The following is a 72,089-nucleotide window of genomic DNA, read 5'->3' as shown; positions in this document are numbered from 1 at the left end:
ATCAAGCCTCTCTCTCTAGAAACTACATCTAAAACCTAAATTGTGTAAATGAAAGTTGTTTGAATGAATGAATGATTGGATGCATTTCCCCACTTTGTAGCCTCTAATCTGTGTTTTCTGGGCCAAAAACTGGGTCAAAAAAGCCCAGAAATTGCCCCCATCTATTTCTGATACGTCTAGCACGTGCGCACGTCACGCGTACGCGTCATCCACGCGTACGCGTGGATTGAACTTTTGCCAGGTCACGTGTGCGCGTGATCCATGCGTGCGTATCGCCTAACAGCGTGGCAACTATGGCAAATTTTAAATCATTTTGAAGCCCCGGATGTTAGCTTTCCAAGGCAACTGGAACCACCTCATTTGGACCTCTGTAGCTCAAGTTATAATTGATTTAGTACCAAGAGGTCAGGCTGGACAACTTTAGCAATTCCTTCAATTTCTTGTATTCCTTCCACTTTTTCATGCTTCCTTTCCATCCTCTAAGCCATTCCTATCCTGTAAACCCTGAAATCCCTTAACACACATATCAAGGCATCGAATGGTAATAAGAGGAGGTTAAAATTAGCAATTTAAAGGGCCAGGAAACATGTTTTCAATCATAGCACATAATTAGGAAGAAAAATGTAAAACATGCAATTAGTATGAATAAGTGTGAGAATAGTGGATAAAATCCACTCAATTAAGCACAAGATGTACCATGAAATAGTGGTGCATCAAATCTCCCAACACTTAAACATTAGCATGTCCTCATGCTAAGCTCAAGAGAAACTATAAGAGTGAAGAGGAATGGTAGAAAGTATGAAATGCAACCTATCTATATGAATCCAACTACATGCAAAATGTTTCTACCTACTTGGTTAAAAGTAAACAAATTCTTCAAGAAGAAATATGAACTGGATCTCACTAATTCAAATCATAAAATAAGGTACAAGTAAACTTGCAAAAGAAAATAGCTCGTGAAAGCCGGGAACAAAGAATCGAGCATCGAACCCTCACCGGAAGTGTATACACTCTAATCACTCAGGTGTTTAAAGTTGGACTCTCTCAATTCTCAACTAACCTTGCTTTCTAAGGCTTGCTTTTCTTCTACCAATCAACACAAATTTGATGCATAAATACACATATCAAGAGGTCTTTAAAGGGTTGTAATGGGGTCAGAGTCAAGATAGGATTGTATTTGACCAAGTGGACTAAAATCTGAATCCTTAATTAACTTAAATTTCCCACCTAACTTAAGACAATCCATGTAATCATAATACAAAATCTAACTACCCATTTACTATGTTTACCACATATTCATGCATCCGATTTTGAGTACAACTCATATGCATTGATATTATTACTTAACTTGGGGCATTTTATCCCCTTTTTATTGTTTACTTTTTTTTTTCTTTTCTTTTCTTTTTCTCATGTTATTTTATTTTTTATTTTTATATGTATATATATATTTTTTTTCTTTTATTTTTCTCAATGCTTATGATTAAATTATTGAATGCATGAACATGTCCTAAACATTTCTTTCACATTTTCATAAAGATATATAACACCCAATTCTTAAACCAAATGATTCCAAATCCAACTTCCCCACACTTAAATCATGAACACTCTCACTAGTCTAAGCTAACCAAGGATTCAAATGAAGGACATTATTGTTTTACGCTTAGAGTTAGTGATGAGCTAAAATTAAGAATAAATGGGGTTAAAAGGCTCAACATTGGTTTACAAAAGATAATGAAAAGGTTAAGGCCATATGGGTATGTAAGCTCAGTGAAACAAGGCCTCAATCATATAAGTGCATGCATACATCAAACAATGGAAATATAGAATTAAGCAAGACAAAGATCACAATTTTAGAGAGAACAACAAACACCAAAAATAAAATATTGGTTCTAAACCATGTTTTGTGTGTTCGAGCTCTAAACCATGTTCCAAAATAATATTTCTTCAAACAAGTTTAACAAAATTTTAATTTGAATTAGTGAAATGTTATAAAAAGTTTCTTGAAAAGGAAAATATTACTTCAACCAAGTAGTGGTAAATTATGCACAAAATCAAACAATCATGCAATCAAACATGCAAATGCAACCACTAACAAATTAAACATTGGGGTTCAAAAAGGAAGTAACTAACTCACAGAAGTCGGTATCGACCTCCCCAAACTTAAAGATTGCACCGTCCTCGGTGGGTGCTAAGATGTGCATGTGGATGGGTAGCTCCAACTGACGCTTTTCTCTCCAAAGAATGTGCGTCTGGACTTGTCTGTCGCCCCATTGAGAGGCTTCTCCTTTCCCTTCTCGGTGGGCATTCTGAAAGAAGAGAAAAAGGGAGAAAAGTAACCCAGAAACAAAGATAAGAAAACAAATAAAACATTAGTTGGTTAATGCCAAATAACGAGGGTCTCAATTACATGGAAGTTACAACATGCAAGCGAGAAGACAGTAGAAGCAAACGGCATAACAATAGTGCAAAAATTGCAACAAAGGGGAAGAGAGTGTGGGTAATGCAAGATAGTATAAGCTCATGTCAATGCAAAAGGAATACCAATATTATCAAAATTAGCATTGACTTATAATTAATAACACCCAACAGTTTAAAACAAGTCACGAAGCACCAAAATATTGCCAGGAAAGATACAACAGTTGAATAAGAACATGTGACACCAATGTAAAAAGAATAACTTTAGAAAAGAAAATAAAAATATGCATAAAATTAAAATGCAATGAATGAAAGTATGCAGATAAATTAAGTAAAATAGAATGAAAGTGAAGAAGGATGAGAAGTTAAAGAAATGAAGAAGAAGAAAGTAAGAAAGGGAGGAGAAAGAAGAAGAAAAGATAGAAGAAAAAGGTAAGAATTTAGAAATGGGGTGCGACGCGTACGCGTGCATCACGCGTATGCGTGAAAACTGAGTTGGCCGTTTGACGCGTAAGCGTCCCCCACGCGTACGCGTGGGAGGTCTAAAAGTGAAATGACGCGCACACGCATGAAATGATTTTGTGTCTCTAGCATAGTTCCATCGCAAAGGCAGCACAACTCTCAGGTTAGCACCCTTATTACGCCGATTTCCCTATCCACGTGTGCGCATGCTTGGTGCGTACGCGTGGATTTCCAAAGTTGCAAGTGACGCGAACTCGTCATGGATGTGTACTCGTGGCTCGATTTGTGCGCAGAGCACACCAGCCGCACGATTCCATCACAATTTTCTGTTCGTTGGATGGATAGCAAAATTAGGAATCGATACCTACGCATGGCCTACGCGCACGCGTGGGTTGCCCTTTTTTTTTATGCAGATGCAGATGAATATGCAGAAATTATGAATGAACACTAATAAAAATAAAATAAAATAAAGCTAAGAATAAAAATGAAAGATCATACCATGGTGGGTTGTCTCCCACCTAGCACTATTAGTTATTGTCGTTAAGTTGGACATTTGGTGAGCTCCTTGTCATGGAGGCTTGTGCTTGAACTCATCCAGAAATCCCCACCAATGTTTGTAATTCCAATAGCCTCCGGGATCCCAAACTAGGCACAATAAGCCTTTGAGCAAGTTAAAGCAAGTGACATGGCTTCGGGAGTGTTGATTGTTATAATGAATTCCAGGGTCCCAAACCTTGCTTTTGCACCCGTCTTCTTGTTGATCATCATTTTTCCACTTGGGTGGTGAGTAATCAGAATTCTCACGGAGACATCTAAATAGCCTCCTAGACCCATTCAATTGAGAATTATACCAACCCTTGTACTTCAATTTGGAGCATGCAACCGTATTGAACCTTGCATGACAACTCTTACCACTAACCATCTCCCGCTTGCTCTTATAGCCACAAAGAGCTCTAACTTGCCCATCTGTCTCAAGCAAAGCATATTCAAGGGGGGTAATTAAGCTTAGAGATGAAAGATTTACCCACTTGAATGAAGGAATGGATGGTGATGGCTTTGGGGGAGAGGTCTCCATCAACTTTGGCAAGGTGATTTCCAGTTCTATTTCCTTGAGCTCTTCCTTGACAACTTCCACCTCTTTGAAAGCTTCTTCAATTTCAACCTCTTCCTCTTGGTAGCTTTCTTCCAATTCAATCTCTTCTTCAGCACTCACCAAGGGCATTGGAGGTTGTGCTTCTTCTTCTTTAATCTCCATCTCTTGATCAACCTCTTCAAAGTCTTTAGCCATGATATGCCTTGGAGGTTGTACACCCTCTTCAACATCAAATTCAAACATCTTGGAAGGAGGTTACATGACTGGACTTTCCCATGGAGGTTCTGTATCTCCCAAGTCTTTAACCACTTCTTCCTCTTCAATAATTACTGCTTTGTCCAGTTGTTTTAGTATAAAATCGTACTCATCCTTGATGATTTCCTTTCCATAACAACTCCTTTCAATTATTCCTTTATCTTCAAGGGTCTCTCTTACCTTCACCTTTAGGGCCTCCTCTAGCTTCTTGTGAAGTATGAGATCCATTTCGTCCCAAAGATGATCCCTTCTCTCTTGTTCCATGTCACTAGCATAATTGGGATCATCTTGCTCTTGGATTGATGGATGTGGGTGCTCTACCATGGAGGGTGGTGATGGAATGGAGAGATCATTATGTGGCGGTTCAACACACTCATCCGTGGGAATGCTTTGTTTATTGCATAAGTCTCTTGGGCCAAACTTTTGAAGGATGGTTGCTTGAAGTTGATCTATTGCTTCCTTGAGACGATCCATTGACTCTTGTCCAGCTTGAATAACATGATTAGGATCATATGGCTCTTGGGTTGATGGATATGGACATGGTATATATGGTGGTGGTGGTTCTTAGGAGTAATTGGGTTGGAATTGGGGTGGATCTATGTATGGCTCATAAGGCTCATAGGGTGGTTGATATGGTGGATAAGGGTTGGGATCATGTGAGGGTGTTTGGTAGTAGGGGGCTTGTGAGTGTGGTGGTTCAAAGCTATGTTGAGAAGGGGGTTCATAAGCATATGGTGGGCCTTGTTGGTAACTACAAGGGGTCTACCATATCTATCATCTTGGTACGCACCTCGGAATGGCTCTTGACCATAGTAATTTGGTGGAGGTTGGTTGTCACAAAAAGGTCCATCATAACAATTGTCTTGGTATGCATCATAGAATGGTTGTTGGTCATAGCGCATTAGAGGGGGTTGTCGCCAAGAGGGTTGATCAAATTCTTGTGGCTTCTCCCATCCTTGATTATTCCAACCTTGATGCATGTTCTTATTATAGTGCCCATTCCATGCAACATAATTTGAACTAAACTCATAGCCAAAGGGGTGAGAATTCATAGTAGCAAGTAAAAATAAAAACTAATAAAAATTAAAGAAAATAAACACCTAAAACTAGAAACACTAACAAAGAAACAAAAAAGCAAATATTTACAATAACCAATAATAAGGCACACGTTTGCAATTCCTCGGCAAAGGTGCCATTTTTGTGTGGTCTAGAATTTCGCAAATAAGTTCTCGTTGAAAGTATAGCTTCTAGACCGACAAGGAATCCTTTCGTACAAAAGTTTGGTTGTCACAAGTAACAAACCCCTAATAAAATTAATAACCGAAGTATTTAAACCTCGGGTCATCTCTCAAGGAATAGAGGTGTATTTATTATTGGTTATAGAAAAAATATCTTTTTAGATTTTTGAATAATGAACAGGAAAAGTAAATTGCAATAATTAAATTAATAACTAATAAAGCTCTTAGCAAGGTATGAAAACTGGACGTCCTATCCTAGTTATCCTTATCAATTGTGATGAGAATTGTTCATTGCTCCCACTTTGTTAACCCTTACTAAATAAAGGAAAGTCAAGTGGACTAATCAATTTGATTCCTCAAGTCCTAGTCAACTCCTAAGGAAAGACTAGCTTTAGAAGGATCCAAATCAACCAGCGAATTCCAATTATCAATCAACAAAGGAGTTTGATAACTCAAGTGTCTCCAATTAATCAATTCAAGATAAGAATGTAAAAAGCTGAAATTAAAATCATAAATATAAAATACCTCAATTTGCATTAAATAAAGAAATCAAATCTAACATGGAGTTCATAAACCAAATTGTCAACATAAGACAATCAACAAAGGAAATAAATAAATTAGAATGCTAAGATAAATAAGAGTAGAAGAGAAACTAAAGTAAAGGAACATTGAATCTGGAATTGAGAAGAAATAATAAACCTAAAACTAAGAGGAATCCTAAAATGTAGAGAGAGGAGAGAGCCTCTCTCTCTTGAAACTACATCTAAAACATAAATTGTGTAAATGAAAGTTATTTGAATGAATGAATGATTGGATGCATTTCCCCACTCTGTAGCCTCTAATCTACATTTTTTGGGATGAAAACTGGGTCAAAAACAGCCCAAAAATTGCTGGGTACGTCCAGCACGTGCGCACGACATGCTTACGCGTCATCCACGCGTACGCGTGGATTGAACTTTTGCCAAGTCACGCGTGCACGTGATCCACACGTGCGCGTCATCTAACAGTGTGGAAACTATGGCAAATTGTATATCATTTCGAAGCCCCGGATGTTAGCTTTCCAACACAACTGAAACCGCCTCATTTGGACCTCTGTAGCTCAAGTTATGGTTGATTTAGTACCAAGAGGTCTGGCTGGACAACTTTAGCAATTCCTTCAATTTCTTGTATTCCTTCCACTTTTGCATGCTTCCTTTCCATCCTCTAAGCCATTCCTACCCTGCAAACCCTGAAATCACTTAACACACATATCAAGGCATCGAATAGTAATAAGAGGAGATTAAAATTAGCAATTTAAAGGCCCAGGAAACATGTTTTCAATCATAGCACAGAATTAGGAAGACAAATGTAAAACATGCAATTAGTATGAATAAGTGTGAGAATAGTGGATAAAATCCACTCAATTAAGCACAAGATGTACCACGAAATAGTGGTGCATCAATGATATCTTTTATGATGCCAAGCCTGATATGGAGGAACCAAAAGAAATTGATGAGACTTTAAAAGCTCCTAAAGAGGAGGACATACCTCCCAAACTCGAGCTCAAACCGTTACCACCATCCTTAAAATATACATTTCTAGGAGATGGAGACACTTACCTTGTGATTATAAGCTCTGCTCTAGAGCCACAGGAAGAAGAAGCACTAATCCAAGGGCTGAAGACACACAAGACATCTCTTGGGTGGACCGTAAATGACCTTAAGGGCATTAGTCCAACCCGATGCATGCACAAGATCCGGCTAGAGGATGACGCCAAACCTGTGGTGTAACCACAAAGCCGACTAAATCCAGCCATGAAGGAAGTTGTGCAAAAAGAAGTCACGAAACTCTAGGAGGCTGGGATTATCTATCCTATTTCAGACAGCCCCTGGGTGAGCCCTATTCAAGTTGTACCCAAGAAGGGAGGAATGACAGTAGTTCACAATGAAAAAAATGAACTGATTCCCACAAGAATAGTTACAGGGTGGCGTATGTGCATTGACTATAGGAGACTTAACAATGCCACAAGAAAGGATCATTTTCCTTTACCATTCATAGATCAGATGTTAGAGAGACTGGAAGGGCATGGATTCTACTACTTCTTGGATGGCTATTCAGGCTACAATCAAATTCTAGTAGACCCTCAACACCAAGAAAAGACAGCATTCACATGCTCATATGGGGTGTTTGCTTACAAAAGAATGCCATTTGGCCTGTGTAATGCACCTGCAACCTTTCAAAGGTCCATGCTCTCCATTTTCTTCGATATGGTTAAGAAATTCATTGAAGTATTCATGGATGACTTCTCTATCTTCGGTGATTCCTTTGATGCTTGCCTTAACCATCTGGCCTTAGTTTTGAAACGATGCCAAGAAACAAATCTGGTTTTAAACTGGGAAAAATGTCACTTCATGGTGACTGAAGGAATTGTTCTTAGATATCGGATTTCAAACAAAGGGATAGAGGTGGATCAAGCTAAGGTGGAAGTAATTGAAAGATTACCACCACCATCTAATGCTAAGGCATACAGAAGATTCCTAGAACATGCGGGATTTTACAGGAGGTTTATAAAATATTTTTCTAAAATTGCAAAGCCCTGTGCAATCTCCTAGCCACTAACTCTCCTTTTGTCTTTGACAAAGAGTGCTTGCATGCCTTTGAAACTCTGAAAGCCAAGCTTATCACTGCACCCGTCATTTCTGCACCCAATTGGGACTTGCCATTCGGACCGATGTGTGATGCCAGTGACCATGCCATTGGCACAGTCCTGGGACAGAGATATGATAAGCTCCTACACGTCATTTATATTCTAGTCATGCTCTAATTGATGCATAGAGGAATTACACCACCACAGAGAAGGAATTACTTGCCGTGGTTTATGCCATTGACAAGTTTAGATCTTATTTGATAGGATCTAAGGCCATTATCTACACTGACCAGGCTGCTCTCAAATATCCCCTTGATGCGTGAGCATCTGTCCTATCATTTCCTAGTGAATTTGCATTTGAATTGCTAAGTTTAATCAAGATTTAATATATGTTAGCCACTATGAATGCTACTTTGAGTTGTGTGCAATTCTGTTTATATTAGGTAGCATTTTAGACAAATTTGACAGAGTTAGCATAAAAAAACGAAGCCACAGCAGAATAAGAACTTGAAGCCAAACTTGAGAAACCTCAAGTTTGGCGCCAAGGATAAAGAGTGGAGAAAATACTTGCTGGCTGCTTGAAGCTAAACTTGAGAATACTCAAGTTTGGCCCCAAGTAAGGAGGATGAAGGTTGCACACAGATCACTTCACGCCAAACTTGAGGAAGCTCAAGTTTGGTGCCACAACCACTACCTCCAAGGAACACATGCTGATCATTCCACGCCAAACTTGAGGAAGCTCAAGTTTAGTGCCACCAAGGATACTCCAAAGGGAAGCTCTTGGTCCACTCCATGCCAAACTTGAGGAAGCTCAAGTTTGGTGCCACAGCCAAGCAACGCCAAGGAGTGCATGCTGCCCACTTCACGCCAAGGAGTTTACTCAAGTTTAGTGCCACACCTAGCAACAACAGTGGTCCCCATTCATCCAAAGGCCTGCGCGAATCAATTATTAAATTTTGATTTAAGCTTTTATTTTATTTATATTTAGGAAAAGATATTACTTAATTTTAGGAAATATTTTTTACATTACTTAGGATTAGATATAAAAGGGAAAAGAATCAGCCCTTCGGGCTCTTCCCTTCTTTACTACCGTATTTCGTAATTTACAGTTTTTCTGAATCCTAGTTTTCTCTCTGAACCATGAGCAACTAAACCTCCACTGTTAAGGTTAGGAGCTCTGTCTATTGTATGGATTGATACTATTATTTTTCTATTTTAATTCATGTACTAATTTCTATTTCAAGAATTATTTTCGTTCTTTATCTTATGAATTTGGGTAGAACGGAAGTATGACCCTTGTTCTAATTGAGTTCTTGTAAAACTTGGAAAAGCTCTTTACTTGAACAATAGCTTCAAAATAATTTCTCCTAAACTTCTAATTATCTGTACTTAATGGGATACGTGACATATAATCCTCTTATATTTGGGTAATTAGGATTTTTGTGGCATATAAACTAGAATTGAACTTAACCCTCTGATTGGAATCAAGTGACCAAGGAATTGGCAGTTGATGAAGGTTAGAGAAGACTAAAAAGGTCTAAGGAATTAGGTTTTAATGACATATGGTTTGCCATGAATTGAATCTTGCATGATTAAAATAGTTAGTAAGAAAAGTTAATCCGAAAAATAAATATCTCTGAAACCTTAACTGTTTTACTCATATATTTCACAACCCGTTTACTGCTTGCTTTCTGATATTCTGAATTTACTGTTAATGTGTTTGAACTCTCAAAACACCATTTTTTGTTTGTCTGACTAAGCAAATCACTTGACTGTTGTTGCTTGATCCATCAATCTCCGTGAGATTGACCCTCATTTACCCGAGGTTTTACTTGGTATGACTCGATGTACTTGCCGGTTAGTTTGTGGGTTATAAATTCTGCACAAAGTTTTTGGAGCCGTTGCTGGGGATTGACTGTGATTGACAACTATCAGTTGTTTGATTGCTTAGGTTAGGAATTTTAGCTTTAAATTTATTTAATTTTGCATCTTAATTTTGCGAATTTTTCTAGCTTTATTTTTCCTTAATTTCTGAAATTAAGTTTGGTGTTACCTAGTTAATTTTATTTTTATTTTTTTGTTTAATTTTCCTTAGGAATTTCGAAATTTTTAGCTTTCTTTTTTATCATTATTTTCAAAAATTTTAGTATTAAATAGTAAGTATTTTTATTTTATTATTTTACACAGATCACCTCACTGGGAATTCTCTACACTCTGACGTAGAGAGTCCCATCTTTTCTTGTCTTCTGTCTGTTTATGAGCAAGAACAAGGATAAGGAACCTCTTATAGACTTTGATCCTAAACCCGAAAGGACTTTGAGGCGACGTTTGCAACACGCTAGAGTTTACAAAGCTAGTGAAACTCTTGAAAGGGAAGCTACAAAGTCCACTATGGATCACAATCGTGATGTGAATGCCAATGTGGCAAATTTGAATGAGAATGAGCAGCTTAAAAGAGTGCTTGGCTCTTACACTGCTCCCAATGCAGATCTTTATGGAAAAAGCATTGTGGTCCCTCCTATAGCTGCAAACAATTTTAAACTGAAGCCTCAGCTTGTCACTCTTGTGCAATAAAATTGCCAGTATCATGGACTTCCTCATGAAGACCCAAATCAATTTATATTTGATTTCCTGCAGATTTGTGATACTGTGAAGACCAATGGAGTGAATTCTGAGGTGTACAAACTCATGCTCTTTCCATTTGCTGTGAAGGATAGAGCAAAGCTGTGGTTAGATTCTCAACCCAAGGAGAGTCTGAATACTTGGGACAAGGTGGTCACTAGATTTCTGACTAGATTTTTCCCACCACAAAAGCTGACTAAGCTGAGGGTGGAGGTTCAGACTTTCAGACAGAAAGATGGTGAGACCCTTTATGAAGCTTAGGAGAGATTCAAGCTACTGACTAGGAAATGCCCTCTAGACATGTTCTCTAGGTGGACACAGTTGGATATCTTTTATGAGGGCTTAGGTGAAATGTACAAGATGTGTTTAGATAATTCTGCAGGTGGTTCATTACACATGAAGAAGACACCAGAAGAGACTGCTGAGCTTATTGAGCTGGTTGCTAACAACGAATATTTATACGCATATAACAGGAATCTTGTGAACTCTGGAACCACTCAGAAGAAAAGCGTTATGGAGGTGGAAGCTTATGATGCTCTTCTTGCTCAGAACAAAATTTTGTCTCAGCAAATGAATCTAATTATTCAACAATTGAGTGGGATGCAGGTTTCAGCTGTCAACACTCAGAATGCACCTCAAGAAGCCTCTTATGACATGAATGGCAACTTTATGCAAGGTGAAAATTATGATTATGCTCGATCTTCTACTGACCAGGTCAATTACATGGGGAATGCTCCTGGAAAGCCCAAGAATGATCCATACTCTAAGACCTACAATCAGGGGTGGAGAAATCACCCAAATTTTGGGTGGAGACATGATGGGTTGAGCATTTCCGTCGACTAGGAATTTAATCTCAAAATAAGATTGGTGTTGTAAGTATAGTTCCGAGCCAACAAGGAAAGCTCACATCAAATATTCCAATTCAAAACAAAACATATAACCGAGAGTAGTTAAACCTCGGGTCGTTCTCCCTAGGAATGCAAATGAAATGTTACGCTTTCGGTTGTTAAGAGGGCAAATGGGGTGTTGTGTGATTAAAGAACGAAAGATTAAAAGAACTAAGCAATAAAAGAACTAAGCAATGCTCAAAATTGTAATTAATGCAAGTAAAAAGGGAATGAGATCAAAATGAGTGAAAATGCAATAAATAAAATAAAGAACCTTAACTTGGGAATGAGCATCCAAGGAATCCTATAATCGCGAAAACCACAACTATGGTAATTATCATGAATCAATCTCGCCTAGTCAACTCCAACCATCGAGGAGTAAGTCAAACAAGCATAATTGACCTTAATCCATAAGTCCTAACCAACTTACCAAACTAGTTGATAAAAGGCTAGTGATAAACCACTATTTTATGGTTTATCTTGTGTTTAATTGAGTGGTTTCATCAACTCTTTACCCATTTATTCGTATGATTTGCATGATTTTACGATCCCTTCCTAGTTTAATTCTATGGTTGAAAACTTGCTTCCTAGAGATCTTTAATTAGTATATTTTAATTCTCCATTATACCATTCAATGCCGTGATCCGTGTGGTAAGTGTTTCAGGCTTTATAGGTCAAGAATAGCTTAGAGAATGGAGAGAAAGCTTGCAAAAAAGGAAGGAACACAAGAAACTAAGGAGATAACCAGCGAGCATCGACGCGTACGCACGCATGGCTCACGCGAGCGCGTGATATGAAGAAATTTGCAGCGACGCGTGCGCGTCCCTGACGCGTACGCGTGGATTGGAGCCTGCACAAAAGATGCACATGCGTGGACGACGCATACGCGTGACAAGGAAATTCGCCAAATGACGCGCACGCGTGAATGACGCGTACGCGTGACATGTGCGATTTGTAGAAATAACAGAAAACACTAGGGGCAATTTCGGGCCGAGTTTTGACCCAGTTTCCGGCCCAGAAACACAGACTAGAGCCAGGGAACATGCAGAGACTCAACACACATTCTCATTAGCATAGTTTTAGGTTTTTAGATCAGAATCTAGAGAGAAATTACTCTTCCTCTAGGTTTTCTTTACATTCATAGATTCATAGTTTAATGCTTTTGCTTTTGGATATTGAAGAGTCATCACCTCCGTTGAAGATACTATTCTAGTTTGTTTTCTTACTCCCTATTTATTTATTCCATATTCTTAATTCTTGTTTAGGGTGGTAATTGGATTATTTTGGATTTATTAATGCAAAGGATTACTTTTATTTTTAATTAATTCTCAATCCCTATTTTATTTAATTTATCATGTCTCCTTCTTATATTTTTATGAGTGTTATATTCATGTCTCCTTCTTATATTTACGACTAAATGTCGGACATTATGACTCTAGTATCCTATGAATTCAAACCACAAGCCAAGGCAGGAAAATCTACTCAAAATCTAGAGTTGGCATTTTCACAAACACCTTGAGTGCATAAAAGTAAAACATGGGAAATTGCAAAGTAAAATGGAAAACTATAACCAACCATCAACAAAACCAAACATAAACAAGCAATCAAGCATAAAGAAAGCATGAAATGTAAAATTCATTAATCAAAACTTCATGTAACACAAAATTGCAATATGAACAAAGTAACTTGAACAAAAGATAAAAGTGAAAGTGCTTGAATTAAAGAGGAAATTGAGAGTACTTACAATTGAAGAAGTAAATTCAAAGATTAAAGCTTGCTATAAAATGCTACAATGGAAATGGAAATGAAACCCTAAGACAGCAATGCTACACTACTCTTACTCCTACTCCTTATTACTATGAAAAACTATGTAAGTGCGGCCCCCCTTTCATAAGTGATGAATTCTTCTTCATATATCACTCCAAAACAACATTCCAGCCTTCCAAAATGGGCCAAGAGGCCTCTAAATTCACGCAGCACGTGTTTCATTAATGAAATCACGTGCAGGGACCTGTGCGGATGCATAGACGTGTGCGTCTGCACACACGGCTGAAAATTGACCTGTGCGTACGCACAGGTGCGTACGTACGCACACATGGAAATTCTTGCTTGTGCATGCGCACACTTTGCTGTGTGTGCTTTTCCTTGTTTTCTTAATGTTTTCTACCTTGTACATGCTTTCTTCCTCTTTTGCCCATCCATTCTTGCCTCTAAAGCCTGAAATCACTCACAAACCATATCACGGCATCGAATGACATAAAAGTGGAATTAATTTGCTCTATTGAAGCACAAAATTACATTTTTTGACAATTAAGATCAAAGTAGGGATCAAACACAAAAGCATGCTATTTGAGTGCTTAAGTGTGAGTTCATGTGCTAGAATCCATCCAAAATTGAGTCAAAATATATCATCAAATATGGACTCATCAAGAGAGCAACCTTAGAAATCATAGAATTTTCTTCAACTTTTTATCTTTTATTTATCTTTGCCTCACTAATATTTTCTTACCACTCCCTAAGTGTTTTATGAAGGTAATTATGAGATTCTGCGCTTAAAATTGTCTTTCTAAAGCTTTTATAGAAAATTGCTTTTTTCGCATTATTTTATTATTTTTATTAAAATATTATTTTTAATTAAATATTATTATTTATTATTTTATTATTAAATTTTCGAAAATTAACTTTACTTTAACCTTTAACCTTTAAAATTCACTTTTTACCACCCGTAACTTTTAATATTTCTACTTTTACCACCCTAACTTTCAGAAATTACCAAATAACCCCTTAAACACCAAAAATTTTACTTCCTTGCCCTTTTAAAGATCTAAAGCCTGTTCTTCATTGTTCTTCATCACACTCAAAGTGTTCTTCATGTTCTTCGTAAATTCTTCAAATTCTTTCTCTGTTTTTACACGTTTTTTAGTCTTTTCAGCAACCGATTTTTACCATAATTTATAATAAATTAGCACCCACTAAAACCCCATCTTTTCTACATGATTTCAACACAAATTGAACCTCAATTTAATGATTAGGGTTCGTTTTTCCAGCTGCACTCAAGAACATGTTTCATAGCTTGAATTTCATCAAATTTCATCAAAATTTCACCAAATTTTCACCAAGAATCAATCATATATGCAACCAATTTTTAGCACAGCCAAATCATACAACATTCACACAACTCAAACACAAATAATCAAGATTAATTTCGTGACACCCTACCTGGTTTTGCTGCTCCTAATTCAGTTAGACTTTCAGGTGGTCCTTTAGCACTTTTTCCTCCTAAATCACATCAAGAACAACTTTAAATCCAAAAACCCTCAACTAACCAAATCTCACTCAGCATGTTAGGAAGTTATTTATAACCTTAGACTTGCTGGAAATTCACGTTTCTTGGCCTTCAAGTCAAGTTAAGCATGATTCCTAAGGAAGAACATCAAGAAAACACATGTTTAAGCATGTTTCCTTGAAACCGAATCAAAAGAGAGATGGTGCAGCCAACTCACCTTGATTCCAGCCTTGATAAGTTATATGATCATGTAGAGAAAGAAGAGAGGATCATTTTTGTTGGATTGGAATTTTGATTAGAGTTTTAGTTCAGCAGAAATCAAGCTTTGAAGATTTGGAACTAAGAACTTTTCTCTCTTTTTATCTCTTCCTATTTTCGGCCACAAAGTGAAAATGAGCCAGACTTGGGGGTTTTGGAGGTGTAGGGTGAGTTGTGATTGGTTGGCTTGGAGGTGAATTAAAATAATATTAAAATATCTCAGGTGTATAACTACTAAAACTAGATGTATCGGAACACTTGTGAAAACATCTCTAAAAATTATTTTCTGAGCTACTAGCATAAATGACACTAGTAACATATTTATTGTGAGAGTAAAACATGTATAATGAGGCCTTAGAATTGCTAAAGTCATCAAAGAGTGCTGGTGCTAAGCTGCACCAGTAAACTGTGAGCCCGGTTAAACCGATTTTCTATTTTTAACCAAAACTGACCAGGTAACCTTATAATATCATCCAAGAAGCTTATAATACTAATATAATGATAATATCATTCTATTATCTCTCTTCTCTCATAAATCGAGTCCGGTTTGTCAAACTGAGACTATTTACAAAAACCGAATCAAAACTCCTAACCGATACGGTTCGAAAACTAGGTTCTTCGTGACCACATTATCGAGCTTGCCTTGGAAAAGGTTCTAGCTTAAAGATAACATAATGATAATGAGGATTGAGATACTTGATGATATATCAAAGGTTTTCCCCTTACTGATCTTCCGAAGAAATCCGTACTTTCAGAAAAGATCTCACGTACTCGAAAACTGGGGTTGTTACAGGATCCATAACTTCATCTAGAGCCCTCGACTTTTTTTAACCACTGTTCATTCCCATATCAGTTTCCAAACTCAACAGTTCCTTAATTATTATCTCATACCTCAACCATTTATCACATAACGTCAAACTATCCTCAGCACGCCAGAAACATAGGCATCCGTTTTCTAATTTGTCTTAAATTCATCTATTAAAACCCTTAGGTTATATCCCATGTTCTAATACTCAAAACCAAGCCCAAAATTCTCAAAATCATGTTAGGGAAACTTACAACCTTGTTCGGAAGGTAGAATAGTTGAAAACAAATAAAATTTTCAGAAACAGGGCATGTGCGGCCGCACAGGGGCGTGTGTGTGCGCACGCCCAAGAAGATTTTAAAAGTGCGCATGGGCACAGGGGTGTGCGTACACACAGATACTGAAAATTATAAAGTCTGTTCACTCGCACAGGGTGTGCTAGCGCCCCCAACAGACTCCGCTTCCCGACTTGTGCATGCGCACAGGGGTGTGTGCGTCCGCACAGGTCGCAATTCTCCATTGATGTGTGCGCACACCAGCTGTGCTAGCACTGCAACCAGTAGACACTTCCCTGCCTGTGCATGTGCACAGGTGTGTGCGTCCACACAAAATAAGATTTTCGCAGGGTTTTGTGCGCACACAAGGCTGTGCGTGCACACACATGAGAAATCATAAAATTCTGCAACTTTGTAGAATTTCAATTTTCACAAACTTTATATTGATTAAAAGGATTTTCAAAGATCTTTAATTCTAGATAAGTTTCATCAAATTTTGAAAACCGAGGCAAAAGTTATGATCGAACAAAGTTCACCAAAATTCCCTTTTTACCCAAATTTCACATATACTCAAATTTAGCAATTCATCAAGCCACATCCAACTAGATCAATACCAAACCCCCATTTACAACACAATTTACCTTATAGGGTTACCAATCACCATTCTCAATCATCAACATCAATTATATGACTCTAAATCAATCCTTCACCAATACATTCACCAATCATTACCTCATCTTTATCAATTCACATATTCAACCTCATTCATGCTTTAAATCCATATCCAACAATATACAATCATTCAAAGTCATCAAGCATCATATCCCAATATCATTGATTCTCAACACATCAATATCATTTCAACATACAACATCAACCAACCACATAAATCCAAACCTATCCTATAGGTCACTAGCCTAAGTGTCCATGAATATTATATACTACATAGAGGAAACCAAAACCATACCTTGGCTGATTCCCAATATGCCCTTAAACCAAAATTGAGCACCAAATAAGCTTTCAACCAAAATCCAACCACCAATGCAACTCCAACAAGCACCAACAAGCTCCAAACTCACAATAATCAAGCTATATACATATAAATCACCATAAATCAACCTAGGGTTCCATTTAAACATAAAATTACAAGGGTTTTGTGGCTCTTACCTTTTCCAACAGATTTGGATGTCAAAACCCAATGCTAAGCAAGGATTAGAGTGAACCTAAACATCCAAAATCACAAAAACTCACTTAATCACAAACCCTAAGAACCAAAATTTTGGAGGTAAGAATAGAAAAGATTTCGTGGTTACCTATCCAGTTTCTTGTATAGGTTTTGCAGAGCTTTTCACAAGAAACGCGTAGCCATAAACGGTACGGCGATCGGAGCTCTATAGCTCAAGATATGAGCTTCAGAAGGAGATGGTGAATAGTGTTAATGGAGTCTCTCTTCTCCTTTTCTTCTCACCTGGGTGTTTTGTGTTTGTTAGAGTGTGTGGCTGAATGGTTCATTAAATGAGCCTTTTATATGTTGGGCTTGGGCCTAACTTGGGCCCGGTCCAATCCATTAGCATTTTTAGTCCGTTTGGCGCAACTTCGGGCCAAACCTTTAAAATTAACGCCCGGTTTTCCATTTAAAATATTTTTCTAAGGTTTTTGACGGTTTTCACTTTTTCTCGTGCAGTACCGGGCAGACTTGAACCGGTTCAACTGGTTCAACTACCGGTTCATGATTTTTCACGGTTTTTCACAGAAAATATATTTTCTGACTCAGAAAGACCTATTGAGTCCAAAAATCATCTTTAAATCCTTAAATTCTCACTCTAACTTTTCGGAACCTATTTCGTGCAATATAATCACTTAATTAACCAGTTGATTAGTTGCGGTTCTAACATTCTCCCCACCAAATAAGAAATTTTGCCCTCAAAATTTGAATTACCTACGAAAAGCTCGGGGTAATCCTTTCGTATCTCGGACTCTATTTCCCAAGTGTGTTCTTCTACTCTTGCTCTCTCCCAAGCAACTTTAACCATTGGAACATCCTTTCCTCACAACTTCTTCACACTAGTGTCATCGATCCTCACTGGCGTTACTTGGAAAGTTAAGTTCTCCTTCAACTCAACTGACTCAGGTTTTAACACATGAGTCGAATCCGACATGTACTTACGGAGTTGTAACACGTGGAACATGTCATGCAAGTTAGACAGATGAGGTGGCAAAGCTACTTGATACGCCACCGGCCCGAATTGCATTAAAACCTCAAACGGTCCTATATACCTCGGATTCAACTTCTTGGTCTTGATTGCTATTCCAATCCCAGTTGTTGGTGTAACCCTCAGGAATACATGTTCTCCCACTTCGAATTCTAATGGTTTCCTCCTCTGTTCCGCATAGCTCTTTTGTTGACTCTGGGCAGTTAGAATCCTTGCACGAATATCAAATCTGGACCAAATACACTTACTTCACCAGATTCATACCAACAAAGTAGAGATTAGCACTTCCGTCCATACAAGGCCTCATACGGAGCCATCGCTATGCTCGCATGAAAGCTGTTGTTATATGCAAACTCCACCAATGGCATGTAACGATCCCAACTTTCAGGTTGATCCAATAAACACACTCTGAGCATATCCTCCAACGTCTGAATAGTCCTTTCTGACTATCCATCAGTTTGCAGATGATATGCGGTACTGAGACATAGCTTCGTACCAAAATCTCTTTGAAAAGCTCCCCAAAACCTTGACGTGAATCGGGGATCACGGTCCGACCCTATGCTTGATGGTACACCATGCAACCTTACTATCTCCTTGATGTCAATCTTGCCAACTCCTCCATAGAACAGTTTATTCAGATAGGCAAAAAATGAGCGAATTTGGTTAAGCGATCCACGATCACCCAAATCGCATCAAATCCCGACCTAGTCCTCGGTAAACCGGTCACAAAATCCATCGCCATTCCTTCCCACTTCCATTGAGGAATCTCAAGTGGTTGTAGCATTCCTGACGGTTTTTGGTGCTCTATCTTTACTTTCTGGCAAGTCAAACACTTGGATACCACTGTAGCTACATCACCCTTCATCCCAGGCAACCAGAACATCTTCTTTAAATCATAATACATCTTCGTGCCTCTGGGATGAATAGAAAACCCACTGTTGTGAGCTTCCGACAACAAATCTTGTCTCAAACTTCCAACATCCGATATGCAAATCCTCCCCTTATATCTCCACAATCCTTCACCATCTTGAGTGAATTCTTCACGCCTCTTATCACCAATTAGTTGAAGCAATTGCTGAATCTTCTGCTCATCTTGCTGAGCCCTCTGTATCTCTGTCTTAAACGTGCTTAAAATTTGTAGCTGGTTCAAACAAGCTCTTCCAGCAACTTCACCAATATCCAGCTTAAGATCCACAAACTTATCTACTAACTCCTCTTCCTTAATCCTCATCCAAGCTATTGTTAAAGATTTTTGACTCAACGCGTCTACTACTACATTCGCCTTTCAAGGATGATAACTTAACTCGAAATCATAATCTTTAAGCAACTCCATTCACCTTCTCTGGCGCATATTAAGCTCTTTCTTATCAAAGATGTACTTGAGACTCTTATGATCAGAAAAGACGCTAAACTTACTCCGTACAAGTGTTGTCTCCAAATCTTCAATGCAAACACAATCGCCGCTAATTCCAAATCATGAGTGGGGTGATTCACCTCATACGGTCTCATCTGACGCGATGCGTAAGCCACTACAATCCAGTGTTGCATCAACACGCAACCCAAACCCTTCAGAGAAGCATGACAATATACTTTAAACGGTTCATGCGGTTCAGGCAAAATCAAAACTGGCACTGAAGTTAACTTCTGCTTTAAAGTCTGGAAACTCTCTTCACACTCTGACGTCCACACAAAAGGCACTTCTTTCCTTGTCAACTTCGTCATTGGTAACGTAATCTGGGAAAATCCTTCGATAAATCTCTGGTAATATCCAGCCAAACCCAAAAAGCTTCTGACTTCCGTCACAGTCGTCAGTCTTTCCCATTCCATCACCGCTTCTACCTTAGAAGGATCTACAACTATTCCTCCTTTACTCACCAGGTGGCCTAATAACTTTACTTCCTCCTTCGAGAACTCGCACTTTGACAACTTAGCATACAACTTCCGCTCCTTTAAGATTTGCAACACAATCCTCAAGTGTTCCTCATGCTGCTTTTCTGTCTTAGAGTATACCAAGATGTCATCTATGAAAACCACCACGAATTTGTCTAAAAAGGGATGAAACACTCTGTTCATGTAATCCATGAAAATAGCAGGTGCATTCGTTAACCCAAAGGACATTACCGTAAACTCGTAGTGTTCATAGCGTGTCCTAAACGTAGTCTTAGGGATATCATCCTCCTTCACTCTGATCTGATGGTAACCGGATCTCAAATCGATCTTGGAAAACAATTCAACTCCTTGCAATTGATCCATCAAGTCATCTATTCTTGGCAGCGGGTACCTGTTCTTCACAGTCACATTATTCAACTATCGGTAATCTACACACAGTCGCATTCCTACATCTTTCTTCTCTACCAATAAAACTGGCACATCCCACGGTGATACACTCGATCGAATAAATCTCTTGCTCAGAAGCTCTTCCAATTGAGTCTTTAACTCTGCCAGCTCTATCGGAGCCATTCTATACGGTGCAATCGACACTGGTCCAATTTTCGCTACCAATTCAATCGCAAATTCAATTTCCCTTTGAGGTGGAAACTCAGGGATATCTTCCGGGAACACCTCAGGAAAATCTCTAACCACTGGTATCAGATCTAGGTTCTGGGCATCACCTAACGCATTAGCGGCCAACAGAATATAAGCCTGACACTCCTTCCCACTATAGTGCACCATTACAGAGTTCAAGTAATATCCCGTAGCTACCACTGCTCCATTTTCTCCTTTCGGCATAAACCGAATTGACGGCTCAAAGCAATCCAACAAAACTCGATTCTTTGACAACCAATCAAGCCCTAAAATCATTTCTAATCCAATAATTGGCAAACAGATCAAATCATGCACAAAGTCTCTACCCTCAAGCTTGAAACCTACTTGCCTACACCCTGACCTAGTCCTAACTATCTGATGCGGAGTATGTACATACATATCAAATGGTAACTCTGACACTTTCAAGCCTAATTCCTCAACTTTAGCAAATGAAATAAACGAATGCAAAGCTCCAGTATCACATAATGCAACTAAGGACTTATCACCAATTAGACATATACATCTCATCAACAGATCCACCTTGGAAGCGTCCTTGGCATTCACAGCAAAGACTCGTCCCTGGTGGTGACCTTGACCCGCACTTTGGTTCTTCCCACCTGTGCAATCCCTCAGAAAATGACCAGGCAAGTCACAGTTGAAGCACCCACCTATACCAATATTGCAAGAGTCATATGGATGAAAACGTCCACAATGATCACAAGCTAAATCCGAAGAACTCATACTCTGATTTCCTCTCCCTTTGCCACGCTGAATCTGATTGTGGGTGTTCTTTCTAAAGCCTCCTTGACCTTGAGGTGCATATCCTCCTCTCTTGAAGCTTTGCCATTTAGGATGAAAATACTTGCTATACCCCCGACTAGAGCTCCCTCCATGAGTTTTCTTGGATAAAGCTACCGTATTGGTATACTCTTCCACCACTCTCGCCTTGTTCACCAAGTCAGAGAAGACACGGATCTCCATAGGCAGCACAGTAGTCATAATGCTATCCTTTAAACCCCTCTGGTACTTAATGCACTTCCAGCTCTCGTAAGTCTCCGGGGCACCTTGACATACCCTAGAAAACCTACAGAGCTCCTCAAACTTGTTGGTGTAGTCCGCCACAGATAGGGAACCTTGCTTCAGCTCCATTAGTTCCATCTCCTTTGCTTCCCTTGAAGACACAGGGAAGTATTTCTTGTAGAAGGCCGTTTGGAACACCTCCCATGGAATGTCAGCGTTCTGAAGTTGTAGCAGGCGACACTCTGCTTGCCTCCAGGGCTGGGCCTCTCCCGCTAGCTGATAAGCGGCAAACTCGACATATTGTTTGATGGGAACATTGTGCGCCTGTAAAGCATGCTCCATAGCCTAGAACCAGTGGTCTGCTTTAGTAGGATTAGTGGATCCTCGAAAAGTTGGTGGATGAACCTTGAGAAACGTCGCCAAGGTCATCGGAACACCACCCGTGTTATTGTTGTTTCCCTTAGCATTGTCATTGGCATTTCCTTCTCCGTTCCCATTGCCATTTCCGTTTCTGGCTGGTTGGCCTAGTGTCTGCACGGCTTCCAAGTAAAACCTCAGGTGAGTGAGGGTCGATCCCATGAGGATTGTCGGACTGAGCAAGCAATAGTCATCCTTTTGGACTTAGTCAGGCAAATAGTAAAAGAATTGTGTTGTTGTAAACGAATAAACAAGTGAACAAGAAAATAAAGAAAGCAATAAAAGGGTTGGGTGTAAAACAATGGTGATAAATCAATTAAGGTTTCAAATATGTTTACTTTTTCCGGATTAAAACGTCTTACCAAGTATTTTAACAATGAATGATTCTTTCTACGGTAAACTATAAGTGATTAAACCCTAATCTCTTAGTGATTTAATCTCCTCTAATCCTGATCAAATGCCACACTCATGGTCACTCAATTCCAATTAGAGGGTTAAGTTCAGAAAGCTAGTTTAGCGCCATAAAAACCCAAATTACCCAAAGCTAACAGGATTTTATGTCACATATCCTAATTAGTTAATGTAATCAGCAATTTAGGAGGAGTGTTTTCAAGCTGTAGTTCAAGCGAGATAACTCTCTTCAGAATCTCAAGAATTCTTGTAGAAAAGGTTCATACTCTCGTTCCATCCAGTTCATAAGATTATGAACGAAAAAAACACCTTAGAATTTAATCAAAACAATAATTAAAATAGAAGAATAATAGTTCAAATCCATAGAAATAAACAGAGCTCCTAACCTTAACCAGGAGGTTTAGTTGCTCCTAACTTACAGAGAAAATAGGATTCTGAAAAGTGTGGCAGGAAGAAGATAATGTTCGACCCCAATTGATCTTTTCCTTTTAAATTCTAGCCTAATAATAAATGCTAGACCTAAAAGATATTATTTTTAAATAAAAATTACAAAAAGAAAATAAAATAAAACTAAGGAGTGCTAAATCAACTTGGAGGCCCAAAGAAGTGTGAAATGGGCTGCTGCTGGCGTTCAACTTTAGGAATGGACGTTGAACGCCAAGAGGGGAAGCGTGTGTCTCTGGCTTATGCCCCCCCTTCTTGTGCCAAACGCCAGGTGGGCATTCAGCGCTCAGGGAGGGTGCTACCAGCATTTTTCTTTCTTCCTTCAGGCTTCTCCAAACTGCTCCGAATTTCACCTAAAATCATAATAACACAAGAAAAACTCAAAGTAGCATCCAAAGGTGAATTTTGCACTAAAATAAGCTAAAAGCAAATAAAATCTAACTAAAAATAATATAAAATTAACTAGAAAAAAGGTATAAGATGCTCACGCATCACAACACCAAACTTAAACTATTGCTTGTCCTCGAGCAACCAAAACAATATCGGACCAAGGAAGAGAAAACACACAAGATTAGAGTTGTAATTCAAGCTCAGGTCTAATTACTAAACGGAGCTAATGACACTCTATTTCTATATAGCTTTGGCATCTCACTATTGTAAGAACCGGAATTTTCACATATAACTGTTTTAATAAAATAATAATTTTTAACTGTCCAGAGTTAGTTAAAAAATATGGAAATTTTATTTTGAAAATGAAAAGGTAAAATTTGAATTCAATGAATTTTTTTGAGTGAGAAAATGTATTTTTTACAAAAAATGTTGTAAAAATACGTACCGGCACTTAAGCCGGTAGTACTAGCTCTAGTCTGTCGGTACCATGTGATGTTTAGAAAATGAGATTTCAAAAATTGAATTTTATTGCTTTGAAAAGAGAAAAATAATTTAGAATTGAAAACAGGGCACTAATTTTAAAGGTTTTGGCCCAAAGTGAGCCAAACGGACCTAAAACGCTAACGGATTGGAACAAACCCAAGTTGGGCCCAAGCCCAACATATATAAGTGACTTATGAGACCATTTGGGCTCATTTTTCAGAAACAAGAGAGAGGGGCCGCGAGAAGAGAGAAGAGGGGTGATGGGGGTTTTACTATTCACCTCCTCCTTCAAAGCTCCATAACTTTTGATCCAGAGCTCCGATTGACGAGCCAGTTGCGGACACACGAACCTCTCATCGATCTCTTCGTTTCTAACCAAGTTTTTCTAGAAAGAACTAAATACTCAAGCTCCATTTTCCTGACCTAACATTTCTAAATTTTTAGGTTTGATTTTTGAGTAGATTTTGTGATTTTGTTTGTTTAGGGGTGATCTTGCATTGGAATATTGTTAGGTTTTACCCCTAATATCATTGGGTAAGGTAAACCTCTTCAAATTCTTGTGGTTTGATGTTTTGAGTTATCCCTAGTGATGTTTTTGTATGTTTTATGATGTTAGATTGAGGTTTGGTGTTTGTTGGAGTAAGCTTGATGGTTTTGGAGCTTTGAGATTGAGCTTGGTGATGACATGTCATCATGTCTTATTTTTCTATGCTTTTTCATACAAGAAATTGATGATTAGTGCTTAAATATTGAATGCTTTTGTACTTAAATGGTATATTTCTTTGACGTTTTGATTTTATAAATTTTGTAGGAAATAAGTGGAAAAAGAAGCAAAATAGCACAATATCAGCTCAAAAGAAGAAAAGAAGAATTTTGGGGCACGCTTTGAAGATTGAGCACGTCTTGGAACCTTAGGCCACGCTTTTAAAAGTGTGGCCCATGACCATGAAGTCGTGGCCTTACAGCATTACTAAGTAATTAAAATTAATGAAAGCATGCGTGCATTTGATTAATTGATATCATCATGAACCATGCATTGGCATTGAAGAATGAATGAAATGAATGCATTATTAATTAAAGCTAATGGAAGAATGCTTGAAGTACATTATTAAAGCAAACTGCTTTAACGTAATGCATTGGCATTAATTAATGAATGCATGCATGATTATTAAATACCAATGAATAAATAAATGAACCCTAGCATTCATTAGGAAATAAGCACTAAGTTGGCAATGAAAGGAATGAAGCAAGCGTTCATTAGGCAAGGAAGAGCGTTCAATTAATTGAGCGCTACGTTCATTTGAATGAACATTTTCGGGCCCTCATGTAAGGAAAGCCAAGCAAGCAAGGGTCGAAGAGAGGCACACATGCATAGAAAGGGCACTACGTTCTCTTCACTCACTGAGCGCTACACATGATGAGGAAATTGGCAAAAGGGGACAGCCAGGGCTCGAAAGAGGGAACCTCACACCAAGGGAGCGCTACGTTGCAACTTCCAATTGAGTGCTATGGGCAAAAGAAAATTGGCACAAGGAGGATCAACCAAGGCTCGAAGGGAGGCACACAAGGAGCATGTAGCGCTACATTGATAATCCTCACTGAGCGCTCCACTGGAGCATGCCTCCAACCAAAATTGAACCAAGCAACCCTGACCCATGCCACTTGAACCAAGCCATCCAGATCCACTCCTCTTCAAATCCAAAGCAAGCAAAGCCCATTATCATCACTCAAAGGCACAAGAGATAGTTAGAATATAAATTTTATTTAATTGTAATTTGTTTTAAATTTCGATTTCATTTTAATTTTGTAAAAGCCTATAAAAAGGCATCTGTTCCATTTTAGAATGAAGGCTGGCTTTGCTAGAGAGCAGTAGGAGTAGGATAGAAAGCTCTGGTAGAGAGCTTAGTTCTCTTTTCCCTTTTCTGAAATTTTACACTTCTGTTATAATTAAATTCAACCTGGTTTATAGAATTTGAAGTTCTTCTTTCCATTTGCAAATTTCCTTCTGCAACTTTACATTTGAGCTTGCTATGATCTGAATTCATTTTTCATTCAATTTAAATCTTCCTGCAATTCTGTTCCTCTGGAATTTATATTTGAGTTTGCTGTGATCTTGATTTACAATTCCTGCACATTTACATCTTCTGCAATTGTTCTCAAGATCTCTTCGATTGCTTGATTTACTGCTTTCTTTAATTTCTAGCACCCAGCCCCCTTTACATTTTGCTGCAATTTACTTTTCTTGCTCTCTAAGATTTTGTCCAATCTACATTCTGCTGACTTACACTTGATGCAATTTATATTTCTTGTTCTTTAAGGTTCTGTCAATTTACTTCCTGCAAGTGAGATCTGCTGCAATTTTACTTTTCTTGTCATTTAAGCTTCATCTAATTTACCTTCTGCTCTTTACTTTCACTGCAATTTACTTTCTGCATCTTTAAAATTCCTACAATTTACATTCTGTTGGCTACATTTCATTCAATTCACCAATGTTGTCTTCACTAAACTAATCACCCACTAAAGTTGCTTGATCCATCAATCCCTGTGGGATCGACCTCACTCTAAGTGATATTTACTACTTGATGCGACCCGGTACACTTGCCGGTGAGTTTTGGTGTGGGAATCTAAATTTTCCACCCATCATGTTTTTGGCGCCATTACCGGGGATTGATTTAGATCAACAATGATTAAGTGGGTGAGAGGTATAGATTAAGCATTTTCTTTGTTTTTGTTCTCTGTTTTAAACTGACACCAAGGTGTTTGAGTTATTGCCTCACTAAGAAATTCTTCTCTGAGATATAAATTTTAACTTTCATTGGTGTTGTGTTTTACAAAATTCAAATGGAGTTCAACACATCTTATGATCAAACAAATTTTATGGGATGTTACCCACCATCACCAATTTCTAATGATGGCTCGCAATATCACCAACAAATTACAGATCATGAGCACTCCAATCCATGGAGATATGTCTTAGAACCACAAGATGAGCATAAAAACCATATGGGATATTACCCACCACCATCATATGATTCAATTCATTATCCTAATGGTGGCTGGAAGTATCACCAAGAATTGGCAGACTCTGAGCAACGCAATCAACGGGGAGATACTTCAGAAAATGATCAAGACAATTTCATGAGATATTGCTTACCACCACAAGATGATTCAAGTCATTATCCCAATGGTGGATGGGAATATCAACAAGGAATGAGGGAGTATGAACAATCAAGTGAAATGAACTATTTCCAAGAGCCACAAAGTGACTCATATTGCTATGATACTGATATAAATTGTAGCTGGGAAGGGAATTTCAATGTTTCATCTTCTGTTCATCAAGAAACATCATCATTTGATTGTTCTGTCAATGCATACATAGAAAATTGTTCCCCAATGCCATAAGATGATTCATACTGTTATGAATTCAACAATTCTTCAAGTTGAGCTTGGGAGAATCAAAATCAGAAAGTATTTGACAATTCATACTCCACTTATCAAGAGCTATCATCACTTGAGCAAACCTTCAATTTATTCATGGAAATCTGTCAAACCTCACCTCCCAGTTTTTCATCTGAAAATTCTTCATCACATAACTATCCCTTGACACAAAATCTCTTCTAAAACTCACAGTCCATCCATGAACCAAAGCCTCTCAAGGCTTGAAACCATGCTTGAAAGATATGAAAGGGAAGCACAAAAGTCCTGGAATGACCAAGAGAACTCCCTCAAAAACATGAAAGTGCTGCTAAATCAAATGTTAAGTGTGAAGGAGGAAGTGGAAGAGCAAGAAGAAGAGGCCTTTGTGTCAAGCAAATTTTCAGTGAAGAATGAGGTTGTGGAGATAGTTGAACCTGAGACTACATATCTACAGAAGCCACTTAAGATGACAAAGGAATATGAACATTCACAACCCTCACAAAATTCCCTGAACCAAAATGTCTCAGCACTTGAATTCATGATGTAAAGATATGAATAGGAGATGAAGAAATCTTGGGAAGATCAACAACCCTCCTCCATGAAAGAGCTATTAAGTCAAATGTTGAGTGCAAGGGAGGAAGTGGAAGAACAAGAAAGTGAGGAAGACAATCAAGAGAAGTCACACACTCAAGTGAAGCAGAGAAGTGCATAGAGGAAGGGCTCATGGAACCACCAATTCAAAAGGCTCTTGATGAAGAAAACACTCCAATAATCACACAGCAACCAAGTATTGAATCCAAAGAGGTGAAGGCAACTAACAAGAGCACCAATCCTGCACCTGATCCAGCAAGCAAGCGCAATCAAGCCATTAACAAAAGAAAGCTTGCTGAGGAGAGACCAAGACAGGAGACACTAGCTAGTTCATCCCCCTCCTTGAGGTTATTCCTCTTAACAAACTACAAGAAGAGGAAGAAAGTGAAGAACAACATGTCAAGCTAATGACACTAAAAGAGCGCTTGTTGGGAGGCAACCCAAACTTAGGTAACATTTCATTCTTTTGCTTTGTTCATTTTCTCTGTCTGCTTTGTTTAATTTCAATAATTTGGCATATTATTACATTCTAAGTTTGGTGTTGCCCGGCAATAATCTGTTTCAATCTCTATGGATGATTGCATAAAAATTGAAAGTGTTAAACTAAGAGTCTAAGTTTGGTGAGCCACTTAAATTTTCTATGCAAAGCATCTAGCAACACCACTTGTCTGCATAATCATAATGTCTCTGCAATCTTGTCTTTCTTTTGGGTTTGATTTTTCTTCTTTGCTTTAGTTATCTCCTTGTTCTCAATACTTTCATTTATTTTACTCCATAACTGTTTTTGTTAAATACTTCACCAAGAAATCCTTATTCAAGACAGATTCTTGGTTTGGTGATTGTATTTAACATACAGTAGTCTCATTTTCTTAGTTTTATTTCAAATAAATTGACACAGGATTGCATTCTATGTTTGATGTTGCTATGCAACAAAATTTGGTTCCAATCCTTAATAGATACTTGCATCAATTCCAAGTGAAAGTGTCACACTAAGTTTGGTGTGCCACCTATGTTTTATGCCATGTATCATGCACATCCTCTTATGTTTGCAATCACAATGTCTTTGTCTCTTTTGCCTTGATTGTTATCTTGAATTTTGCTTGCTTAGAACACATGTACTACTAACATTTCATTGTGGAAGACATTCATGATCCATCTTAGTCCCATAGCCATTGTTCTAATTATTGCTTGAGGATGATCAAGCATTCTGAGTTTGGCAAGGGAAATAGAAGAATAAGAGGAAAAGGACAACAACAAGAAAGATAGACCATAAGGTGGTAACGCTCCTTTCTCCTCCTAATTACTTCTAGCACTGTAAATTGCATGAGTGTCTTTACCTTTTCTATATACATGTGTGGTATGAATAAGCATAGCCTTAATTTTGATTTGTATCATGTTGCTGTGACATTATGACTACCAACTTGAGTTTTGTAAAGTTCAAAGCAGTAAAATATCATGATCATAAACAAACAAGGAATTAAAGAAGGATTTAGCATGTGTATACAAATATTGGAAGGCTAGTATGGTTAATTGTTGCTCAATTGCATTGGATTTTATTTAATTGAAGTTTTCATCAAGGACATTTTGTGAAATCTTTTGAAATCATCAAAACCTTGAAGAAGCAATTGCAAATTAAGGCAAGAAAAGAAAAAGGGAAAGAATGACAAAGCTGAAGGCTCTGAGTACCAATGACAATTCAATTGTTAAGTGCTTGTGGTGTTTATGTATCAGGCAAAAAGCCTGAAAACAAAATACTTAGAAGTCAAGGCTAGGCTCAAGTGCAAAAGCACTCCCTCAAAGCTCAAGGCTCTGAGCATCAATGATTAGAGAGTAAAGAAAAGAAATAAAATGAGCTTAAAGAAGTCCTCTAATTAAATGCTTGTGGTGTTTGTGTATCAAGTGGTAATACTTGAAAATAAAGCATTTAGAGTCGTAGTTTTGTTATCAACTCATGGGGCAAAGCACCCAAAAGGAGAAGCTAATAAGAAAATCAAAAGCTTGTTTCAAGGAAGAAATATAAGGAAAAGATTTCATAAATTGAGCTAGATAGAAGCATCAGTCATTTACATTTCTTTTGTGATTGTAGTATGCATAGAAAACAAGCCAACCATGAACATTGAGTTGCTATTCTTCTTACCTTGGATTGTTAATCTCTATTGCATGATTCTTTTCTTTCTTGGGGACAAGCAAGGTTTAAGTTTGGTGTTGTGATGACATGTCATCATGTCATGTTTTTCTATACTTTTTCATACAAGAAATTGATGATTAGTTCTTAAATATTGAATGCTTTTGTGCGTAAATGCTATATTTCTTTGATCTTTTGATTTTATAAATTTTGTAGGAAATAAGTGGAAAAAGAAGCAAACTAGCACAAAATCAGCTCAAAAGAAGAAAAGAAGAATTTTGGGGCACGCTTTGAAGATTGAGCACACTTTGGAACCTTAAGCCACGCTTTTAAAAGCGTGGCCCATGACCATGAAGCCGTGGCCTTATTATCATGAAATATTACGCATGCATGCATTTAATTAGAATGAATTAAATGAATGAGCTTTACGGAATTACTAAGTAATTAAAATTAGTGAAAGCATGCATGCGTTTGATTAATTGATATCATCATGAACCATGCATTGGCATTGAAGAATGAATGAAATGAATGCATTATTAATTAAAGCCAATGGAAGAATGCATGAAGTGCATTATTAAAGCAAATTGCTTTAATGTAATGTATTGGCATTAATTAATGAATGCATGCATGATTATTAAATACCAATGAATAAATAAATGAACACTAGCATTCATTAGGAAATGAGCACTAAGTTGGCAATGAAAGCAATGAAGCAAGCGTTCATTAGGAAAGGAAGAGCGTTCAATTAATTGAGTGCTACGTTCATTTGAATGAACATTTTCGGGCCCTCATGCAAGGAAAGCCAAGCCAGCAAGGGTCGAAGAGGGGCACACCTGAATAGAAAGGGCGCTACGTTCTCTTCACTCACTGAGCGCTACACATGATAAGGAAATTGGCAAAAGGGGACAGCCAGGGCTTGAAAAAGGGAACCTCACACCAAGGGAGCGCTACGTTGCAACTTCCAACTGAGCGCTATGGGCAAAAGAAAATTGGCACAAGGAGGATCAACCAAGGCTCGAAGGAAGGCACACAAGGAGCATGTAGCGCTACGTTGATAATCCTCACTGAGCGCTCCACTGGAGCATGCCTCCAACCAAAATTGAACCAAGCAATTCTAACCCATGCCACTTGAACCAAGCCATCCGGATCCAGTCCTCTTCAAATCCAAAGCAAGAAAAGCCCATTATCATCACTCAAAGGCACAAGAGATAGTTAGAATAGGAATTTCATCTAATTGTAATTTGTTTTTAATTTCAATTTCATTTTAATTTTGTAAAAGCCTATAAAAAGGCATTTGTTCCATTTTAGAAAAGAAGGCTGGCTCTGCTAGAGAGCAGTAGGAGTAGGATAGAAAGCTCTAGTAGAGAGCTTAGTTCTCTTTTCCCTTTTCTGAAATTTTACACTTCTGTTATAATTAAATTCAACTTGGTTTATAGAATCTGAAGTTCTTCTTCTTTCCATTTGCAAATTTCCTTCTGCAACTTTACATTTGAGCTTGCTATGATCTGAATTAATTTTTCATTCAATTTAAATCTTCCTGCAATTCTGTTCCTCTGGAATTTATATTTGAGTTTGCTGTGAGCTTGATTTAAAATTCCTGCACATTTACATCTTCTGCAATTGTTCTCAAGATCTCTTCGATTGCTTGATTTATTGCTTTTTTTAATTTCTAGCACCCAGCCCCCTTTACATTTTGCTGCAATTTACTTTTCTTGCTCTCTAAGCTTTTGTCCAATCTACATTCTGCTGATTTACACTTGATGCAATTTACATTTCTTGTTCTTTAAGGTTCTGTCAATTTACTTCCTGCAAGTGAGATCTGCTGCAATTTTACTTTCCTTGTCATTTAAGCTTCATCTAATTTACATTCTGCTCTTTACTTTCACTACAATTTACTTTCTGCATCTTTAAAATTCCTACAATTTACATTTTGTTGGCTACATTTCATTCAATTCACCAATGTTAGCTTGACTAAACTAATCACCCACTAAAGTTGCTTGATCCATCAATCCCTGTGGGATCGACCTCACTCTAAGTGAGTTTTACTACTTGATGCGACCCGGTACACTTGCCGGTGAGTTTTGGTGTAGGAATCTAAATTTTGCACCCATCACTTGGCATTTTCTATTGTGTGGGAATCGACCAAGGTATGGTTTCAGTTTCCTTTATGTAAATGTAATGTTCCTGGACACTTAGGCTAGTCGACCATAAGATAGGATTGAATGATGTTGGCATATGCTTAATTATAGATGAAATTATGTTGTGTGATGAAGAGGAGTATATGGAATATTGGAATGTGGAATATATAATTATGATGGATATTGATGAGTATAATGATGTAACGTTGTGAAGATAGTGTTTCTGATGTTAGAAATGGATCGGTGAAAATTGTGAATAATAATTATGAGTGTTGATTAATGATTGAATTGGAAATTATGGATTTATAGTGATTTATGGTGTAATGGTTGAGTGAATTAGGTATGGAATTGATGGAAATGATATGAAATGGTAAGTTGCTGTGTGTGGTGGTGTTTTATGATGGTTGAGTAGGCTTTGATATTGTTTTTATATTAAGAGATTGGGGAATTTTAGGTTTTAGTGTTTTTGGTAAGAATGGGTTTTAGGCCAACTTTGACGGATAATATCTTGAGCTACAACTTTTAAAGTTTAATAAATTTTGTATCAAATTAAAGATAATTTAAAAAGCTTTAAATCGGTATAGATTTCGTGGAAATCAGAATTTTGTAGAAAAATATATGATCGTTGGAAGTTGGTGTCAGAAATCTGATTTCTGTGATGTTGTAGAAATTGACTTCTGGTTTGTATTCGCACGCACACTGTCGTGCGCATGCTCTAAGCAAGGGCTTTGCTTTGACTTGTGCGCACGCACACCTGGTAATTTTTTAGAAAACATGCGTCTGCACACACTTGTGTACACGCACACACAGTGATATGCCTACTGTTGAGAGTATTCGCACACTCTAGTGCGCACACACATCCTGTGAAATTTGTAAGTTGTGCGTAGGCACAACATCGTGCGCATGCACACGCTGGGAAGTGCCTTCTATTGAGGGCGGGGCACGTATCTATGCGTGCACTCAAAACTAAAGATTTTACCTTCTGTGCGTACGCACACCTTTATGTGTATGCACACTTTGCGAAAACCCTCCTGGGAGTGCATATGCACAACCTTCTGCATATGCACACTGCCTTGTTTTTCAATAAAAACCTTGTTTTTAACCGTTTTACTTTCCCAGCAAGCTTGCAAACGTCTGTAACACTTGTTTAAAACCTTTTTGCCACTTTTAGGGTCTTGAATCAAGGAAGAAAACAACAAAGGAATAAAAGGGGTATTTTTAGTTATGAGTTTAGAGCTAGTGACATAGGTTTTTGGAATGTCCATGTAAATCATAGCTTGAATTGGTGAAGGATAAGTTGTGAAGTATAGGTTTGAATAGATTTTTGAGAAATGGAAATTCTTATGATGAATTTGAGATGTTGGAAACTAGTGATGGTTATGATGAGTTGAGAATTTGGAAAGTAATGATGAAATTGTTGGATTATATGGGAGTGTTCCGGGCCTATTGATGAGTGGATATTTTATACATTTTTAGTACCATTTTCTCATTGTTTTCAGTATGTTTTGTTAAGTTTTATTAAGTTTTAGTAGGTTTTAGTATAAAAATCACTTTTTGGATGCTACTTTGAGTTTTTTTTGGTTTTTCTATGATTTTAGGTGATTTTTGGGTGATTTTGGCAATTTCTGAAAATGTCTGATTCAGAGGCTGAGAAAGGACTGCAGATGCTGTCAGATTCTGACCTTAGTGCACTCAAACGAGTATATATGGAGCTACAAAGGTCCAAATGGAGTGTATCTTCGTTCATCAATCTAATGAGACCGGGTAGAATGAGTGTAGACCCGTTTTCTACATGTGTTCTTTCAAGTCCTTAGTAGGATAGTATTGAACCACAAGCTTGATTATACATCTCTTAGACGGCTAATCCACGACTTCCTTGGGGACATGGGAACATCTGTTCAGTCGAGGTAAGGGGCGATTAGGGCCTTTGTGGTATAAGCTAGGATCATAAAGCTTCATTCTCCGATTCGGAAGATCCGACATTGTCTGTGGGATTTCGAGTAGGATCTTCAAGGGACTGAATTGCTAGAGCTTCACCTTCATTCAGATTGGATGACCATTAGCATCGGCGTTTGATCTGAAGTAGAGGAGATTAATGACTACGAGCCTTGGCGTTAATCACTTACAGCTTGCCATGGAATGAATCATCCATTTTTGAAGTAGAAAGTGAGAAAAGTTGATCCAGAAAGAGAAAGCATCTCCAAAGCCTCAACCGCTCTCCTATCATTGATTTAACACCAATCCAATAACTCTTTTCTTATTATGTTTTATGCGTTTTTCAACCAAACAACCATCTTTTCTAATCGCCTGACTCAGATCTGCAAGATTGCCATTGCTTGCTCAATTCGACAATCTCCGTGGGATTCGAACCTCACTCACCTGAGGTATTACTTGGACGACCCGGTGCACTTGCTAGTTCATCTGTGCGAAAGTTTGCGGAGTCAATTTCATGCACCCAGTTTTTGGCGCCGTTGCGGGAGATTGTTCTGAGATTGACAAACTACCGGACTATCTTGCTGTTTAGATTAGGTACTTTTTGATGTTTAATTGTTCTTTTAATTGTGTTTCTTGTTTTCTTTTTCAAAAATTTTTCGAAACCTTTTCTTCTCTTTAGTAATCTTTTTCTTTTGTTTGAGTCTTGTGTCAGTCCTTAAGTTGGGAACCTTTTCTTGAGTTTTTGGAAAATTGTTCTTGTTTTTCTTCTTGGTATTCGAATTGTTCTTGGTGTTTTTCCTTGTTTGATCTTAAAAATTTTAAGTTTGGTGTCTCTTAGTTATTTTTCTTTAAAATTCGTAAATCCAAAAAAAATATTTATCTTATCTTTCTTCAAATTTTCGAAAATCTTGCTACCTTTTCTTATCTTGATTTAAAAATTTTAAGTTTGGTGTTTTCTTATTGGTAAAGTTTCAATTTTTAATTTTAATTTTAAGATCTAATCTTTTCACATCTTTATCATATCTTTCCTTTCAAAAAATTTTCAAATCTTTATCACATCTTATCTTTTCAAATCTTTATCTTATCTTAAATCAATTTCAAATTTTAAAATCAAATCTTTTTCAAAATTCAAATTCAAAAATTTTCAAAATCAAATCTTTTCAAATCTTTTTAATTCTTATCTTATCTTGTTTCACTTATTCTTTCAAATTTTCAAAATCAAATCTTTTACTTTATTTTCAAATCTTATTGATTAGTTGGTTACTTATTTTATCTTATTCTTTTCTCTTTCCTCTTTTTCAAAACTTCCTAACTAATTTCTCTCTCTTATTTTCGAAAATCATCTACTTATTTCTATCTCTTCTTTTTTGAAAATTACCTTTAATTTTCAAATCTCCTTTTTTAGTTAATTGGTTGTCATATCCTTTCTTAATCTTTCCTTTTCTTATTTTTTTGATTTTTTTAATTAAATATTTTATTTTATTTTTTCAACTAGTTCTTATTTTATTTATTTATTTTTGATATTTGAAAAAAAATATTTTATTTCTTGTTTCTTTTTTGGTATCTCACTGGGAGCTCTCTATACTTTGACATAGAGACTCCCACTTTTCTTTGTCTCTTGCTTGTGCAGGAATACCAAAAATCACTATGGATCCAAATGAAGATGCACAACCTAGAAGAACTTTGGGGTCTTATACAGCTCCCACTCCTGACTTCTATGGAAGGAGCATTAGTACACCTCCTATTGGAGTAGACAATTTTGAGCTCAATCCACAGTTGATCATCCTGGTAGAAAAAACTTACCAGTTTTATGGGCTTCCACAAGAAGATGCCAACAAGTTTATATCATATTTTTTGCAGATCTGTGACACTGTAAAGACTCATGGAGTGGATCTTGAAGTCTACAGGATGATGCTCTTCCCATTTTCTTTGAGAGATCAAGCAAAAGATTGGTTGGATGTCCAACCTAAGAAAAGTTTGAACACCTGAAGTGAGTTAGTCAGCAAATTTCTAAACAAGTTCTTTCTACCAAGGAAGCTGACTAAGCTATAGAGGGATATTCAAACTTTTAAGCAAGAAGAGAGTGAGTCTCTTTATCTTGCCTGGGAAAGGTACAAGTTGATGCCCAGAGAATGTCTCATTGAAATATTCATAGAGTGGGTCAAGCTGGATATCTTCTATGACGAACTCTCTGAAAGAGCCAAGGTATCCTTGGATAACTCTGTTGGTGGCTCTTTACACATGACAAAAACTCTGGAGGAAGCCAACGAACTCATTGAGATGGTGGCTAACAACCAATACCTATACTCATCAAAGAATACCTCAATGAAAAGGGAAGACAACGGAGTGACAACCGAATCTGTTATTCATGAACAAATTAAATCTTTAGTCCAGAAGCTGAACTTTCTCACATAACAAGTGTTGAAACTGCAAAGTTCAGTTAACAACCCTCCTCCTCAACCTCCACAGCCTCAGAGCACTCTTGACTTGGCACCTGCAGTTGTAGAACTTGTAAAGAGCCAGCAAGGCTTTATGTAGGAGACCAAAGCCTCCATAAGGAATATGGATGCACGGTTGGACCAGGCAGAGTAGCACTTGTCTGCACAGATAAGAGAAGAGTGCCAAGCCATCTAATTAAGGAGTGGAAGGATACTGAACAACAAACCCCATAGCCATAAGAGGCAAGAAGAGGAGGAGCTGACAAAAGGTGAGCAAACTACAGTCTAGGGCACCTCTAAGGGCATTAAACACCCAGAGAGGAATGCTACTGGCATCCAACGCCTGGAAAGGGGCAGTACTTCTGGTGTTGAACGACATGAAGGGGGTAACAAGGGCATTGAACGCCCAAGCAGGGGTGATCAGACACGTGCAAGTGATGATAACACACCCCCTAAGCAAGCCAATAACCCCCCTTCAAGTACTATGGCACTCAACCTACATCAACTAAGGTTGATGAGTACAAGACCAAGATTCCATTTCCCCAGAACCTCTGTCAAGTAGAAAAAGATAAACAGTTTTCCCGCTTTGTAGACTATCTCAAGATACTAGAGATCAAGATCCCTTTTGCAGAAGCTCATGAACAGATACCTTCTTATGCTAAGTTCATGAAAGACATATTAAGTCACAAGAAGGATTGGAGAGAGGTAGAAATAGTCCTCCTCATTGAAGAATGCAGTGCAGTAATCCAGAAGAGTTTACCAGAGAAGCTTCAGGATCCTGGGAGCTTTATGATACCATGTACCCTAGGGGACGCCTGCACAAGGACAGCCCTATGTGATCTGGGAGCAAGCATTAACCTGATGCCTGCATCATTAATAAAGAAGCTCTGCTTGACTCGAGAAGTCAAGCCAACCTGCATACGCTTTCAATTGGCTGATGGCTCTGCCAAGTTTCCACTAGGTGTGGTGGAAGACATTATTGTTAGGGTTGGAACATTGTGATGCTGGAAATGGACGAGTACAAAGAGTGCATCCCTTATTTTAGGAAGTCCCTTCCTAGCTACAGGTCGGAACTTCATTAATGTTCAGAAAGGGGAAGTAACCCTGAGAGTTAATGAGGATGAATTCGTGCTGAATACTGTCAAAGCTCTGCAGCACCCAGACACCTGATAAACCCCAATTTGTGGTTTATCTTGTGTTGAATTTAGGAGATTTTATCAAATTTTCTCGCATTTATTCAATGAAACAGCATAGTTTTGTGAATTTCTCCTAATTTGGGCCTAAGAGTAAAAACATGCTTTTTAGGCCTTTAAATTGATAAATTTAATTCACTTTAATTCTATTCGATGCCTTGATATGTTTGTTAAGTGATTTCAGGATTAGAAGGCAAAGATTGGGTTGAAGGAATGAAGAAAAAGCATGCAAAAATGGAGAATTCATGAAGAAATGAGGATTTGCAGAACTCAAGGCCACGCGCACGCATCACCCACACGTACGCGTGAGAAGGAGATTCACCAGCGACGCGCATGCGTCACCCACACACACGCGTGAAGAGGAATTTTTCAATGAGACGCGTACGCGTGATCCATGCATACGCGTGACAAGCTGCACGTGACTTCACTAAAGGCAAAACACTGGGGGCGATTTCTGAGCTCAAGGAGGCCCAAATCGAACTTATTTCTGATACTTTTCAACCCAAGGATTGGAAGGGAATGGAGGGGGGAGTCATAGTAGAGTTTTCATCATGTTTTAGAGTAGAATTCTAGAGAGAGAGAGGCTCTCTCCTCTCTCTAGATTTTAGTGTTCTTATTTCAATTTCCTTTTATATCTATATTTCAATCTTGTTTCATTTTAGTTTCCTTTACTTTTATTTATTCTAGCATTTTAGTTTATCTACTTCTCATGCTAATTTCTTATTTTTCTCTCTTTTATGTTTATGTTTATGCACTCTTATTGATTCCAATTTCCTTTTAATGAAAATTTATATTTCTATGTCTCTTGATGTTTATCTCACTTGCTACTATTGATTTCTTGCTTTTGTTAGTTATAGCTTTCATTAATTCTGGCAATTTATGATGTTTACTTTTATTGTACTCTAGGTGTTTGTTAAAATGCTTTCTCTAGTTATTGAGTAGTTTTCTTTACTCTTGGCCTAGGCTAAGGGAATTGAGTGACCTTGAGTCATTGGGTCTCATTGAATTGGTGTTTTGAGCACCCTTAGTGGTCAACTTGATAACCATTGACGCTAACCTACTACTAAGTCAATTAGTAGCTAGGTTAGGATTTATGGATTGATGTTGATCAAGCATATTTGACATACTTCAAGTGTTGAAGTAGACATTGTACGTACTTCAAGCATAGAAGTAGACTAAATGGGTTGGTCCCTCATAATTGTCAATACATGGTTTGTAGACAAGGATGGATGATCTCAATTCATGTGCCTAGCCAAGAGTTCTTTCCCTTTCTTTATTAGTTATTGTCATTTACTATCTTATTAATTACTTTTCTTGCGAATTACCAAATCAAACCCCTTTGTTCCTTCATAGCCAATAATTGATCACCTCATTACAATTTCTTGTGAGACGATCCGAGGTTTGAATACTTCGGTTAATTTTTATTGGGGTTTGTACATGTGACAACCAATATTAAAATTTGATTGAGAGTTATTAGTTGGTTTGGAACTATGCTTACAACGAAGTTTTTTTTCTATTAAGAAATTTCTAGACCGACAATAATTCGCACTATCAAATTTTTAGCGCCGTTGCCGGGGAATTGCAATGGTGTTATGCTATTGGCTATTGTATATACGATGATATTGTGAATATGCTTCTTTGTTAGTTTTTACTTGCTTTAAGAGTTAGTTTTTATTAGCTCTTATTAGTATTTGTTTCTATTTTCTCTTGTCACTATGAATTCTCATCACTTTGGCTATGAGTTTCGCTACAATTATGTTGTAGGGAATGAAAGCTTCAACGAGGAACTACATTGTGGGAATGGATATCAAATTAGGGAGGAGCCACATGTTTATGGTCAACCTTCATGGCAACAACCTCCTCCAATATCTCATGGCTACAATCTACCCCATAATGTACATAATTATGAACCAATCCCTCAACATTGTTGTCAACCTCACTCACAAGCCTCATACCACCATTCACCTCCATATGATCCTAACCCATATCCACCATACCAACCACCATATGAACCATTCCTAGAACCACCATATTTCCAACACCAATACTCCGAAGAACCTCAAATTCCATATACACCACCTCAAGACTTTCACCAATTTGAACCACCTTTCAACTACAATACCTTCCCCTCAAATAGTGAACCCTCTCTTCCACCACCACCTTTATTCAACGAATTTTTCCAACCCCTAATGTAAGAGCAACAAGAGCTTCTAGCTAGGTGCCAAAAGTAAGAAGAAGAGCAAAAGATGCTAGGGAATTTGTGGCTAGCTTGACCAAAGTGATGAACCACGTGGTATCATTGTGCTTAAATATCCAAGACACTCCCATTGTTGAATATGGAGGATTAATTGAGGAGCACAATGAGAAGGAGGATTTGGAGCTTGAAGGAGAAGGAGAGGTGTTGAGGCAAGAAGTGCAACAAGAGGAGGAAGCCGAGATTGTTGAACAAGAGGAAGGAGTGGTTGAGGATTTAAGAGATGTTGAGTGCAAAGAGGAATCTCAAATTGAAGAGCCTTCTTCCATGGAGTTTGAAAATGATGTTAAATAGGATAGTGCACAACCTCCAAGGCACAATGTGATTGAAGAATTGGAAGAAGTAGTGCAAGCAACAAGTCTTCCTATTTATGATGATTACGCATCAACATATGATCCTCTTGAACTTGATGGATCCTTCCCCATTGAACATGGAATTGATGTTGAGGTAGATTTCACTCAACCTCCTACTTATGATTTGAGTAATGAGAAAAAGATAGAGGACATTAGTGGAGAACCATGTGAACTTGAGGAAATTTGGCAAGAGGTAGAGCTTGAAGAACATTGTCAAGTGGTGGAAGCCCCTAAAACAGGGTGGACGGGAGTGGAACGTGATTTGTCAAGATCATTGGGAACTTTTCTACCTAAGTCACCATCTAATCCTTCAGTTGATTGGGTAAAACTCATAACTCTTAGCTTTATTATCCCACTCGAATTTGGCTTGCTTGAAACGGATGGCCAACTTAGGGCGCTTTGTGGAATGAAGCGTAAGAGAAGGATGTTTAGTGGTAGGCACTGTAAATCTAGGCTCATTATGATTGAAGTTTAAAGGAGTAGATGCAAAGGTTAGACTAGTGCTAAATTGTATGGGTCTAGGAGGAGAATTTGGTGCTCTAATGAGAATTCTATGTACCTACCACCTAGAGGGAATCAACATGATCAATTAGAAGACGGGTGTGAAAATAAGATACGGAATCCCGGATCACAACATGAAGGCCAATTTTGGGAGCTCATATCTTGGAAAGAACTTCACCCAAGCTTGGTGAAGTCGGTTGAAAATTATGACAACCGTTTGAGGAGAAAGCATCCTTGGGAGTTCAAGGATGAATACAAGCACAAGCCACCTTGACAAGGAGCCTCCCAATTGTCCAACTTAAGGACAATAAATATAAGTGCTAGGTGAGAGACACCCCACCATGGTAAACTCTTTCCATGCTCTTGTAGATATAATCAATGGATGAATTGAGTTGCCATTGTTGGTAGTTTTTCTTATTTTCTATACCCTTGTACATATTGCTTTGATTGATAGGTTTCTTGTTAAATTCATGTTTTGATTAGGATAGCTGTTTTGAATTGCATTTTGCTTGAAGTGCAACTATTGATTGTTTTGTCTTTGAAAATTTTTCCAAAAACTAAAATTTTTTTTCTTAAATTTGAATTTTGTTTGCTTTAGAATGTATATAGGTTAGGAGAGTGCCTTGTTTCTATTTTATGCTTCTATAAAAAAAAGGGTCGCTGACCTTAGGATTTTTGCCAGTAAAGAATTTCATAAAAACAGTCGCGTTGTAGATAGTCTCTAAATCGACAGAAATCCCTTCGTACAAACGTTTTGGTTGTCACAAGTAACAAACCCCTTAAAATTGATAACCGAGTATTTAACCTCGGGTCGTCTTCTCAAGGAACTGCAGGAAAGTATGTTCTTATTATTGGTTATGGAGATTGTAAAATTGGGGCTTCAAGAATGAGGAACGAGTAGTTTGATGACAAGTAAATTAAATGGCAATTGAAAATAGATAAATACTGTAAAGCAAACTTTTGGCAAGGTATGAGAAATTAGAGGTCCTATCCTAGCTATCCTTAGCAATGATGATGATGGTTGAATCCTAATTCCACTTTGTTAACCTTTACTAAGATAAAGGAAGGTCAAGGGATTAATTGGTTTAATCTTCAAATCCTATTTATTTCCTAAGAAAAGATTGGGATTATAGAAGTTCAATTCAATTAACAAAGATAACAATTATCAATTATGCTGTTGAATTGGATAACTCCTGAGTTACTGATTTCTTAACCAAGACCAAAAGGAGAAAAATAAATCTACTTGGAAAAAAAATGTCTTCAGAGTAAAAGTGACAATAGCATGAATAAGAGTAATTGATATTAAACTGAAATACCTCAAATAACATTAATAAAAGAGTAATCTGTAACATGAAAGGATTCATAAAGTAGCTTGCAAAAGTAAATAAAAGGAATATTGAACCTGATCAAAAGAGATAATCTTGAAAGTGAATAAAAATCCTAAATCTAAATCCTAATCCTAAAGAGAGAGAGAATCTCTCTCTAAACTAAATCTAATTCATGGAAAAGTAACTAAATTGGCGAGCTCTCCATGAATGGATGCTTTTCCTTACTTCATAACCTCTGGTCTATGCCTTCTGGACTTGGATTGGGCCAAAAAGGGCTTCAGAATTCGCTATGAGCATTTTCTGCAATTTCTGGCGCGTGGCCCCTGTCACTCGTCCGCGTGGGTCATGCGGTCACGTCATTCGGAGCTTTTCTTGTCACGCGGTCGCGTCAGTCATGCAACCGCATCATATTCATTCTGCTTAAGGCGCGCGGTCGCGTCAGTCATGCGGCCGCGTTGCTGCTTCTTTGCGCTTGGCATGCGTCCGCGTCGCCCATGCGATCGCGTGGATGCCAGTTTCTTCAGAAGCTCTATTTTGTGCTTTCCTTCCATTTTTGTATGTTTCCTTTCCATCCTTTAAGTCATTCCTACCTTAGAAGATCTGAAAACTACTCAACACACTAATCACGGTATCAAATGGAATTAAAGGTGATTAAAATAATTAATTTAAAAGCATAGGAAACATATTTTTCACATACATCACATAATAAGGAAGGAGAAGTAAAACCATGAAATTAATATGAATAAGTGGGTGAAGGATTGAATAAATCACTCAAACTAAGCACAAAATATATCATAAAATATGGGTTTATCAACCTCCCCACACTTAAACAATAGCATGTCCTCATGCTAAATCCAAGGTAATAAGTAAGGTTAAAGTGATGGAATGTCATTCAATGCAATCTAATCTAAATGCAACTACCTAAATACAACATGCAATTCTAATTTATTCACTCATATATAAAGCTTACAGGTAGTTAAATTAATTCACATTCTCAAGGAGTCATATATGTATATATAGCCATGTTTTAGATAATCAATAAGCACTTTTAGAATTGAGATGGGAGAAAAAGCATTTTATGAACTTGCAAGACAGTTAGATAATTCAAACAGAGATAAATGTTAATGAGCTATTGAACCCTCACTGGATTTGTGTTTACTCTCTAGTCACTCAGTGTTTATTGGGATAATCACTCTATTCCTCTTTTTATTCTTCTTTTCCATAACTTTGTTCTTCATCTAACCAATCAACAATTATATAATACAGTCATACCAAAAATCATGAGGTCTTTAATTAAGGTTGTAATTGGGCCAAGGTAAAGGTAAGGATATATGTATAAGGCTAAGTGAGCTAATAAGTGAATCCTTAATTAGACTAAGATCTCACCTAACATACATACTTAGTAACACAAAACTTCTTTACCTATTTTCCCATATTTTCCCACTTGATGCTACATGCTCATGTTTTAATTTTTATTTTTATCCCATGTGCATTGCTTTTATTTTGCGTTTGGGGAATTCTTTTGTATCCCCTTTATTAAATACTGAAAAATAACTTTTTTTTAAATGCACATGGTAATTTAATTAATTTGATTTTTCATGAACATGCTTCCCAAAATTTCTTATTTTGAGTTGCTTTATTCTTTTCAACTTTTCTACCTTTTGTTTTTATCATCCATGTTCCCAATGGGTTTCCCACATTTAAACTATTCATAATTTTCTATATTAAGCTAACCAAGGATTCAACTTGGGATTTTTATTTGTTTTTCAGCTTAAGGCTAGTAGCGTGGCAAATAGAATAAAAGGGGATTTAAAGGCTCAAGAGGGGCTAACAAGGGTGATGTGAAAGGTAGGTTATTTTGGGATAAGTGAGCTAAAATCAAATAATGGCCTCAATCACTCTTTTGGTATGTATCTATATTCTATATTCTATAATTGGACATATAGATTAAAACAAAGTAAAGAACATCAGAATATAAAAGAAGGGCGGAACACACAAGAATAAAAATTATGGTTTGAATGTAACCATACAATTAAGCTCAAACTCACAGGCTATGTGTTCTCTAGCTCAAAAATCATTTATCACTTATGTATGTCATGCAGGTTTAGTTAAAAATTCTCATTATTCTCAATGTAAAACTTATATTGAATGGCTTTAAAGTTCTAGTGTTTCTCCTTGATGAAGTGTTGTTAACTTAACTACATGATGTAATGCTATATATACAAGTTTTATGGATTTAAATCTGTTATGTTCAAGTTCCTAGCTTACTTCCTTTTTATATTTTCACTTTAAACTAAGCTATCTTATGATAAAAAGGGTAAACTATACTAATTAATCCACTAATAAGTTAGAATTGCAAACTAAACTAAGATATGAACTAAAGTACAAAATGCAAAAATAGAGTAAAAATACATAAAAGTAGCAATGTATAAGTACTCAGAAAATAAAAAAAATAAAGAGAAAAATACAGAAAAATATCCAAAATAAAAGAAAAAGAGTCTGTAGTGGTTCACCAAAATAATATGCCAGAGATGGCGACCTCCCCATACTTAAAATGAAGCATCGTCCCTGATGCTCACTCAAGCAGGGTGTGAAGGGGTGGCATCACTGGAAAGGATGGTAGCTGGGGTCTCTGTGGTGGCTGGCTGAATGTCTAACTGCTAGAGAGGAGGGGCTGTCTGAACAGGGATCTCAGGATCTGCTGCCTGGATCTACTGGGGTGCTGCCTGCTGGGTGTCTGCCTGCTCTGCCTCTCTCTGGGGATGGGTCTCTACCTCGGGTGCATCCGCCTCCTCCTCAGATGCCTCAGAAGGTGTGTCAGGCTCGGAGGGGATGTCGCCGGATCATATCATCAGCTTCAGGTGCTCATAGCGTCGCTTGTTGCGACGCTCCATCTGGTCAAGTCATCGAAACAAGCAGTGCACCAGATGATAGACAGGCTCTGTGGCAGGTGGAGGTGCAGTGGTGATGGCAGGGGTAGGTGGTGTAGCAGTGGAGGAAGAGGGACCGGCAGATAGTGTAGCTGTATCATCAGCAGTGGCAGTCAGGAATGGAGGTCTGTAGCCCAAGGCCAAGAAATTCCTGCTGTGCGGGATAAGCTTCTTGCACTCTGCAGCAGGTGGCCTCTCATCAGCATCCTCGCATAACACGTCAGCTCAACGGCCCAGCTGTGTAACCAGATAGGGAAAGGGAAGAGTGTCACGGACGTGGACCCTGGTCATGTAGTGCCGGATAAAGCGTGGCAGGTATAGGTCCTTACCCTCCATCACACACCATAGGAGGGTGATCATAGTGGCTGGTATCTCGGTCTCGTGAGTACTCGGCATAATGTAGTTGCTGAATATCTGATGCCATAGCCGAGCCTCATCGTTCAGGTAAATCCGCTTGATCCCTTTGGGCATGGTGGTGTTCTGACCCATGATCCAAGGAACTGACGGGTCAAGGGCAATCCGGGCCTTGACTGCATCCCAGTCAAAACGCATAAAGCACATATCCTCTTCAACTTTCTGATAGCCATCTGTCTGATCAGTCTTAGGCAGAAGTTTCAGAACCTCTTCTATTGCCTCCTCAGTAACCAGAATCTGCTTCCCTTTGAGGTTCATTGTATCTAGGGAAGTTTTGAAGTAGTTGCAGTAGAATTCCCTAACCCAAGATGCATTAACCTCAGTCAGAGGTCTCTCCAGAAAGAACCAGCCTCTTTGTTTGATCTGATCAGAGGTATATTGCTGGAGTTCTTCTGGGATCTTCAAAGTCCGCTCCAGGTATAGGTTCCTGGAGTTTGCAAACACCGGATATTTCAGCTCACAGTATCGGTTTGCAAACTTTACTGAGTCATTGGCGGGAAGTAGCTGGTCGGCCTTCTCCTGCGGGGTAAAGGCTTTCTCCCGCAAGAGGCATCATGCATGAGGTCGATGATAGACACGGAGGCTTCTCCTCTTTTCCTTTTGCCAGAAGTGGCCTTGCCTTTTCCCTGTCACTAGGAATCTGACATCCTGAAAAACAGAAAGCCAGGATATAATAAAAATAGGAAAGTAAATAGGCAAATAATCAAAGAAAACACAAAGTGGCAAAGGAGCAATAGGATCATGAATATGAGTTAAGTAAAATGTGCATTTAGGATTGTATAGGAGTGAAAAGTCTGAAAAGAGAAATCACAATCCAAAATGTAATTGAATGCAAGTTAAATAGAAAAATTGACATCACGCCTTGGTTATAATGTTAAAAGAAAGTGAAAGAAAAGCAAAAAAAAGAAGTTTTGAAAAGGTTAGGTTGGTTAGAGTTAAAATTAGTGAGTTAGTGAAAAATGGGTTAAAGTAAGAGGCATAATGAAAATAGTCCAAGTAACAAGTAATCACAGGTAGAAGCTATAGGTAACTCATATTCAAACAAGTAAAACAGTTTGATGATGATTCAACTAGAGATAAAGAAAGCAAAAATAGGAATCAAACATCAAAATTGCGATATATGAACCAGGAGATCAAAGAAAATAAGAATGCGTGCCTAAGCATTCATGAATTGGTTTGGTGAAATTATAGGAAAGCACAGTTGAAAATGCCAAAACCAAGACATGAACAGAAATTTTGTACAGAAATTTGGGCAGCATTCCGGCTAAAATAGGACTTTCCCGGAAAATAAACAACAATCAAGCAGTTCATATGAATCCAAATTAAAGCTTGCAATTACATATACGGAATATAAACATGAAAGTTCAATGTAAAAAGCAGCAAATGCAGGAAAGTACAACATATGAACATGAACACAGCAACAGCAGAATTGCAGATTTGATAAAACAGAAACAAGAACAGTGCAAATTAACAGACCTAAATCCAGTAACCACATCCTAGGCTACCTAACAACCTAAAATCCACTACAACATGCATATCAAACTATCCTAACATGAACATAAACGGAAAAATAAGAATAAACTACGAACGGAGAAAAGGGATTGTGTGTTGCGAAACCTGGTAGGCGTAAGAAAGGGGTTGGGGTTGGGGGTGGTGGAAGTGGCGTTCGGCACGGCGGCTAGCGGTGGTGCTGTGGTGGGGTTGCGGTTCAGAGGCAGGGAGGGGAGAAGAGGGGGTGGTTAACGCGGTAAGAGGGGCAGGGAGGGGGGAAAGGGGTTGGTGGTGCTGGTGGGTCGCAGCGGGTACGGACGGCGGCGGTGGGTGGTGGGCAGTGGCGGAGGAGGAAGGAGAAAGAAGAAAGAGGAAGAAAGAAGGGGGAAGGAGGGAGGGTGGTAGGTGGCGGCGGCGTCCGGGTGGTCGGCGGCGTCTGAGTGGTGGCGCGGTGGTGGCTGGTTGGTGGTGGTTGAGGGTTGGGGGAGAAGAGAGGGAGAAGAAGAGTTGGGGGGTGTCGCGACTGATGGGGTTTCGCGTGACTGGGGGGTTATATTTTTGAATCCACGCGGCCGCGTGGGGCACGCGGTTGCGTGGCTGGAGCGAAAAAAGTGGTTGACGCGATCGCGTGGGTGACGCGATCACGCGGAGGGCAGACAGAGAAAATGACGCGATCGCGTGGGGCGCGCAATCGCATGGAGGGGGTAAAGAAGGGATGATGCGATCGTATGGGGCATGCGATCGCATCGCTGGAAATTGTGCTAAATGCACGAATCCAGCGTCGTTCCAGCACAACTCTCTGTCTCTTTTTTGGGATTTGTGCAATCCATGCGACGCGATCGCGTCGCGTGGGATTGGTTGTGTGCATGTGACGCAATCGCAAGGGGCATGCGATCGCGTGGGCCATTTTGTGCTAGACGCACAATGGCCGCACGATTCCAGCCCAACTCTCTGGACGTTGGATCCTTACGCCGATTTCTAGGTCACGCGGCCGCGTGGATGACGCTGTCGCGTGGGAAGTGTAGTTAGCCATTTGACGCGATCGCATGGGGCATGCGGTCGCGTCGCGCACCCTCTCTTTTTTTTATATGCAGAATGCGGAATGCAATATGCAGAATGGAGTGCTTAATGTAAATGCTATGCATGATTCCAGGTTCAATAAAATAAAATAAAATTTAAAAACAAACAAAACTAAATAAAATTAAAATTACAAAAGGAACGATCATACCACGGTGGGTTGTCTCCCACCTAGCACTTTTAGTTAAAGTCCCTAAGTTGGACATTTGAAGAGCTTCCTGTTATGGTGGCTTGTGTTTAAATTCATCCAGAAATCTCCACCAATGCTTGGAATGCCAATAGCCTCCGTGGTCCCAAACTAGACATGTAAAGCTTCTGAGCAGCTTCAAACAGATTTTCAGGCTCCCGGGGTGACGAATGTCAGAATAGATTCCAGGATCCCAAGCCTTGTTTTTAAATCTGCCTCCGTCTTGATCTCCATGTTTCCATCCGGGCGGTTTAAAAAGTAAATTCTCACCATGGTAACCAAACTTTTTCCGAGATCCATTCGATTGATTTTGATGCCAATCCGTGCACTTCGAGTTGAAGCGTGGAACCTTATTGAACCTTGTGCACCAGCTCTGAGCACGAGCCATTTCCCTCTTACTCTTAAAGCCGCAGAGAGCTCTAAGCTGGCCATCTGTTTCAAGTAAACCATATTCAAGTGAAAAAGTAAAGTTAAAAGTTAAAGATTGTACCCACTTAAAGCTTGTATTAGGTGGTAATGGCCTTGGGGAAGGTGTTTCTGGTGGTTCTGTAAGTTCTACTCCCTTGTGCTCTTCTGTGAACTCCTCCACTTCCTTGTGAGGTTCTTCAAATGCATCTGAGTCCTGGTCAAAGTCTTCTATGTCTTCCTCATCACTTGAGTCATGGATTGGAGGTTGAGAGAAATCTACCTCTGCATCATCCTCGTATTCATTTGGGGAAGATTCGTCGATCTCAGAGAACTCACTTGCAGATGCAAGTTCATTACTAAGAGAACTTGACTTGTGACTATCATCATCAAGAGAGTTTGCTTCCTAGATTATTCCGTCTGATTCTTCATAAACGACTTGCCTTGGGATTGTGCGCTATCCTCCTTAGCATTAACAATAATGTCCTTGACAGATTTCTCCTCAGGTCTGGATTCCCATGGAGGTTCTGCGTCTCCTAGATCTTCAACCAACTCTTCTTCTTGTACAATGACAGCATCTTCTACTTGTTCGAGTACGAATTCATTCTCTGTCTTGTCCACTAGAGTTTCTAATATCTCCTTCATGCTACGCTCTTCATTAGATTGTCCACATGGGGCTGTGGTTGGTCCTTGAATGTTCGAGCGTCTAGAGGCTAATTGAATTACTGCTTGCTCCAGTTGTCGAATGGTTGCATGAAGTTTATTTACTGTTGCCTTGAGGCGAACCTCTGATTCTCGGGGTGATGGATTTGGACATGAGACATAGGGAAGTGGTGGTGCTTGGGAGTGATTGGATTGGAACTGGGGTAGGAAAGGATCATACAGTGGCGAATGGTAAAGAGAAGCTTGCGAGTGTGGTGGTTCGAGGTTATGTTGAGAGGATGGTCTATAGGCACGGGGTGGGACTTGTTGGTAGTTACAAGGTTGTCCACCATATTTATCAGCTGGGTATGCATTGTAGACTTGTCGTTGTCCGTGATATCTTGGAGGATGTTGTTGCCTAAAGGGTTGATTAGATCCTCTTGGCTCCATCCATCCTTGATTGGTTTGACCTTGATGAATATTCATGCTGTAACTTCTATTTCCTTCAACAAAGTTAGAGCCAAACTCAAAGTGAGAGGGGTGAGAGTTCATAGTAGCAAATAAAAAATAAAATTAAAAAGGAAAAACAAAAATAAATAAACAAGTAAAGGAAAAATATGTACAATAACCAATAATAAGGCACACGTTAGCAGTTCCCTGGCAACGGCGCCATTTTGACGTTAGGATTTTTGCCAGTAAAGAATTTCATAAAAACAGTCGCGTTGTAGATATAGTCTCTAAACCGACAGAAATCCCTTCGTACAAACGTTTTGGTTGTCACAAGTAACAAATCCCTTAAAATTGATAACCGAGTATTTAACCTCGGCTCGTCTTCTCAAGGAACTGCAGGGAAGTATGTTCTCATTATTGGTTATGGAGATTGTAAAATTGGTGCTTCAAGAATGAGGAACGAGTAGTTTGATGACAAGTAAATTAAATGGAAATTGAAAATAGATAAATACTGTAAAGCAAACTTTTGGCAAGGTATGAGAAATTAGAGGTCCGATCCTAGCTATCCTTAGCAATGATAATGATGGTTGAATCCTAATTCCACTTTGTTAACCTTTACTAAGATAAAGGAAGGTCAAGGGATTAATTAGTTTGATCTTCGAATCCTATTTATTTCCTAAGAAAAGATTGGGATTATAGAAGTTCAATTCAATTAACAAAGATAACAATTATCGATTATGCTGTTGAATTGGATAACTCCTGAGTTACTGATTTCTTAACCAAGACCAAAAGGAGAAAAATAAATCTACTTGAAAAAAATGTCTTCAGAGTAAAAGTGACAATAGCATGAATAAGAGTAATTGATATTAAACTGAAATACCTCAAATAATATTAATAAAAGAGTAATCTGTAACATAAATGGATTCATAAAGTAGCTTGCAAAAGTAAATAAAAGGAATATTGAACTTGATCAAAAGAGATAATCTTGAAAGTGAATAAAAATCCTAAATCTAAATCCTAATCCTAAAGAGAGAGAATCTCTCTCTAAACTAAATCTAATTCATGGAAAAGTAACTAAATTGGCGAGCTCTCCATGAATGGATGCATTCCTTCACTTCATAACCTCTGGTCTATGCCTTCTGGACTTGGATTGGGCCAAAAAGGGCTTCAGAATTCGCTATGAGCATTTTCTGCAATTTTTGGTGCGTGTCCTCTATCACGCGTCCGCGTGGATCACGCGGTCGCGTCATTCGGAGCTTTTCTTGTCATGCGGTCGCGTCAGTCATGCGACCGCGTCATATTCGTTCTGCTTAAGGCGCACGGTCGTGTCAGTCATGCGGGCGCGTTGCTGCTTCTTTGCGCTTGGCATGCGTCCGCGTCGCCCATGCGATCGCGTGGATGCCAGTTTCTTCAGAAGCTCCATTTTGTGCTTTCCATCCATTTTTGTATGTTTCCTTTCCATCCTTTAAGTCATTCCTACCTTAGAAGATCTGAAAACTACTCAACACACTAATCATGGCATCGAATGGAATTAAAGGTGATTAAAATAATTAATTTAAAAGCATAGGAAACATGTTTTTCACATACATCACATAATAAGGAAGGAGAAGTAAAACCATGCAATTAATATGAATAAGTGGGTGAAGGATTGAAGAAATCACTCAAATTAAGCACAAAATATATCATAAAATATGGGTTTATCAGTCGCACCATGCGTACGCATCACTAGTCTTTGTCGCACACCCATGCGCGAGCGTGATCAACGTGTACGCGTCAAAAAGCTGACGTGGGACTCCTAGTACAAAAACCAGAGAGTTGCACTGGGGTGGTGCTGCGTTTGTGCGAATAGCACAATTTAGCTCCACGTGTACGCATGGATGACGCGTATGCGTGGATGATGTGTACGCATCACCTCTCTTTTCTGCAATCCACGTGTACGCGTGGTCGATGCTTACGCGTCGCAACCCCCTCCTGCTTTTCGCGCGCACGCGTGGCCCATGCGCGCGCGTTGCCTTCCCGCCTGTTGTTCCCTATTTCTTCTCTTTACTCTCTTTCTTTCTTTCTTTCTTCTTCTCTCTTCCCTTCTCCCATTTCTTTTCTACCCTTTTCTCTCTTCTCTTCTCTTCGCACCTTTCTCATCTTTTCTTTCTTACTTCTTTTTATTTTTTCTTCTCCCTCTTTTTAAGTTTTCACTTCTTATTTTTCTCATCTTTCGTTTTCTTTTGTTTATTACATTTGCTTATTTCACTCATTGCATTTTAATTTTGTTTGTATAGCTTGTTCTTATTTTCTTTTCTAATTTTCTTATTTTAATATTGGTGTTAAATTCTCCTACTCAGTTGTTGAGGATTTCTTGGGTTATCGTGGTACTTTTTGACGTGTTTGATATTGTTGGGTGATGAAACTTTTAAATCAATGCTTAATCTTTGATGACTCTTGCATCCTTTGTCCATTAATATGAACTCCTATTGTCTTTCATGACCCACTCTTTCTTATTTGAACTTGATGCTTCTGAGTATCCACTTCATGTCATTTACTTATGCTTTGACTTTACTCTTGTATCAAGTGTTAGTGATATGCCCTTTTGCTTAAATTGCTTTCTCATTCATATGTTGTAGCTACCATGTAAGTGGAGAACCTTACTCTTATTTGGTATTAGCCCCTGCCTATGTTCTATTTGCTTTGATGTCTCTGTTGTAGGCTTAATTTTCTTTCTTTCTCTTTTCTTTTAGGCTGGCCACCAAGAGGAAAAGGAAAAGCTTCTAAATGAGGCGACAAACAATTCCCTCTGCACAACCTTTTGAAGGAGCTCATCAGTTGTAACAACCCATCTACCTTACTCTTCTTTACATGCACCGAGGACGGTGCAAGTTTCTAAGTGTGGGGGGGTCGAGGACCAGCCTCCATGGATAACCACTTCCTTTTCCAACACCAATTCTTAATTTTCGTTGTTAGTTAGCTATTGCATTGCATGATAGATTGCATGTTAGTTAGAGCTTGTACATATTTTACCACTTCTTTTTATGTTAGGACTACTTGGTCGAGGTGATGATTTTCTTTCCAAGAAAACTGTTCTATGGCACCCTACCAATTTGGAAAAAAAAATAAATTTTTGTTGAACTTGCTTGAAGGAATTAATTTTGGAAAAGGTTTTTGAGCTAAGAACACATAAGCATGCGAGTTTTGAGCCTAATTGTGTAGTTACATCATATACCCACTATTTTCCATTTTTGTGTGTATTATTCTCTTTCGAGGATTGTAATCTTTGATTTGTTTGATTCTTTATGTCCATTTTTCCATGTATACATACATTTATATGATTGAGGTCATCATTCCATTTAGCTCAGTTACCCAAATAGCCTACCTTTCATCAACCATTGTTATTTAATTTTGAGCCTATTTAATCCCTTTTGTTCTTAATTGTAGCACATCACTACCCCTAAGTGAAAAATAATAAATGTCCCTGAATTTGGATCTTTGATTAGCTTAGGCTAGTGAATGTGTGTATCATTTAAATATGGGAAACTTGGGAATATTGGTTGAGGTAAAAGTGTGTTTTTGTATTTTTATTGAAGATTTTGGGAATTGGATACATGTTCATGCATTAAATATGTAAAACCATATGCATTGATGCTCTTGTATATATTTTAGCTTGAAAAAAAATGATAAAGAAAAATAAAAAGAAAAATATATATATAAAAGAAAAAGAGAAAGAGAAAAAGAAAAGCAATAAAAAGGGGACAAAAATGCCCCAAAGCAAAGTAATAATAACAATGGATATGGAATGTGAATTGAAAGAAAATGCATGAGTGTGTGAAAAAGTGAAAAATGGGTACCTAGGTAATGTACTAGAATTGTATAGGTTGTTATATGTGTTTGGTGAGAGCTTAGGCTAATTAGAGATTCAAATTTCAAGCTCGCTTGGCCACACACATATATATATATATATATATATATATATATATATATATATATATATATATATATATCCTTACCTTTACCCTAGCCCCTTTACAACCTATGAATAAGTCCTCATGATAAATGTACGCATGAATTGAATAATTGTTGATTGTTAGATGAAAAACAAATCTTGGAAAGCATGATTAGAAGAGAATTGAGCGAATCAACCCTATACACTTGAGCGAATAGAGCGGACACACTTCCGGTGAGGGTTCGATGCTCAACTCCTTGTTCCTTACTTTCACAAGCTTTCTTCTCGCAAGTTGTTTACACTCCATTTTGATATTTGAATTGGTAGAGTTCATGAATAATCATATCACCTTAGCCCTACTCGTTCATGTATATGTTCTTCGGAGATTGATTCACTTTTAACCAAGTAGGTAGAAGCATTGTGCATTTTGGTGCATTCATATAGGTAGGTTCATATAGTTTATTTGCATTGAATAAATTTTCATACCCCTTTTTTTGTCTTTCTTAGTTTAGCATGAGGACATGCTTAGTTTAAGTGTGGGGAGGTTTGATAAACCCCAATTTTGTGGTTTATCTTGTGTTAAATTTAGACAATTTTATCAACTTTTCTCACATTTATTTAATGAAATAGCATGGTTTTGTAAATTTTTCCTAATTTGTGCTTAAGAGTAAAAACATGCTTTTTAGGCCTTTAAATTCATAAATTTAATTCACTTTAATTCCATTCTATGCCTTGATATATTTGTTAAGTGATTTCAGGATTAGAAGGCAAAGATTGGGTTGAAGGAATAAAGAAAAAGCATGCAAAAAAGGAGAATTCATGAAGAAATGAGGATTTGCAGAACTCAAGGCCATGCGCACGCGTCACCCATGCGTACACGTGAGAAGGAGATTCGCCAGCGATGCGCACGCGTCACCCACGCACACGAGTGAGGAGGAATTTTGCAATACGACGTGTACGCGTGACCCATGCGTACGCGTGACAAGTTGGACATGACTTCACTAAAGGAAAAATGCTGGGAGCAATTTCTGCGCTCAAGGAGGCCCAAATCGAACTCATTTTTTATGCTTTTCAACCTAAGGATTGCAAGGAATGTGGGGGGAGTCATAGTAGAGTTTTCATCATGTTTTATGGTAGAATTCTAGAGAGAGAGTCTCTCTCCTCTCTCTAGATTTTAGGGTTCTTATTTCAATTTCCTTTTAGATCTATATTTAAATCTTGTTTCATTTTAGTTTTCCTTTACTTTTATTTGTTCTAGCATTTTAGTTTATCTACTTCTTTTGTTAATTTCTTATTTTGCTCTCTTTTATGTTTATGTTTATGCACTCTTGTTGATTCTAATTTCCTTTTAATGCAATTTTATATTTCTATGTCTCTTGATGTTTATCTCACTTTCTACTGCTGATTTCTTGCTTTTGTTAGTTATAGCTTTCAATAATTCTTTCAATTTATGATATTTTTTTATTGCACTCTAGGTGTTTGTTAAAAAGCTTTCTCTATTTATTTAGTAGTTTTCTTTACTCTTGGCCTAGGCTAAGGGAATTGAGTGACCTTGAGTCATTGGGTCTCATTGAATTGGTGATTTGAGAACCCTTAGTGGTCAATTTGATAACCATTGACGCTAACCTACTACAAAGTCAATCAGTAGCTAGGTTAGGACTTATGGATTGATGTTGATCAACCCTATTTGATGTACTTCAAGCGTTGAAGTAGACATTGTACGTACTTCAAGAATAAAAGTAGACTAAATGGGTTGGTCCCTCATAATTGTCAATACATGGTTTGTAGACAAGAATGGGGGATCTTAATTCCTATACCTAGCTAAGAGTTCTTTCCCTTTCTTTATTTGTTCTTGTCATTTACTTTCTTGTCATTTACTTTTCTTGCCAATTACCAAATCAAACCCCCTTGTTCCTTCATAGTCAATAATTGATCACTTCATTGCAATTCCTTGTGAGATGACCCGAGGTTTGAAGACTTCGGTTAATTTTTATTGGGGTTTGTACATGTGACAACCAATATTAAAATTTGATTGAAAGTTATTAGTTGGTTTGGAACTTTTCTTACAACAAAGTTCTTTTTCTATTAAGAAATTTCTTGACCGATAATAATTCTCACTATCAACACCCCAGAGGAATGCATGAGCATTGATATCATTGATTCCCTGGTGGAAGAATTGAACATAGTTGAGAGACTCGAAGAAGAGCTGAACGACTGACGAACAGATTTTTGTGTGGTCTAGAATTTCGCAAATAAGTTCTCATTGAAAGTATAGCTTCTAGACCGACAAAGAATCCTTTCGTACAAAAGTTTGGTTGTCACAAGTAACAAACCCCTAATAAAATTAATAACTAAAGTATTTAAACCTCGGGTCGTCTCTCAAGGAATTGCAGGGAGGTGTATTTATTATTGGTTATGGAAAAAGTATCTTTTTGGGTCTTTGAATAATGAATAGGAAAAGCAAATTGCAATAACTAAATTAATAACTAATAAAGCTCTTAGCAAGGTATGAAAACTGGACGTCCTATCCTAGTTATCCTTATCAATTGTGATGAGAATTATTCATTGCTCCCACTTTGTTAACCCTTACTAAATAAAGGAAAGTCAAGTGAACTAATCAATTTGATTTCTCAAGTCCTAGTCAACTCCTAAGGAAAGACTAGCTTTAGAGGGATCCAAATCAACCAGCGAATTCCAATTATCAATCAACAAGGAAGTTTGATAACTCAAGTGTCTCCAGTTAATCAATTCATGCTAAGAATGTAAAAAGCTAAAATTAAAATCATAAATATGAAATACCTCAATTTGCATTAAATAAAGAAATCAAATCTAACATGGAGTTCATAAACCAAATTGTCAACATAGAGCAATCAAAAAAGGAAATAAATAAACTAGAATGCTAAGATAAATAAGAGTAGAAGAGAAACTAAAGTAAAAGAACATTGAACCAGGAATTGAGAAGAAATAATAAACCTAAAATTAAGAGGAATCCTAAAACCTAGAGAGAGGAGAGAGGCTTGATGATTGGATTTGTGACGGTTTAGAAATTCACAAATAATTCTCGTTGTAAAGTATAGCTTCCAAACCAACAATAATCCTTTCATACAAAAATTTGTTTGTCACAAGTACAAACCCCTAAAATCTATAAACCGAAGTATTTAAACCTCGGGTCGTCTCTCAAAGGAATTGCGGGCTAGTGTTCTTGCTATTGGTTATGAATTGTATATTTTTGGGGTTTTGGATGAGAAACATGAAAAGTAAATGACAATGAAAATAAACTACCAACTAAAAAGGTCTTGGCGAAGGTTGGTGGTTAAGGATCTCTATCTCTATCACCAACCACAACATGAGAATTGGCAAGGATCAATCCTATTAAGTCATCCTCTAACTAGTAGTAAAGGAAAGTCAAGTGAGCTATATCAATCAAAGTCCATAAGTCCTAGTTCTCCACTAAGTCAATTAGTGAGTTCTAGAGTTAATGGCTCCCAATCGTCAATCACTTGGACATTAGTAACTTAAGAGTTCTTAAGTTACCTTCCCAAGCCAAGAGCATAAAATTCTATTCTAACATCCAACTAAGCATTTAATCAAACACTTGGAAGGCATAAAAGGAAAGCATAATAAAATTGCAAGGAAAGTAAAGCTACACTACTCAATTGCAAGGAATTAAACAACAACAAATCAAATCAACAATAAAGCAACATGAATCATAAATTACATAAAAGGAAAATGGAAGAACAAAAGTGCATCAACATAAAAGTAGAGAATTACAAGAATTAAATGCTAAACTAGAGAGAAGAGATGTAGAAGAAGAAGAATTACAGAAGGAAAAGTAAATCAAAGCATGAAATTAACCTAGATCTAAGAATTCCTAATCTAGATCTAACCTACTCCTAATTCTAGAGAGAAGAGAGAGCTTCTCTCTCTAGAAAATAGCTAAAGCATGATAAAACTAAAATAAAACTCACTAACTAACTAGATGTCCCATCCCTCTTCAATCCTTGGGTTAAATAGCATCAGAAATGAGTTGGATTGGGCCCAAAATGCACCAGAAATCGCTGGCCACGAGTTGCATTAAATAAATCACGTGCAGCATTGGCGCGTACGCGTACAGTGCATGTGCACGCGATGTAACTATGACAAATTTTATATCATTTTGAAGCTCCGGATGTTAGCTTTCCAAAGAAACTAAAACCGCATCATTTGGATCTCTGTAGCTCAAGTTATGGTCGATTAAGTGCGAAGAGGTCGGCTTGACAGCTTTTGCGATTCCTTCATTTCTTCATGAGTTCTCCATTTTTACATGCTTTTCCTTCATTCTCTTGATCCAATCTTTGCCTCCTAAACCTGAAATCACTTAACAAATATATCAAGGCATCTAATGGAATCAAGGTGAATTAAATTTAGCTAGTTTAAGACCTCAAAAGCATGTTTTCACTCTTAAGCACAAATTAGGAGACAATCATGAAAGCATACTATTTCATTGAATAAATGTGGGTAAAAGGTTATAAAATCCCCTTAATCAAGCACAAGATAAACCCTACAAATGGGGTTTATCAAGCCTCTCTCTCTAGAAACTACATCTAAAACCTAAATTGTGTAAATGAAACTTGTTTGAATGAATGAATGATTGGATGCATTTCCCCACTCTGTAGCCTCTAATCTGTATTTTTTGGGCCAAAAACTGGGTCAAAAATAGTCTTGAAATCACCCCCATCTATTTCTGATACGTCCAGCATGTGCGCAAGTCACGCGTACGCGTCATCCACGTGTACGCGTGGATTGAACTTTTGCCAGGTCACGCGTGCGCGTGATCCATGCGTGCACGTCACCTAACAGCATGGAAACTATGGCAAATTATAAATCATTTCGAAGCCGGATGTTATCTTTCCAACGCAACTTGAACCGCCTCATTTGGACCTCTGTAGCTCAAGTTATAGTTGATTTAGTACCAAGAGGTCAGGCTGGACAGCTTTAGCAATTCCTTCAATTTCTTGTATTCCTTCCACTTTTTCATGCTTCCTTTCCATCCTCTAAGCCATTCCTACCCTGTAAACCCTGAAATCACTTAACACACATATCAAGGCATCGAATGGTAATAAGAGGAGATTAAAATTAACAATTTAATGGGCCAGGAAACATGTTTTCAATCATAGCACAGAATTAGGAAGGAAAATGTAAAACATGCAATTAGTATGAATAAGTTTGAGAATAGTGGATAAAATCTACTCAATTAAGCACAAGATGTACCATGAAATAGTGGTGCATCAAATCTCCCCACACTTAAACATTAGCATGTCCTCATGCTAAGCTCAAGAGAAACTATAAGCGTGAAGAGGAATGGTAGAAAGTATGAAATGCAACCTATCTATATGAATGCAACTACATGCAAAATATTTCTACCTACTTGGTTAAAAGTAAACAAATTCTTCAAGAAGAAATATAAACTGGATCTCACTAATTCAAATCATAAAATAAGGTACAAGTAAACTTGCAAAAGAAAATATCTCGTGAAAGCCGGGAACAAAGAATCGAGCATCGAACCCTCACCGGAAGTGTATACACTCTAATCGCTCAGGTGTTTAAAGTTGGACTCTCTCAATTCTCAACTAACCTTGCTTTCTAAGGCTTGCTTTTCTTCTACCAATCAACACAAATTTGATACATAAATACACATATCAAGAGGTCTTTTAAGGGTTGTAATGGAGTTAGGGTCAAGGTAGGATTGTATTTGGCCAAGTGGTCTAAAATCTGAAACCTTAATTAACTTAAATTTCCCACATAACTTAAGACAATCCATGTAATCATAATACAAAATCTAACTACCCATTTACTATGTTTACCATATATTCATGCATCCGATTTTGAGTACAACTCATATGCATTGATATTATTACTTAACTTGGGGCATTTTGTCCCCTTTTTATTATTTGCTTTTTTTTCTTTTCTTTTCTTTTTCTCATATTATTTTATTTTATTTTTTATTTTTATATGTAAATATATATATATTTTTTTTTCTTTTATTTTTCTCAATGCATATGATTAAATTATTGAATGCATGAACATGTCCTAAACATTTTTTTTTACATTTTCATAAAGATATACAACACCCAATTCTTAAACCAAATGTTTCCAAATCTAACTTTCCCACACTTAAATCATGAACACTCTCACTAGTCTAAGCTAACCAAGGATTCAAATTAAGGACATTATTGTTTTACGCTTAGAGTTAGTAATTAGCTAAAATTAAGAATAAATGGGGTTAAAAGGCTCAACATTGGTTTACAAAAGATAATGAAAAGGTTAAGCCCATATGGGTATGTAAGCTCAGTGAAACAAGGCCTCAATCATATAAGTGCATGCATACATCAAACAATGGAAATATAGAATTAAGCAAGACAAAGATCACAATTTAGAGAGAACAACAAACACCAAAAATAAAATATTGGTTCTAAACCATATTTTGTGTGTTCGAGCTCTAAACCATGTTCCAAAATAATATTTCTTCAAACAAGTTTAACAAAATTTTAATTTGAATTAGTGAAATGTTATAAAAAGTTTCTTGAAAAGGAAAATATTACTTCAACCAAGTAGTGGTAAATTATGCACAAAATCAAACAATCATGCAATCAAACATGCAAATGCAACCACTAACAAATTAAACATTGGGGTTCAAAAAGGAAGTAACTAACCCACGGAAGTCGGTATCGACCTCCCCAAACTTAAAGATTGCACCGTCCTCGGTGCGTGCTAAGATGTGCATGTGGACGGGTGGCTCCAACTGACGTTTTTCTCTCCAAAGAATGTGCGTATGGACTTGTCTATCTCCCCATTGAGAGGCTTCTCCTTTCCCTTCTCGGTGGCCATTCTGAAAGAAGAGAAAAAGGGAGAAAAGTAACCCAGAAACAAAGATAAGAAAACAAATAAAACATTAGTTGGTTAATGCCAAATAATGAGGGTCTCAATTACATGGAAGCTACAACGTGCAAGCGAGAAGACAGTAGAAGCAAACGGCATATCAATAGTGCAAAAATTGCAACAAAGGGGAAGAGAGTGTGGGTAATGCAAGATAGTATAAGCTCATGTCAATGCAAAAGGAATACCAGTATTATAAAAATTAGCATTGACTTATAATTAATAACACCCAACAGTTTAAAACAAGTCACGAAGCACCAAATTATTGCCAGGAAAGATACAACAGTTGAATAAGAACATGTGACACCAATGTAAAAAGAATAACTTTAGAAAAGAAAATAAAAATATGCACAAAATTAAAATGCAATGAATGAAAGTTTGCAGATAAATTAAGTAAAATAGAATGAAAGTGAAGAAGGATGAGAAGTTAAAGAAATAAAGAAGAAGAAAGTAAGAAAGGGGGGAGAAAGAAGAAGAAAAGATAGAAGAAAAATGTAAGAATTTAGAAATGGGGTGCGACGCGTACGCGTGCATCACGCGTATGCGTGAAAACTGAGTTGGCCGTTTGACGTGTAAGCGTCCCCCACACGTACGCATGGGAGGTCTGAAAGTGAAATGATGCGCACACGCGTGAAATGATTTTGTGCCTCTAGCACAGTTCCATCGCGAAGGCAGCACAACTCTCGGGTTAGCACCCTTATTACGCCGATTTCCCTATCCACGTGTGCGCATGGTTGGTGCGTACGCGTGGATTTCCAAAGTTGCAAGTGACGCGCACACGTCAGGGATGCGTACGCGTGGCTCGATTTGTGCGCAGAGCACACCAGCCGCACAATTCCATCACAACTTTCTGTTCGTTGGATGGATAGCAAAATTAGGAATCGATGTCCATGCGTGGCTGATGAGAGAACTTTTGCGTGGTCTAGAAATTTGCGGATAAATCCTCGTTGCATGTATAGTTTCTAAACATTCAAAAGTCCTTTCATACAAACGTTTTAGTTGTCACAAGTAACAAACCCCTTTGAAATTGATAACCGAGTATTCAGACCTCGGATCGTCTTCTCAAGGAATTGCAGGGAAGTATGTTCTTATTATTGGTTATGAAGATTGTAAATCGGGGGTTTTAGAAGTAAGGTGGGAATATGTTATATGACAAGTAAAATAAAATAATAATAATAAAATCTCTTGGCAAGGTATAAGAAATTGGAAGTCCAGACTTAGTTATCCTTATCAATAATAAAGAAGATTGAATCTTAATTCCACTTAGTTGACCTTTACTAAAGCAAAGGAAAGTCAAGGGACAAATTGGTTTGATCTTCGAATCCTATTTATTTCCTAAGAAAAGATTGGGATTATTGAAGTTCAACTCAATTGGCAAGATAACAATTATCAATTATGCTCTTGAATTGGATAACTCCTGAGTTACTGATTTCTTAACCAAAACCAAAAGGGGAAAAGTAAATATACTGGAATAAGAATGCCTTCAGATGGGAAGCAATAATCATGTAAATAAAAGAAAGCAATATTAAACTGAAATACCTCAAATTGCATTAACAAAAGAACTTAAATCTGACATGGATGTTCATAAATTAAATTGGAAAAATAAATAAAAGAACAATGAACCTGGGATTGAGAGTCACTCCTAAAACTAAGAAAAGTCCTAAACCCTAATCCTAAGTGAGAGGAGAGAACCTCTCTCTCTAAAAACTACATCTACTCCTAAAATTGTAAATATGAAAGACTTTTTTTGAATGGATGCATTCCCCCACTTTATAGCCTCTAATCTGTGTTTTCTGGGCCGCAAACTGGGTCAGAAACAGCCCAGAATTCGCTGGTTGTGAATTCAAACACGCTGATTTTCATCACTGCGACGCGGCCGCATGGAGCACGCAGTCGCGTCGCCTAGCGTCAGGGAAACAATGGCATATTATATATCAAATCGAAGCCCCGGACGTTAGCTTTCCAACGCATCTGGAACCGCTTCATTTGGATCTTTGTAGCTAAAGTTATAGCCTTTAAGTGCGAAGAGGTTAGGCTGGACAGCTTAGCAATTTCTCCAACTTCTTGTATTCCTTCCAATTTTGCATGCTTCCTTTCGATCCTCTAAGCCATTCCTGCCCTATAATCTTTGAAAGCACTTAACACACATATCAAGGCATCTAATGGTGATAAGAGAGGATTAATATTAGCAATTATAAGTCAAAAGAAGCATGTTTTCAATCAAAGCACATAATTAGGAAGGCAAATGTAAAACCATGCAAATAGTATGAATAAGTGGATAAAGAGTAGATAAAACCACTCAATTGAGTACAAGATAAACCATAAAATAGTGGTTTATCAACCTCCCCACACTTAAACATTAGCATGTCCTCATGCTAAGCTCAAGAGAAGCTATAAATATGAAGAGGCATGATAGAGAGTATGCAATGCAACCTATCTATATGAATGCAACTACATGCAAAAATGATTCTACCTACTTGGTTAAAAGTAAACAAATCTTTCAAGAGGAAATATGAACTAGATTTCATTAATTCAAATCATGAAAATGAAGTACAAATAAACTTGCAACAAGAAAGTAGCTCATGAAAGCAGGGAACAAGGAATTGAGCATCGAACCCTCACTGGTAGTGTATACACTCTAATCAGTCAAGTGTTTTTAGGTTCGATTCTCTCAATTCTCTACTAACCTTTCTTTCTAAGGCTTGCTCTTCATCTAACAATCAACATAAATTTAATGCACAGATACACATATCAAGAGGTCTTTTAAGGGTTGTAATGGGGTTAGGGTCAAGGTAGGGTTGTATTTGGCCAAGTGGACTAAAATCTGAATCCTTAATTAACTTAAACTTTTTCCACCTAACTTAAGACAATCCATGTAATTACAATGCAAAATCTAACTACCCATTAACTATTTTTTCCACATATTCATGCATCCGATTTTGAGTACAGTACATATGCATTACTTTCATCATTTACTTTGGGGCATTTTATCCCCTTTTTATTTGCTCTTTTTTTTCTTTTCTTTTTTTCACCTTTTTTTTTCTTTTATTTTTCTCAATGCATATGATTAAATTATTGGATGCATGAATCATGTCCTAAACATTTTTTCTTCACATTTTCAGAAAATTCTAACATACTCAATTCTCAAACCAAATTTTTCTAAATTCAACTTCCCCACACTTAATTCATGAGCACTCTCACTAGTCTAAGCTAACTAAGGATTCAAATTAAGGACATTATTATTTTTCGCTTAGAGTTAGTGATGTGCTAAAGTAAAGAACAAAGGGGTATAATAGGCTCAACATTGGTTTGCAAGGGATAATGAAAGGTAAGGCCATATGGGTATGTAAGCTTAGTGAAACAAAGGCCTCAATCATATAAGTGTATGCATACATCAAACTATGGAAATATAGAATTAAGCAAGACAAAGATCACAATTTTAGAGAGAAAAACACACATCAAAAAATAAAATATTGGTTGAAAAATGCAACCAATTCAAATAGGCTCAAAATCTCACAGGTTTTGTGTGTTCGAGCTCTAAACCATGTTCCAGTATAATATCTCTTCAAACAAGTGTAACATTAAATTTTATTCAAATTAGTGAAATACTCTTAAAAGGTTTCTTGAAAAAGAAAATATTACTTCAACCAAGTGGTAAAGTTTGCATAAAATCAAACAAACAAATATGCAATCAAACATGCAAATGCAACAACTAACAAGGAAAATAGAACATTGGTGTTTGAGAACGAAATACTAACCCATGGAGATCGGTATCGACCTCCCCACACTTAAAGATTGCACCGTCCTCGGTGCATGCTGAGATGTACAGGTGGACGGGTTGTTCCAACTGATGCTTTTCTTCAAGGATTGTGCAGATGGACTTGTCTGTCTCCCCTTAAGAAGTTTTTCCGCTCCCTACGTGGTGGCCATCCTAAAAGAAGAGGGAAAAGAAAAAAAGTAACCCAAAAATAAAGATAGAAAATAAATAAAATATGGGTGTTAATGCCAGATAATAAGGATCTCAATTACATGGTAGCTACAACATGCAAATGAGAAAACAGTAGAAGTACATGGCAAATCAGGAATGCAAAAATTTGCAAAAATAGGGAAGAGAGTGTGGGTAAGGAGAGATAATATAAATTCATGTCAATGTAAACGTAATATAGGTATAAAAGATTGGCATTGATATAAATAATATTACCTATCCAGAATAAAACAAGTCACTAAGCACCCAAAATAATTCAAGAGAAGATGCAACAGTTAAATAAGAAAATTTTAACACTAAAGGAAAAATAATGAATTTAAAAAAGAAAACAAAAATATGCACAAAATTAAGATACAATGAATGAAATATGCAAATAAATTAAGTAAAATAAAATAAAAGATAAGAAGAATGAGAAGGGAAAGAAGTAAAGTAAGAAAGAAAGGAGGGAGGAAAAATTAGGATTGGGGGAGAAAAAGATAAGATATTTGGCAAATTAGGATAAGTTGTGCGGCGCAAGCGACGCGGACGCGTGGGGCACGCGGTCGCGCGGCTTGCGCTTAAACTGATTGACGCGATTGCGTCGGTCACGCGGTCGCGTGACCCATTTTATGCTACTGGCGCGAGGGCAGCCTCGCTCTCGCACAACTCTCTGTTCAAAAATCATTAATTGCCAAATATTGGGTGACGCGATCGCATGGGGCATGCGATCGCGTGAGTGGGCTTTAAAAAAATATGACGCGGTCGCGTGCCGCGTCGCGTGCGTGCTTCTCTCTTTTTTTTAATGCAATGCTTAATGTGAATGCTATGAAAACTTCCAGATTCAATGAAAATTAAAATAAAATAAAAGCAAACAACATGAAATAAAATTGAAAAAGAAACGATCATACCATGGTGGGTTGTCTCCCACCTAGCACTTTTAGTTAAAGTCCTTAAGTTGGACATTTGGTGAGCTCCCTGTTATGGTGGCTTGTGTTTGAACTCATCCAGGAATCTCCACCAATGTTTGTGATTCCAGTAACCTCCAGGGTCCCAAATCTTGTTTCTACACCCGTCTTCAAGTTGATTATCATGATTCCATCCGGGTGGTTCAGCCTTAGAATTCTCACCGAAGCGTCCAAACAACTTCCTAGACCCATTCAATTGAGCCTTACACCAACCTTTGCATTTAAACTTAAAGCTTCCAACCATGATGAACCTTACAGGACAATTCTTACCACTGGCCATCTTCCTCTTACTCTTAATGTTACAAAGAGCTCTAAGTTGACCATCCGTCTCCAGTAGCCCATATTCAAGTGGAATTAGAAAGCTAAGGGATATGAATTTTACCCACTTGAATGTTGTGAAGGATGATGGCAACTTAGGGGGAGGTATTCTTAATGAAATTGCAAGCTCCACTCCCTTGTGCTCTTCTCTGATAATTACCACCTCTTTGCAAGCTTCTTCAATTTCAACCTCTTCCTCTTGGTCAACCTCTTCCAAGTCTTCAACTGTGACATGTCCTGGAGGTTGTACACCCTCCTCAGTATCAATTTCAAATGTCTTAGAAGGGGGTTCTATGACTAGACTTTCCCATGGAGGTTCTACATCTCCTAAGTCTTCAACCACTTCTTCTTCTTCAATAATTCCGGCTTCCTCCACTTGTTCCAGTACAAAGTCATGCTCCGTACTATTCACTGGAGTTTCTAGTATCTCTTTCATGCTACGTTCTTCATTAGATTGTCCACATGAAGCCATGGGGTTCCTTGAGTGTCCAAACATCGGGAAGCTAATTGATTTATCGCTTGCTCCAATTGACGAATGGTTGCCTGAAATCGATCCATTGTTTCCTTGAAACGATCCTTTGTCTCTTGATGCACCCGGCTTTCATAAATAGGATCATAGTGCTCTTGGATTGATGGATATGGAGATGGTGAATATTGAAGTGGTGGTTCTTGTGAGTAATTGGGTTGGAATTGGGGTGGTTCTATATATGGTTCATATGGCTCATAAGGTGGTTGGTATGGTGGTTGAGGGTTAGGGTCATATAGAGGTGAATGGTGAAAAGGGGCTTGTGAGTTTGGTGGTCCAAAGTTATGTTGAGGAGAGGGTTTATAGGCATATGGTGGTGGTTGTTGATAGTCCATTGGAGGTGGTTGTTGCCATGGGGGTTGATCAAATCCTTGTGGCTCCTCCCATCTTTGATTGTTTCAACCTTGATGCCTGTTCTCATTGTAATTTCTTCTTCCTGCAACATAATTGTAACCAGACTCGTAGCGATGGGGGTGAGAACTCATGATAGTAAATAAAAATTAAAAACAAAAATAAAAACAAATTTAAATTAAAAGGTTATTTAAATTTTTAAATTTGAAAATTAAATTTTGAAATTTTGAAAATTAAATTTTGAAATCTGAAAATTGAAATTTTGAATTTTAAATTTTTGAAATTTTGAATTTTGAAATTTTGAAAATTGAAATTTAAATATTGAATTTTGAAATTTGATTTTTGAAATAATTTAAAATAAAAACCAATAACCTCTTAATTTACGAAAAAGCAAAAAAATAAAAACAATTAAACAAGCAAAAAGCAAATATTTACAATAAACAATAATAAGGCACACGTTTGCAATTTCCTGGCAACGGCGCCATTTTGATGAGAGAACTTTTGTGTGGTCTAGAAATTTGCGGATAAATCCTCGTTGCAAGTATAGTTTCTAAACCTTCAAAAGTCCTTTCATACAAACGTTTTGGTTGTCACAAGTAACAAACCCCTTTGAAATTGATAACCGAGTTTTGAAACCTCGGGTCATCTTCTCAAGGAATTGTAGGGAAGTATGTTCTTATTATTGGTTATGAAGATTGTAAATCGGGGGTTTTAGAAGTAAGGTGAGAATATGTTATATGACAAGTAAAATAAAATAATAATAATAAAATCTCTTGGCAAGGTATAAGAAATTGGATGTCCAGACTTAGTTATCCTTATCAATAATAAAGAAGATTGAATCTTAATTCCACTTAGTTGACCTTTACTAAAGCAAAGGAAAGTCAAGGGACAAATTGGTTTGATCTTCGAATCCTATTTATTTCCTAAGAAAAGATTGGGATTATTGAAGTTCAACTCAATTGACAAGATAACAATTATCAATTATGCTGTTGAATTGCATAACTCCTGTGTTACTGATTTCTTAACCAAAACCAAAAGGGGAAAAGTAAATCTACTGGAATAAGAATGCCTTCAGATGGGAAGCAATAATCATGTAAATAAAAGAAAGCAATATTAAACTGAAATACCTCAAATTGCATTAACAAAAAAACTTAAATCTGACATGGATGTTCATAAATTAAATTGGAAAAATAAATAAAAGAACATTGAACCTGGGATTGAGAGTCACTCCTAAAACTAAGAGAAGTCCTAAATCCTAATCCTAAGAGAGAGGAGAGAACCTCTCTCTCTAAAAACTACATCTACTCCTAAAATTGTAAATATGAAAGCCTTTTTTTTGAATCACTACAACAAATAAGGGTTTTCGCAACGGTCAAAAACCGTTGCCGTAGATTGAGAAACCGTTCCTAAAACTTTAGGCAATGCTTTGGCAACGGTTTTTGACCTGTGGTATATGCGGCCGTTGCCAATGCTCAAAGGCAACGGTTTTTTACCTAAGGCAACAGTAACAAAATAACCGTTGCCAAAGTTACTAGCATAGACAACGGTTTTGAAAGAAAATTTTATACAACGGTTTTGAACCGTTACTCGATAAGCAACGGTTTTAAACCGTTCTCTTTCATGACATAACGGGTTAAATCCATAACTGGATAGGCAACGGTTTTAAACTGTTGTAGTTTTATTTTTCACAAAGCCAACGGTTTTAAAGCATTGCCAATAATATCATTTTTTGGCAATGGTTTTAATACTATTCTCATTTTTTAGTTGTCTTTGACAACGGTTTTAACACCATTGCCTTTTGTGACTTTTGACAACGGTTTTTTATAATATATAATTCTTTATTTACAATAGTTTTCTCATGAGTAAAAATAGTTCTAAATTTTTTTTTAATTTATTGTCAATAAATAATTTAAACTATTTAAATCAAATTACTAAAGAAAACTAATTGAACATTTACCAACAAATTTGACTTATAAAAATTGTTATAAGATCCACAATCACAATATATCATCATTGCAAAATAACATAATACTAGTCTAGGTCATAACTACTTTTACTTATATCATCATCATTTTTCAAAATACAAAAATACTATAGCCTAAGGGTGACAATTTTTTCATTTTTCTTCAACAAAGTTGGTGTGGTAACCCAGCTTGAGTGGACTCTCTTGGCTTTAATGGTAACTGCTCCACATAAAGAATTAGAAAGAATCTTAAATCTGATCTTTATCTGTATAAACATTTTTGGCAAATTAGAATACCTGAATAATAAGCATTAAAAAGACAAACACAATGTTATGTACCAACCTTGTCTGGCGAATTTAAAAACAATATATACTTCATGCTATAAAAGTTCTGACTTGAACCCAATAAGCAAAGGCTAAGTTAGAAAAAACTCAAGTATATTAGTATCTTCCTTAATTATGAATTAAGAAAAAAAAGAATGAAAAGGATGGGAGCAGAGACCATGTTCTTTGCTTGAGATGCTAGAGTGCTTTGGTTGAAAGAACCTACCTACATGAAAGAATAAATCTCTTGGTTAAAATAAAAATGCATAAACTAAGAAGTTCCACACCAGGTGAGTTAATAACCCAAAAGAAATTGAGGTTAATTCACATGATCCATCAATAATAACTAATAATAATACAATCTCACTAAACTAATTAGTATAGCATAATAAGCAATAATAAGTATATAGCTATGCTCCTCACAGTAATTACAACGAACTGAACTAGTATAGCATAATAAGCTAAGAGAAAAGACGTAGTATTATATAGTTTCATTCGTTCAAGTATTTGTTAATAAGTATATAGCTATACTCCTCAAAATCGACTTAAACCAGCAGTTTTGGAGTAACTTGCAAATATAAGCATCAATGCCAACTAAAAAATCACAAACAAAATATAAGATTTGAAGATAATTTGACACCACAAATAGATTTGTCAAATGTCAATACACAAACAATGCTCAAATATATCATGAAGACAAAATCATCCTTGCTGGTGGCCGACTAACAGGTTCTCCTCTGGCAGCCTTCACCAGCAGAGGATCTGAAGACAAAATCACCACAAAAATCATGAAGTTCTCTTGCTTAAATGAGTATAATCAAGAAAATGAAAGAGTAATCAAAAGAAAGAAATGCTTATAACAGTCTCCCAAATTTAAACAATATTACTCATTTCTGTAAAACATACAAATGAATGTTAATTGTTAACAGAACTTTTTCTCCTCTTTTTTCATGCCTTCAATCAATCAAATTCAACAATCTCCATTAATTGATTCATCTCAATGACTCAAAAATACCTGAATTACCCTCTCCTAGAACCCTATAACAATTTGCACCACTATCTAAAGCAACAAATTTGTTAAAACTGAATGCTATTAGGAACAAGCAATGTCACCTTTATTATCACACAGATAAAGTAGCTACATTACCACTTCAAAAAATAAATGAACTGAAAGAAAAATAAAAAAGAAAAAGAAGCTAAATTGAACAAAATGAAGAGCACAATGAGAAGAAAGAAAAAACTGTGGTACCGGAAGAAGAGGCAGAGCAAGTGACGGATAAGTGCAGTTTTGGGTTGAAAGGGAGTTAAAGTGTAGCGTTTAAGGCATTAGAATGTGGAAACAAAGAAGAAGATTTCCATCCAACAAAACCAGTGAAAGTGTTAATGGAAGTAGAAGCCAGTGTAATGTTTAAGGCATTAGAATGTTTGTTTGCTCAACTAATAAATGACATTTTTTCTCTATTTTATTCTTTTCCTTTTATTTTTATTTCTTTCTTTCTTTCCTACCCAGATTCCTTCAATATTGTACCACACAAATCACCTTGTCCTACTTGTAAAAGAAAAGAACAAATTGAGGTTGCAACTTGTACCTGAAAAGAGCTTTTGAAGAGTAGCACAAGCTTCCTTCCACGCTGGCCTTCCATGGAATACAAACTTATTTAGATTAGACGGTTTCAATTACAACACAACATGGAAACCAATTATTGTCCTATGCAAAAATTTAGCCATATATTCGACCATTAAAAAAAATTCTCATCAGATTGCACAAGCAGCAGTAGATTCAAAGGAAAAAAATGCACAAATTATTGTCCTATGCAATGAATATGAAAGTAAAAGAACTAAACCACAATGTCAAGCTACTAATAATAATGAATAACTGACCTTTGCCAATGATCAAACCAAGCTGCTTCAGGGTAAGTGTATGAAAAGGTTCCAGTTTGGTGAAATTGAGTATGAGGGCAATTAGAATTAAAATAAGAATATTAAAAAGTCCAAGAAATCCAAGCAACCCCTTACTAACACAACACTGTCTTTCTGAAAACAAACACTAAATAATAAGTTACGGGACTAAATCAAAAGTCATATTTGAGCCATGTTCCATTTCTTTGAAAGAAGCTTATTCATGTAGAAGCTTAACTATAACAGTAGGGTTCTACTTTGTTAACAAATTAATAGAAGCTTAACAATACAGTAGGACTTTTCATTATACAAATATTGAGTGTAGATGATAAATAAAATAATTTGGATCAAGAATGTTAGAGTATTGCAATGGTTAGGTTCCTTCTGCACTTCTAATCTGTAAAATTCTTGAAATCAAAATAGAAACCAAATCAATTAAACTCACAGAATAAGAGACATTTGAGTTACCTAAATAGAGGTTGAGCAACAATGAGGAGGCAGAGAACCAGTGATAGGGGATTCAGAAGCAGAGAACTAGTGACAGGGGATTCAGAAGCAGCGATATCTAGAGGGACGACGGCGTGACAGCAGAAGCAGCAAAGCAGAAGTAGAAGCTTCGATGGCGGCAGCTCGCAGAGACAGGGACGCTCCTCCGCTACAGCGACGACAGTGCTGGCACAGACTCCACGAACGGCGACGATGAGGGTTCCCTCCCGCCTCGCGTTCGGCCTCTCTCTCTCCTTTTGAACTCTGCGCGCCTCTCTCTCTCTCTCTTCCCATCGTGACCCGCGGCTCGGTGGCAACATGGCAGCGGTGATGGGCTGAACGGTGGCGACACGACGGAGGCTCCCTCTTTTCCTCTCTGTCATCTCTGTGTATGTATGTGGTGTGTGTTACGTGGGGGGGTGAGGGAAGTGCTGAGGGCAGTGTGTGAAATA

At 37.5% G+C, this 72,089-nt stretch overlaps 2 protein-coding genes and 1 non-coding gene across 3 annotated transcripts; 1 reads left to right on the top strand and 2 right to left on the bottom strand.

The window, feature by feature from the left end:
* Positions 1-10,909: 10,909 nt before the first annotated feature.
* LOC148553410 (small nucleolar RNA R71) lies at positions 10,910-11,013 on the bottom strand. Its single transcript, XR_015893531.1, has one exon. It is a non-coding gene; the product is annotated as a small nucleolar RNA R71 (small nucleolar RNA).
* Positions 11,014-37,436: 26,423 nt separating this feature from the next.
* On the top strand, positions 37,437-37,772 carry LOC107607395 (uncharacterized). Its single transcript, XM_016309358.1, has one exon. The coding sequence runs from the start codon at positions 37,437-37,439 to the stop codon at positions 37,770-37,772; it is 336 nt and encodes a 111-aa protein (XP_016164844.1).
* A 31,284-nt stretch (positions 37,773-69,056) lies between these two features.
* Positions 69,057-72,020, bottom strand: LOC107607394 (uncharacterized). Its single transcript, XM_088492900.1, has 4 exons — positions 71,620-72,020; positions 70,842-70,883; positions 69,272-69,344; positions 69,057-69,194 (listed from the first exon to the last, which is right to left on the bottom strand). The coding sequence occupies exons 1-4, from the start codon at positions 72,018-72,020 to the stop codon at positions 69,057-69,059; spliced, it is 654 nt and encodes a 217-aa protein (XP_088349026.1).
* Between the last annotated feature and the right edge of the window lie 69 nt (positions 72,021-72,089).

Source organism: Arachis ipaensis, chromosome B7 (assembly GCF_059453495.1).
Source record: "Arachis ipaensis isolate K30076 ecotype BB chromosome B7, ASM5945349v1, whole genome shotgun sequence".
NCBI classification, from domain to species: domain Eukaryota; kingdom Viridiplantae; phylum Streptophyta; class Magnoliopsida; order Fabales; family Fabaceae; genus Arachis; species Arachis ipaensis.
Note: the sequence above shows the minus strand (reverse complement) of the source record. Positions and strands in the feature narration are given on the sequence as shown.

Coding starts and splice junctions, on each gene's coding strand:
- LOC107607395 (XM_016309358.1), top strand. CDS start 37,437: ATGAAAGACATATTAAGTCACAAGAAGGATTGGAGAGAGGTAGAAATA.
- LOC107607394 (XM_088492900.1), bottom strand. CDS start 72,020: ATGACAGAGAGGAAAAGAGGGAGCCTCCGTCGTGTCGCCACCGTTCAG. Junction 70,884..71,619: donor GTTGCTCAACCTCTATTTAG/GTAACTCAAATG, acceptor ATGGAAGGCCAG/CGTGGAAGGAAGCTTGTGCT. Junction 69,195..69,271: donor TTTTAAATTCGCCAGACAAG/GTTGGTACATAA, acceptor ATGTTTATACAG/ATAAAGATCAGATTTAAGAT.